This window comes from Hibiscus syriacus, unplaced genomic scaffold (genome assembly GCF_006381635.1).
Source record: "Hibiscus syriacus cultivar Baekdansim isolate YM2019G1 unplaced genomic scaffold, ASM638163v2 tig00111540_pilon, whole genome shotgun sequence".
NCBI classification, from domain to species: domain Eukaryota; kingdom Viridiplantae; phylum Streptophyta; class Magnoliopsida; order Malvales; family Malvaceae; genus Hibiscus; species Hibiscus syriacus.
In genome coordinates this window covers 109,847-181,935 of record NW_024063114.1, presented here as the reverse complement: position 1 = coordinate 181,935, position 72,089 = coordinate 109,847, and the positions used below count along the sequence as shown (strand labels likewise).

Below are 72,089 nucleotides of genomic sequence, written 5' to 3'. Positions count from 1 at the left end.
TATTTGGCTCTGTCCCTCTGCATTTTGGTTTCATTTTTTCTCTAAAATTCAGGCCCGATTTTGATATGAAACCGGTGTGATATTTCATTTATTGCGATCTGGTAATCAATATCTTAATTGCAGTTTTTGATTCTTTAAACTCAAGTTGATAACAATGGTGTCCCGAGGCATGATCAAGGAGAAAAGGAAGGCTTTGAAACCAAAAATGAAGAGTTTTAAAGTCAAGGTCAAACAAATAAAAAAAAAAGCAGATATAGAAAAGATAATGAGAGATCAAAGGAGCAAATGATTATAGGAGAAAGGTTCTGAGATGTAAAATGCCAGTACGAAGAACTCAGTTTTGAAACTCAAGCATTCAATATCTTAGGACCTGTTAAGACGGTGATGATGATATGGCTGTAATCCTCAGTAGCTTAATTTCGTTTCTGGTGAAAGAAAGCTATAGTTTTTTGTTCTTTTAAATGTCAATGTTAATGTCAATGTCGGCCATCATCGGTCCAAAATGATGTAACATTGCAATCAATTTTTTCTCGTAAATGCATTTTCAATGTTTTTGTACATTTGCAGCAACAAAAAGTAAGTTTTATCAAACTTTCTAGTATTTGTAAGTGATCCGAAATTGGAGAAGGTGAGATTGTTCATCTTCATTTCTTAATACTTGTTTGATTATTAAAGAGGTGGGATAACCCTCTAGTACAAAAGAAAATGAAAAGATTGGCGAACGTTGGTATTGTAATCACCATTTTTACCTCTCCATTCCAGCAACTCCACGTTGCAGCTACAAACAGCCTCCAGCAAGCCGGGACAGCAGCCCATCCACGCAGCAATTTCCAGCAGCCGCAGCAGCCCCTCCACGCAGCATTTCCAGTAGCTTCCAGTGACAGCTGCCCCTCCACGTTGAAGCTATAGGGTGAGTCACCACCATAGTTTGGTGACTCACCGAACTCCCCCTTATTACCGTCCATGGAAAGCTTTGTGGTGGCTATAAAGCCACCACCGAGCATGCAAAAAAAGAGGAGGAAGGAACGGAGCGAGCAAGAAAAGAAAAAAGGAGAGCAATCAAACAGAAAAAAAAAAATAATAAAATAGAGTGAAGATACCGAGCAACTTACCTTCGTCGGAGCATCCAAATCACCGGAAAACCACCAAAAAAACCGAAGGTAAAGATTTAGATCTACGGAGTTTGGGGTTTTTTTTTAGAACAAGAGGAAGCCGAAATCGGATTTAGAAATAAAAGAGGATTTTTTGGGTAATTTTGTAAAATTCCGACCACCGTGGACGGTGGCCGGCGACGATGACCGGCCGGTCACCGGTATTCTTCCGGTGAGGGAGCTCTAGCTTCTCTCTCTAAGAAAGAGAAGCAAATGGAGAGAAATGATAATTTAGGCCAATTTTGGCCTATTTATACCCTTACCAAAACGACGTAGTTTTGGTGAGGGCCTCTGTGTAATTTCCCGCATGGGAAAACCATACGCATTATCCTCCTGATTTGATAGACTTATATTTTAGTCACTAAATTAAGTTTTCGAGCATTTTAATGTTGTTCCTGAATTTTATTTTATTATATTTTAGTCCTTTCCCGTAATTATGTAATATAGGGTAAATAATATATTTAGCCCCTGTAACTTTATTAATTTTTAATTCAATCCCGAATAATTAATATAAGATAAATCATACTGTTAATACTTAGTTTTTATAATATTTTAAATTAGAGCTTTTAATTTTAATATGTTATAATTTAGTCCTTAATTTTAATACTTTCATTTATTTTACAAGTTTTATTACCGTTTATATTTTAATAATATAATTGTATTTTAGTCGTTATTTATTTTTATATGTTTATATATTTAATTATTATTATATATCATATAAATATATATAATAAATAATATTTATTTGCTTATTTTTATATTTTATATATATTAAATAAAAATCATATTTAAAATTTTAAATTACTTTTAAGAAAAATAATCATATTTTAATATTTTTTTTAATATCAAGAAATGGGCTGTCTTAAAGCACCTAGAAGTCCTTTTCTGATATTCTTAAATAAATAAATATCATATTTTTATAAATTATATATAAAATATATATTAATTTATTTAATTATTTTTAGAAAGATGTTTTTTAATATTTATTTATTTTTTAATATTAAGAAAAGAGCTGTCTTAAAGCACCTAGAAGTCCTTTTCTGATATTTCTAAATAATAAATATTTTTTTATAAATATATCTAAATTAATATATTTCTTCATAATCATAATTTTGAAATAATAGGATTATAAATTAAATATATTTTGAATTTTTAAATTTCTAATAATAGAGACAATTTATAATTAAAAAGTACCAATTTTGGGCGTTGTAGGGGTGCTAATCCTTCCCTAAACGTAACCGACCACGAATCCCTTTTTATTATTAAAAAGAACGAATTTTTGGTTATAAACGCAGATCAGTTCATCTTTTAACTGATGTTTTCTTAAAACTCTTTTAAAAGATAATTTTTAGGTTTTCGACCTACCTGATCCAAAAGGCCGATGGCGACTCCCAAATTATTTTCAAAACCATTTATTCACATCAATTTTCCCGCCAAATAAATATTTCGTGCCCGGACGAAAACCGGTTACGACAGCTTGGCGACTCCGCTGGGGACGGTCAATCTTTTAAAATCAATTATAAATTGTCTTTATTAATTATAAATTAAAAATTCATATTTAATTTTTAATTCTTTCTTTTCAAAAATTTTTATATTTACTTATTATTTTCATAATATGTATATGTTTTATTTTATTTGCAAGTATTTTATTTCATTATTTATTTTTCTGTCAAGGGTTTGAACATTTCTCCTCACACACCACACTTGCATTGCATTACATAAAGCTCTATAATTGAGTTGTCCCTTTTAAGTGGGAGTGAAAGCGACGTCTTCGTGAGAATTTATTCTCCGTGTCAGACCTAGCAAGTAACTTTCGGGGTTCATATGCTCTATGTCTTCGTGAGAATTTATTCTCCGTGTCAGGCATAGAGAAATGTGTCCCCTTGAATTGAACTCGATCCGCTTAAGTCTGTAATGGACTAGGATTGAGGGTTTGACAGCCCAAGGGGGCATCAACAAGGACAATTCGAGTACCTTTACTCCTAGAACTGAAAACCTGCATATAATAAACCCTAGAAACTCTCCCGATCTGAAACTATGCCGAAATTTTGTCAGTAGGTATACACAAAGGAGAAATAAGCTCTAGCTTTTAATTTATTTTATTTCCTTTTCTTTTTCCTGAATAAATGCATGTGAACTAGAAATCGTGCAGTTAAATTAAATTTTCCAAACAAAGCATGGAACTAGAAAGTATGAGGTTAAGATTTATACATTGATATATAGTTTTTTAGTTGGTACTAACTATTCTATTTTTTTTTCATGTATATTACATTGCTCTAATCCGTTCATATTGATTTCTTTTGTTTGCATTACATGATCATGGCATAACCAAAAGGTGTGACTTAAAAGACTGTTCATCATATTGGAAAGAAATCGTAAATGGACAAAAAGTTTTATGATCAAACAAAATATGATGCGGCCAAAGAAAGACATCCTGAAGAAACTACGAGGATCGAGGGAAGTTCTGTACATAGAGAACCGGTTATATTAATACCAAAAGTATTAATCAAAGATCCTATCAGATTGATACCAAAAGCAATCTATGGTAAGAGCATCAGTCAGGGCATTCAGAGTAGTGGAGATTTTTATGAAACTCAAGCATATTATTTGAAGGACTTGAACGACCAAAACAAAATTGAGCACAGAAATGAAACCATGCATGAAGATTTTCAAAAGATCAGTCAAGCCTTTCAAATGCTAGCCTAGGAGGTACCCCAGAAGAATGGATAACAGGGTCACCAAGCTGAAAAAGAGCTGCAACATATATGAAGATCTTGTTCAAGAACTTCTTGGACAGAAAAGATCTCTTACAAAGGAAAATGAGCAACTCCGAGAAGTGACACAGAAAATGAAAGAGAATGTCATGGAAGAGGTTACAGTCCAGACAAGCAATATGTCCCTTAAGTTGATAGACTAATTTGGCTTTGGAGAATTTAGGAATGAAATATATCCCTATATGTAAAGTTTTGTTTTATGTACCGAAACTTTTGCGTTCAATGAAATCTGTTCTAAGATGATCACTATTCAGTAACACCTTTTCATACATGCATTTGTATTTTGCATTTGTACATTTTTACGTTTGTATTTACATTTACATTTTTAAATTTACATCATGCATTAAAACATATTTAATTAAATAATAATGTTTATTTATTTTCAATATCAAAGAAAAGGCAGTCTTAATATAACTGGATGTCCTATTCTGGTATTTTAAATAATTTACATTTACATTTTTACATTTGCATATTTACATTTGGCATTTTTGCATTTGTATTGCACAATTTGTATGCTTATTATTACATTCACATATTTACATTTGAATTTGCATTTGCATTTTTTACGTTTGTATTTACATTTTCATTTTTACATAATTACATTTGGTTTTAAACTATTTTACATACATTTAAACATGAAAACATGAGAGTAATTCGTGGAGAATTCCATGATAGAATTCTGAAATCAAAGTGGAGCTAACTTGGTCTTCCTAAACAAGGATAAGAACCATGAATGAGATTTTAGCAAGGGTTGGTAGAATTGAGAAACTACAAGAGCAACTTATCAAGACTCAACAAGAGATGATTGATCAAGTAAAAAATCCCATAATGATTCAAAAGAGCAAATGACAAAACTGATGGACCTGATAAATGTTGTACTCCATGGAGAGAAACCCTTAAAGGATCCCACTGTGAAGGCTATGAATAAGGTTTTGAATGATAATGATGAGTTCGATGTGATAGTGTCTGATGATCAAGAACCTATTAAAGAGCATGGTAATTCAAGACAGATTCAAGATTTGGTCTCAAGGGGCAATCTAAGGAGTCTGGTGAACACTACCCCAATTATAGGTGAAATGAGCACCCAGAACCCCCTCGATAACATGAGAGCATTCATTCGTTCAGAACGATCAAAGAAAGTGATAGCCTCGCGAGCGAGAAAAACTTTAAAGGTGTTTCAAGAATCTATCTCAGGCTTGTACCCTCATTTTGTTAAAGTTCAATACATTACACCAAGATTGGTGAAGGTGTCACCAAGGCCTTATGCTCATTGCTATGATCAAAATAGCTTCTGTTTTCACTTGGGAGTATCTGGACATTCAACAGGGAATTGTTGGTCACTGTTAAAGGAAATAGAGACGCTCGTCGATAAGGGAGTCTTGACACAAGAAACGATCAAGAAATGGGGAGCAAATAAGGATAAAAATCCTGGGCCAAGTACATACCCAACAATAGAGGAGTGATGAGTCATGATAAATAATAAGTGGAAGTGTTATCTACCACTATAGTACTTTTCTATTTTCAGCATCTTGTTTGAACTTGTTTTTTTGTTTCTTTCTCCGCCATTTGTGCAAAAAAAATAAATTGTGTTGCTTTTATGGTTATGAACAAAGAATCAAGTTTTAATCTTGAGATTATTGAGTATCAAGTAGATTAATATTCTTTTAAATTTGCAAGAGTTATAGATCTATTGGCAAGTGATAAATTATATCTTCCATATCCCATCCAACACCAATTACTCGACCTTTACCAAAACCAAATCCTGACACTACATTTATCTGAGACTCTGAAGAAATGTCTCTACCTGTTTTTGAGACACAAACTCTAGATGTTTACCTTCTCGGGTAGAGTCGATTGATTGATGATACTACCTTCCACCATATACATTACTTTAAGAGTCACACATTTATCCTTCCAAACACAAAACCATCATAAACCAAAAGACCTCAAAAGAACCAAACTTTCAATTATCCGTGAATTTTACTGCAAGAAGAGACGAGATGAGGCATCATGGACCAACTCATTGATGATAATTTCGAGTGATTAGGGCATACTCAAAGAAGAAGGGGAAAGTGATTGATTGAAATAATATATCATGCATTAATTACATTTTTTCATGTAAATAAAGTTAATCTTGAATATTCATCCCCCTGTGGATACCTCTTTTTACAAAGGTTTCTGTGTATGAGATGATGAACGGCATTGTTTCATTTATCCTTTAATATATATATATATATATCCTTTGTTGTCCCCATTTGAGCCTGAATAATTTTTCTTCTAATTCAACCCTAACCAAGGATCACCCTCTACATTGGGGGGCAAGGTAAAGGATATTGGCTCACAAGAATAAAGATTGTCAATGCAGTTTTATTACGAAGACAAGTTTCCATGAAGTCATGAAAGTTTTGAACTACAAAGTATGTCAAATACAGAGTGCTTGAAGATCAATCCAATCAAGAATAATGGAAAACCTTCAAAATACAAAAGGAAAAGGAGGTGCTCAAAGCAATTGAAGTATTATACTCATCCAGCAAAGAAAGAAGAAAAAAAAAAAAAAAAAAGAAAAAGGAAAATTGAATCAAGATGGGTGATTTATTGAGCCTCAAGTTACAAAGTTGATCAAGTACAAACAAGAAGAGCAAGAAATGCTGAAGATATGAGAAAATGGAAATGAATCCAAAATTTGGCAGTCTAGAGGGATCCAGTTGATGGAAAATTCCTCAGCAAGGCAGATCCAAGTCAAACAAAACAAGATTGATGGCATCAGAATGAATTGATCCTTGGTTTGATGACCCTTAAACACTTATTTGGGCCTTTTTATCCCTTTCTTTCGTAACCATAAGCCATGGCCTACGTTACGTACCTGAAAAGTCCATTCTAATCATACATGGATTTCTAAGTAAAAGATGATATCTTTAGAATTCATTCCGCCTTCCAAGATTGATTTTTATTTGCAAAAATTAGTTTTTAAAATCTTTAATGCATGATATGAAAAATGATAAAGGTGGGTTCAAGATATAAATTTTTAAATAACATCTTGAAACCAAAGGAGAATTCGAGTTGAAAACCTGAAAAGGCGGCTCGAATATTGAATGGTGCAACAACGACATAAGATACGATCTTAAGCTCTTAATGAAGCACCACACATCTCAAAAACGTTCCTGAGATTCTGGAAACGAGAAGCATCTCTACAAGATGAGCATAACAACCATTTCTTCAAGTTAGTGGAAGCCCGAAGCGACATACTGAACCAACTTGAAAGAACCTACTTTACCAAAATCAACCTACACCTCAAATCAGTCAATAATTTTGACACTTGCCATAGGACTATGTTTTTTGAATGATTTAAAAGTATAGTTGGTTTAGTTGATATTCATTAAACTCATTGTTTATGATTTGATTATATTGTGAACCTCAAAGGGGTAATACTTTGCAAAATTCTTTCATTCTTCATTAAAGAAATGAGAAAAAACATTTTCAAACAGGACAGCCTCAAATGAGGAAGATCCTTGAAGCAACTGTTGCTTATTCTACCTCTGTTGTAGAAAAAGAATGAACGAAGCCAGAATAATGAAGCACTTCACATTTTTGAAGGCAAGTGGTCCAAGAAGCCAGAAAGTCTGGAGAATTGAACTTGTGACACTCTCCTATGACATTATTAGCAGCTCATCAAGAAAGATCGTTTATCTCATACTGAGGGCAATAAGGATCACCAGACAGATTATTTTCTCCAACCATCAATTCATGTTCTCTAGAAGATTACATTATAGAACCATGAGCAAGTCACTACCTGCACTCTGGTTATACCGTGATGCTGGTTCAAGTCTTGATACATCATTGCTACTTCTTCTATGCCGATCACTTTCTTTGTCAAGATGATACCCATTATGTCCTTCAGAAGATTGCTGAATTTGAATTTGAGGACTTAGGGCACAGAATAAGATATTGGAACAGATTCTACACTTGTATGCTGTACAGGATTCCAAAAGTTGAGATAACCAGTTTTACCATCAACTAAACCTTTCCATAGTTAAGGAAGAGTGAGATATGGCAGTGTGTATTTTGGAGCAGCAGAAGAGACAGCTGTCGTAGCAGCATTATAAGAAATGCACCACAAAAATCTTCTAGTTAATCATGATGATGTTTATGCTTCCGGTAAGATTGTTACACGGGATGCTACCGACAACAAGGTCGAATCCGCCAAATCTATTCATCAATTGCTCCAACCGATCACCATTCAGTTCTTGCACATCTGTTTTCAAAGATATACTAAGACAGTAGTAGAAGGCGATCTTTGCAGCACTGATTCCAGCAAAAAGAACAAGACATTGATATCACTGGGAAACATGTCTCTAAACAGATCCTTATGTATGGTTTTTAAGGAAACCTAGAAGTATTTCCACCTCATCAGGTTCAAGTGGAGTAACTTTATCCCTTCCAACCCCTACTAGATTCCATTTTCAGCACTCATCAAGAACATACTTCTGGACACTCGAAGGAAGGCCATCATTTCTTTGTCAATGGAAAAGCATCAGCACATGGAGGAAGCAAAATAAGAGAAAATCTGTTCTTAATTGGCAGAATTATGAATATAGCCCTTTTCAGTGTAGTAGCATGGAAATACTTCGAATCTACAAATTCTGGCTCTACATCAAATAAGTATTGTGATATCCTAGTCCAAACATTAACTGAAAGATGAATTTGTTAATAGCATCTTCTGGAAGTGTTCTTTGAGTTATCTGACCTGGTTTAGCAGAACCAATCATTGAATTGGGAAGATGAATTTGTTAATAGCATCTTCTGAAAGTGTTCTTTGAGTTATCTGACCTGGTTTAGCAGAACCAATCATTGAATTGGTAAGATGAATTTGTTAATAGCATCTTCTGAAAGTGTTCTTTGAGTTATCTGACCTGGTTTAGCAGAACCAATCATTGAATTGGGAAGATGAATGTGCTCATAGCATCTTCTGGAAGTGTTCTTTGAGTTATCTGATCTGGTTGGACAGAACCAATCATTGAATTTAGAAGATGAATTTGTTAATAGCATCTTCTGGAAGTGTTCTTTGAGTTATCTGATCTGGTTTGGCAAAACCAATCATTGAATTTAGAAGATGAATTTGCTCATAGCATCTTCTGGAAGTATTCTTTGAGTTATCTGATCTGGTTGGACAGAATCAATCATTGAATTTGGAAGATGAATTTGCTAATAGCATCTTCTGGAAGTGTTCTTTGAGTTATCTGATCTGGTTTGGCAAAACCAATCATTGAATTTAGAAGATGAATTTGCTCATAGCATCTTCTGGAAGTATTCTTTGAGTTATTTGATCTGGTTTGGTAGGAACTACAGAACCGATCATTGGAATTGAAATATGAACTGCATGATCATCTTCATTAAGAAGCTTCTTTTCAAGCTTCCTCTGCTTCTTCCTTTTTCCACAAATCATAACCCAAGTTTTGCCTTTGCTTGTAATTGGGATCATTGCATAATGGTTTCCTATCTTCTACCATAAGAAGTGCATCAGTAACCCTAGACATTTGATCAGCACATATAAAATCTGTCAATTCTGCAATTGATGAATCTGAACCACATCTCTCCATGGTTATTGAAGCTTCAGCCTTTGAGAATCTCATTTTTGTCAAGTATAACAGTTTACTCTCCTCATCAGAATCAGAACTCATGATTTCCTCGATATCAGAAGAACTATCAATATCTGTGAAATCATCCTGAAAGATTGCTTCATAATCAGATGAATTATTATCAGAATCAACATGTTGCATGGGTATGGATTTTTATGAGCCTGTACCACTGTATATGTAGTCTTGCTATTGCATCAGATTACTGTTCGCATAAATTGGTTTCTCTCCCCACAGAAAAGTATATTTCAGAGATGGCTTTCACTGAAAGATGATAAGCCACTGTGTCAGCCTGGAACGGATTACCAAACTATTTTCACTGCTCTGTCTGACTAAATCCCTCCAGATACAGAAAAGGGTCACCTCATTCAGAAGATACATATCTCAGACGTTTCTGTCAGAATGATTGAATACTTCTTAAGTTTGTGACAACATGAAGAAATTTCAATTACTTGATAACACTACTGTTTAGTGACACCAGAATGAGAGTATTCAAGATAAATAGATTTGGGACACGAATAAAGCTACAAGTACCTACAACAAATCAATGTCAAATTGGACCTCGTGGGGATCATGACATTCCAGTCAAACAGAGATTGAGAGTGAATCAGATAAATCTAGAGGGACATCTTGAGGGCCCATTTCAACCAGAAATAGAATATTGGGGCATTTTGAAGGCTCACAGCAATATGAATATTTGGGCATTCTTGTAGGCTCATCTTAACAAGAAGCAATATTGGGACATTTTAGAGCTCACTTCAGACAGATCCATGTGGTGTATTTTGAAGACTCATATTAACAAGAAGCAAATATTGGGGCATGCTGAAAACCCTTTTCAAACAGAATCAGAAATGTTGAAATATTCTGAATATTTATCAGCAAAATGCTGGGGCATGCTGAAAACCCATTTCAATCAGAATCAGAACTGTTGATGCATTTTGAACACTTGTATTAGCCAATGTGGGGCATGCTGAAGGCCTATATCATCCTGTGTCAAGATCATTGACTTGAAAAATATTTCCAATGAGACAGAAAGGTGTGAAGAATGAAAATGGTAAAACAGTGACAGTCAAACTGACTATACATAATTGCTTCGTTCATCAGGCAGTTACATTATGATCATGTTGTTGAACAAATGTTACTCAGCAAGTATGTTTTCAAAAACCTAATATTCTTAACCGTATGACAGTGTGTTCTTTGATAACTACATTACGGTTGCATAAATAAAGATGATCCTCAGGCAGACTACTCGATCCAGGTTTCAGTTCCTTAAGATTTCAGCATTGAATTTGGCCTTCTGTGTGTCGGTGATAATTGAAAATATTTCTTTGAGATTCCTAGCAAATAGTTTCAACTATACTATTGAGATTATAAAGCTGTTTTTCACATCAGTTTTTGCTTCCTTGATGACATTGAAAAGGGAGACTCGACTCTCACTTATATTACTGTTATTCCCGTTGTTATTGGGATCATCATTGCTAGCCAGGGTGAACTGGGTTTTCATCTATTTTGGTTTTATCATGGGTGTTTCATCCCCAGCGGCAAGAATTCCATGAACCTCTTCCTGTACATGGCCCCTATAGCTGATATGTTTCTAATTCTTACAACGCTCATTACAGAAGAAAACGTGATCTGTATCACACTTTGCCTCTGCCCGAGATGATATCAAGATCAGTTGGTGTCTCTTCTTCAATTTAGCACTAGCATATCTTGTGGATTTGACTAATTTTTTGGTCATACCAACATCACACTTGAATCCCCATGGAGTTTTGTTTTCAAATGGTCTTGTGACATTATACAAAAGTTTTAAACACTATGCAAAGAAGTTTCTTGACCGGCAATCCAAGCAGAAGCCACATGAGATGATGAATGTGTTGTCAAATGTTTTATGAACCAGTGATTATGGTGTTGAACCAGTGTTGTAATCATATGGTTTCCATTTATCGACCCAAGATGAATTTTGTCTTCTTCAACTTCAAGATTAAAAGTGAAATATAATGAAGACTTCTTTCCACAGAAGGAGAGATGAAAATTTTGACAACAAGAAACTAGTTAAACGACAAGTTGTTGTTAAGCATCTCGACATGATATGGTCCAAGTTGCCTTATTCGAAATCTGATTATATGTGGAGACATGAAAGGAATTGGAATAAATCTTCCTTGTGATATGTTTCAAGAGTCAAATTAGAACAGGCTCTACTCTCCTAATTAATCCCTGCTGAGTCAGGCATATCTACATCTACACTCTTCAAAGATGATAGATTCTCTTTTTAAAGATGACAGATTCTCTTTTCAAAGATGAAAGCTTTATCGGATTTCTGCACAACTCCAAGCAAAGAAAGTTGGTTTTATCCAAGACAAAATGGGGCATCAAGGTCATAGTTCTGACTACGACAAGAGTTCCACAAATGAAACAATTCTTCTGAGACTTTCATGAAGCAAAGAAGACATAAAGATACAAGTTGATCAGATGGTTCTTCAGAAATGCAAGCTTGATAGCATAAGTTGCTACACTGATATCCAGATGTGACCCTGGCAATAAATGATGAAGTGGAGGAAAACCGAGTTTACCATTTTGAAGTTAAACGAAGATTGCATCAACATTCATGCATCATATTTAGACATTTGCAAAATATGAGCATTTTCATTCATTTTATCCATGTTGAATATTTGACAGGAATTTCAAAGATTTTAGCAAAGTTCAAATCCATCATTCAATGGATCAACATTCCAGGTCGAGTTCATAATGAGAAGAACTCATCTGAAGAAGGAAGAAGAAGTTCATAATGAGAAGAACTTGTTCAACTTTTTGCTTAAATTCATCACCCGGTGGATCAACAGTGCCAGTTAGAGTTCATAATGAGAAGAACTCATTTGAAGAGGAAGAAGAAATTCATAATGAGAAGAATTTGTTCAACCTTTTCCCTGAATTCATCACTTGATGAATTATTTTTTCCAGAGAAAGTTCATAATGAGAAGAACTTATCTGAAGAGGAAGAAGAAGTTCATAATGAGAAGAACTTGTTTAACCTTTTGCTCGAATTCATCACTTGATGGATTAACATTTCCAGAGAAAGTTCATAATGAGAAGAACTTATCTGAAGAGGAAGAAGAAGTTCATAATGAGAAGAACTTGTTTAACCTTTTGCTCGAATTCATCACTTGATGGATTAACATTTCCAGAGAAAGTTCATAATGAGAAGAACTTATCTGAAGAGGAAGAAGAAATTCATAATGAGAAGAATTTGTTTAACCTTTTGCCTGAATTCATCACTTGATGGATTAACTTTTCCAGAGAAAGTTCATAATGAGAAGAACTCATATGAAGAAGGAAGAAGAAATTCATAATGAGAAGAATTTGTTCAACCTTTTGCTCAAATCCATTATTTGATGGATTAACATTGCCAGGTAGAGTTCATAATGAGAAGAACTCGTCATCTGAAGAAGAAGAAATTCATAATGAGAAGAATTTTTTCAACCTTTTGCTCAAATCCATCACTTGATGGATCAGCTTTTCCAGAAAAGTTCATAATGAGAAGAACTCATCTGAAGAAGAAGAAGTTCACAATGAGAAGAGCTTGTTCAACCTTTTACATAATTTTATCACAGAAGCAAATAGATTAGCATCAACATTTTCAGAGAAAGTTCATAATGAGAAGAACTCATCTGAAGAAGGAAGAAGAAGTTCATAATGAGAAGAGCTTGTTCAACCTTTGTTTGATTCTATCACAGAATGAGATAGATCAGTATCAGCATTTCCATAAAAAGTTCATAATAAGAAGAACTCATCTGAAGAAGGAAGAGAATTTGTTCAACTTTTTGCTAGATTACATCACAGAAGAAGATAAATTGTCATCCCCAGCGAAAAAGTTCATAATGAGAAGAACTCATCTGAAGAAGAAGAAGTTCGTAATGAGAAGAACTTATTCAACACTTTGCATGACTCTATCACAGAAGGAGATAGATCAGCACCAACATTGCCAGAATGAGATAAATTGTCAATCCCATGGAAGAATTCATAATGAGAAGAATTCATCCTAAGTGAGCAAAAAGTTCATAAGGAGAAGAACTTATAGCTCAGAAGTTTAAACATTTCAAGCTAAAAATGGTGTTTTATGTCTTTGCTCCATTCCTGTTCCACAGTAACGAGCAAAGAGGGGCAGCTGTAATCACCATTTTTACCTCTCCATTCCAGCAACTCCACGTTGCAGCTACAAACAGCCTCCAGCAAGCCGGGACAGCAGCCCATCCACGCAGCAATTTCCAGCAGCCGCAGCAGCCCCTCCACGCAGCATTTCCAGTAGCTTCCAGTGACAGCTGCCCCTCCACGTTGAAGCTATAGGGTGAGTCACCACCATAGTTTGGTGACTCACCGAACTCCCCCTTATTACCCGGTCCATGGAAAGCTTTGTGGTGGCTATAAAATCCACCACCGAGCATGCAAAAAAAGAAGAGGAAGGAACGGAGCGAGCAAGAAAAGAAAAAAGGAGAGCAATCAAACAGAAAAAAAAAAAATAGAGTGAAGATACCGAGCAACTTACCTTCGTCGGAGCATCCAAATCACCGGAAAACCACCAAAAAAACCGAAGGTAAAGATTTAGATCTACGGAGTTTGGGGTTTTTTTTTAGAACAAGAGGAAGCCGGAATCGGATTTAGAAATAAAAGAGGATTTTTTGGGTAATTTTGTAAAATTCCGACCACCGTGGACGGTGGCCGGCGACGATGACCGGCCGGTCACCGGTATTCTTCCGGTGAGGGAGCTCTAGAGAGAAGCTAGAGCTTCTCTCTCTAAGAAAGAGAAGCAAATGGAGAGAAATGATAATTTAGGCCAATTTTGGCCTATTTATACCCTTACCAAAACGACGTAGTTTTGGTGAGGGCCTCTGTGTAATTTCCCGCATGGGAAAACCATACGCATTATCCTCCTGATTTGATAGACTTATATTTTAGTCACTAAATTAAGTTTTCGAGCATTTTAATGTTGTTCCTGAATTTTATTTTATTATATTTTAGTCATTTCCCGTAATTATGTAATATAGGGTAAATAATATATTTAGCCCCTGTAACTTTATTAATTTTTAATTCAATCCCGAATAATTAATATAAGATAAATCATACTGTTAATACTTAGTTTTTATAATATTTTAAATTAGAGCTTTTAATTTTAATATGTTATAATTTAGTCCTTAATTTTAATACTTTCATTTATTTTACAAGTTTTATTACCGTTTATATTTTAATAATATAATTGTATTTTAGTCGTTATTTATTTTTATATGTTTATATTTAATTATTATTATGTATCATATAAATATATATAATAAATAATATTTATTTGCTTATTTTTATATTTTATATATATTAAATAAAAATCATATTTAAAATTTTAAATTACTTTTAAGAAAAATAATCATATTTTAATATTTTTTTTAATATCAAGAAATGGGCTGTCTTAAAGCACCTAGAAGTCCTTTTCTGATATTCTTAAATAAATAAATATCATTTTTATAAATTATATATAAAATATATTAATTTATTTAATTATTTTAGAAAGATGTTTTTTAATATTTATTTATTTTTTAATATTAAGAAAAGAGCTGTCTTAAAGCACCTAGAAGTCCTTTTCTGATATTTCTAAATAAATAAATATTTTATTTATAAATATATCTAAATTAATATATTTCTTCATAATCATAATTTTGAAATAATAGGATTATAAATTAAATATATTTTGAATTTTTAAATTTCTAATAATAGAGACAATTTATAATTAAAAAGTACCAATTTTGGGCGTTGTAGGGGTGCTAATCCTTCCCTAAACGTAACCGACCACGAATCCCTTTTTATTATTAAAAAGAACGAATTTTTGGTTATAAACGCAGATCAGTTCATCTTTTAACTGATGTTTTCTTAAAACTCTTTTAAAAGATAATTTTTAGGTTTTCGACCTACCTGATCCAAAAGGCCGATGGCGACTCCCAAATTATTTTCAAAACCATTTATTCACATCAATTTTCCCGCCAAATAAATATTTCGTGCCCGGACGAAAACCGGTTACGACAGGTATGATACATGTTTTTTTTTTCTTTCTCTCGGCAAAATAATAATTTATTAAAGATGAACCAAACCGAATCAAATTGCATGCTCGATAAAAATCTCCCTAAACCTAGATGGAGGAATGAGTACATACAATTTGAGTAAAACAAGACATGCAAATACAAACGGAAAAAACTCAAACAGCAAATCCACCATCAAAACAAACCAAACTCAACCTGAGCAAACATTCACCACCCCATCACACATGGAACACGCAACACACAACATCTACCTTACCAATACATCAAAAGACACCTCATCCAAAATCCTAAAACAAGCCAGCAACAACAATAAAACAACTCACTGCAAAAACCAGAGCAAAATCATTCAACATTTGTACCAAAACACATTACTCGACCATAGTTAACAGCAGCAAAACACGACAGAAGCTGAAGAAGCCACCCTTCACCATGCAACACAAGAAGGACCCACTCTATCAAAAGAGTCGACTTCTAGACTACCTTTACATTAAAATTAACCAATCTAGCTTTGCAAAAAGAACACCAAAGCGATGCTCTAACAACAAAACATGGATGAAACATCACTAAAAATTAAAATTAAAATTAAAACATGGACTTACTCTTACCCACCTCTCCAACTAGTCCTTTTTTTATTTTACTCATATATTAAATAAATAATAACTAAAAGGTGCTATGTCATAGAATTTTTTTGATCGACAAAAGATATTATTAAAAAAGAAAATTGACATGATTTAATGCCTCATTAAAAACCTCCCTAAACCTATATGAAGGGAAAAAGTACACTAAATCATGGAAAACAAATCGAGAAAACCAGCATACCCACAGTGATAAAATAACCACAAAAACCAGCAACAACCAATACAAAAACCGCAATGTTACAAAAAAGAATAAAACAAAACATAAGAGAATAACCCCACCCAAACAACAAGAGACAGGGACGGAGCCAAGATTAAACTGCGAGGGGGCAAACTGGAATTACAACCCACTATTGAAATAACGATTGCTTTATAGAGGTAAAATGTCATTTGAAACTATACCTTCAATGATGTTTTTCCTCTTATCGCTGATGACGGCAGACGATTGATGAGATAGCCAGCATATATTACATCCTTAGCCCAAAATGCTTTGCCTAACCCAGTATTAGATATCACACATTGAACTTTTTCTAATAATGTTCGATTCATACGCTCTGCCACCCCATTCTGATGTGATGTATTTCTAATAGTGAAGTGTCAAACAATACCATGCTCCTGGCAAATGTCAAAGAATGGATAACTTTTATATTCCCCTCCATTATCTATTCTAAGTCGTTTAATCTTTCTACCAGTCATGTTCTCGATCATATTTTTTCATTTAAGGAAAATTTGGAGCACTTTATCTTTAGACTTCATCGGATACACCCAAACTCTTCTGGAAAAGTCATCTAGAAAAGTTACAAAATAATGTTTTCCTCCTAAAGACGATGTCTTGGAAGGACCCCACACATATGAGCAAATATAATCCAAATACCTTTCGTATTATGGATTGTGGTGCCAACTTCACTTTCTTTGCTTTCCCCAAAACAATGCTCGCAAAAATTTAATTTGCAAGCCTTTGCACCTTTCAACAACCCTTGCTTTGCCAGAATTTGCAAGGATTTTTCTCTAGCATGTTCCAACTGCATATGCCACAACTGGGTTATGTCCAAATTGTCGCCACTAGAAGCTGCTACAACTACTTCAATAATTGTACTACTTTGATAGTAATACAAATTATTTTTCTTGATTCCCTTCATCATCACAAGTGCGCCTGATGTGACTTTCAAAACTTCGTCTCTTATAGTGACAATTGAGCCTTTGGATTCCAAGGCTCTCAAAGAGATGAGATTTTTCTTCAAATCAGGCACGTACCAAACATCAGTCAGAACTCTAGTTGATCCATCTTGATTCTTCAATCAAATTGAACCTATCCCAAAAGTTTTATAGGCGTTGTCGTTGCTCATATAGACAACTCCTACATCTAGTTTTACTAAATCGTAGAAGCACTCCCGATTAGGGAACACATGATAGGTACAAACCGAATCTAATATCCACTCATCTGAATGGAATGTTGATGATGAAGCAACCAATGATATGTCAGAGTCATTGTCGTCATGCTCTGCAACAAATGCATCTGGATAAGCTTTTCCTTTATTCTTCAGCTTCGGACAATCTTTCTTCCAATGGTCTTTCTCATGATAAAAGACACATTCATCTTCTCCCAGTCTGGACTTCGACTTTGATCTCACTCTCCTCTTTGGCTTTTGGCTTTTTGAGCGACCGCTTGCCATCATGGCATATGCTGCTTCATACTTGCTCTCCTTAGTTTTCTTCCTAAGCTAATAACTATACAAAGTAACAATTACATCTTTAAGGGTTACCTGATCCTTACCATGAAGTAACATCGTCTCAAGGTGCTCAAATTCATCTGGAAGAGATGACAACAACATTAAAGTCAAATCTTCATCTTTGAAAGTTTCATCCATGCCTAATAAATTTGCCACTAGTTTATTAAAGACAATGATGTGTTCATTCATACTAGTGCCTAGTTGATAATCAAATATGAACAATCTTTTCTTCATGTGGAGATGATTCTGAGAGTTTTCTTTTAGGAATTTTTCATCCAATACTTTCCACAACTTACTTGTAGAAGTCTCGTTCTTGTAGCCATACTTTTGTTCCCTTGAAAGACAATACCAAATCGTGTTGTACGCCAAACGATTGATTGTTCCCCATTATTTCTCCTCCATATCTGCAGGCTTTTCTTCCTCAATGGTGATGTCTAGAACTTGTTGGAATAAAGCGTTAACACCTCACCTTGCCACATATCAAAATGACCGGATCTACCGAACAGCTCCACTGAGAAGTTTACATTTGACATCCCCCTCCTCATTGGTCTTGATGAAGAACTTGAAGTCTCAATTGATCCGTATTTGACCATTTCAATGCCAATGGACAAATTTCAACAACACGAACTTGATATTTTCAGTAACGGGACCACCGAGATAAAGACAATTGAAGCTTTGATACCAATTATTGGTAAAATCGGGTTATTTCCCATACGAACATAGTTTTAAAATTGACCTAAAATGTCAAGATCAAAACTACCAAAATTGCACAACACAAACCCACCGAACTATTGAATATTGAAACATAATGGAAAAACCTAATAAATAACAATAATGGAGAGAACACACCAAATTTACGAGAGTCAATGAAAATATCGTCTACACCTCGGGTACCACCAACGAATGATAACTTCATTATCGAACAAAATATTACAACAAATGGAATTCCTAAGAATTCCCAAAATATTATAAAATAGGAGAATGAAGAAAACAAATGGGAGAGAGAACTTATTGGGATACTTTCAAGTGAAAGTGCTTGGGCCTATTTATAGTTGAGCTTCAAGGACCAATCTTGCAAATAACCTAATAGTTCAGAGACCAAATGATAATTTTTCCATGCACATAATTTGGCAACTTACCGAATTGAATCAACTTGCAACATTTGGTGCCTATCATAACCACTTGTAAACTTGTGGTAGCAAATTCAAACTTGAATTCTTTGATAATTGTAAAGTTGAACTTAAAATCATGTCAATTTTAACTATCACTTGGACTTTATCCAACTTGTAGCTTGTAAATATACAAGCCACACATAACATTCCGAACACCCAACAACATCAAAAGGACAAAGAACACCAAAGCAGTCGAGCTTTACCAAGCCTCACACCGTTAAAAACCTCTCTTCCCCTTTCTCTTTCCCTCTCGCAAATCCTTGTAAAGCTAAAGAAAAAAAACTTATGTTTTTTCACCATTGGAAAATCTGTGTTTTTTAACATTGATCCAAATAGAATCCGATTTCATTACTATTGGAAATAGCTTGAAAATCTCCAAAAGCAGCTCCATGTAGAAGTAGTAAATGCATTAAACTGGCTACACCACCTTAGATTTACATCCCCACCATAACTAAAAAAATCCATTATTCCTTGCCATTATCAAGTGGTTGGTGTTCATTTCAAAAGAAACAACAAACAAGAGAGTAAATATCAGTTATTTCAACCCCATCATTACCTTGTCGGTGGTTTTTTGTTTCAAATCATTTTCTGCAACAGGTTCTCACCTAGCTACTTTCTATGCAAAACCAGGAAAGTTTGAAGCTTTTTCCATGGAGTTTTTACTGATATTTTGTCTTTCATGGAGTTTGTTTCTCTCATGCAACTCTCAATTGCAAACATCTCAAAGCCAAATCCTCCTTCAGCTAAAGGAGCATTTGGAGTACCCGAAGCAACTATAGATATGGTACGATAGAAAAAGACTTGTGTTCTTCTTCACACTCTGCAAATCTAAACATCTCGTGTGAGAAAGGGGAAGAGAGGGAAAGAAATCTTTTTATTTATTTATTTGAATTAATTTCTTATTTTAAGAAATTATTTTAATATTAAAACATGCAACGTGATATGTTTAATGGGTTAACGGCTGAAATTAACAGTTCATCACAGTTTGACCCTAACTAAGTTACAGAATGAAACGTTAGACACCAAACTAGAATGAAACGTTAGACATCAAACTAGAACGAAATAAACGTTAAACACTAAACTGGAACCAAAGTCATATGTTGGACATATTTTTTTATATTTAAGCCTTATTAAAAATGATATAAACAATACCTAAATAAACTCAGATTAATTGTATATCATTGTATAAATATAAACTGACTCGCATCATTTAAGGTCATATTATAGAAAAGGTCTAATCCTATCAACGTGAGAACTCTGATTAAAGAATACCGATATTAAAATCAATCTTTGATTTAGTCATACAATACCAAAATAAATCCCTAAACGAATGCTCCATCTCGGTTGAAAAATCACGCGATCCTTTAACCTCGCAACCGTCTAGCTACATTAAAAGAACGATGCTTCTTCCTCCTTTGATCCACAGTTTTTGTTCATCAGTGATAGAGTTGGGATTGAATATTGAGGGGAACCAGAAAGCTTAGGGACATAAGAAGTTTGGGAAGGCCAAGGCTCTTCCCATCTTCTATTTCCTGTCCCTGTGCATTTTGGTTTTTGTTTCCTCTAAATTCCAGGCGCAATTTTGATATAAAATCAGTTTATATCTTCTCAATAGCAGTTTGTTTCAAATTTGATTCTTCAAATTCGAGTCGATAATAATGGTGTGCCGGGGCATGATCAAGGAGAAGAATAAGGCCTTGAAACCAAAAGTAAAGAGTTTCAAAGTGAAGGTCACACGAGTAAAAAGAAAAGAGGAGCAAAGGAATAAAGGAGAGTAGTTGGAAGATGTTAAATGCCAGTGCGAAGAACTCATCTTGGAAACACAATTAATTATGGAGCAATCGACTTCCAACAAGATTCAGCTTGATATAACGTTCAATATCTTAGGAGCTAGCCAAGATGGTGAAAGTTGATAGGTGTTGCCCTCAATAGCTTCCTTAGTTCCGTTTCTGATGAAAGAAAGCTATAGGTTCCCCCCCCCCCTTTTAAATGGCAATGTTATTGTCAATGGTGGCCATTATCGGTCCAAAAAGATGTAACATTGTAACCATTTTTTCCTTGTAAATATATTTCTCAGTGTTCTTCTACATTTGCAGCAATCAAAAGATTTTTTTAATAATTTTAATTTATAGTTACACTATTTATATCATGGATTTGGATACTTTATCATTTATATTAATATTCATTTTTAATAATTTTAATTTATAGTTAAACTATTTATATCATGGATTTGGATACTTTATCATTTATATAAATATTCATTTTAATATTAATTTTTATATAAATTATAGAATACCATTTAATTTTTATTATTAATAAACTAAATCATTCCTTAATATTATTACAAATTTTATCTTAAAAATTCGCTTGATTAATATTAGAAGTGACAATCGGGTCATTTGGATCGAGTTTGGGTTCTAGTCATTTGGGGTCAAGCTACATTCAGTTTAAGTTTGGTCAAGTCGACTCAAATCTAGTTCGAGTCTATGAAAATTCAATTCAGGTCAAAATTGGATTGGTTGCTTTTCAATTCAGGTCAAAATTGGATTGGTTGGTTTCCAAGTCATGTCAAAATTGGATCGATTGACTTTCAGGTCAGATTAATATCACATCAATTAGTTTCGGGTCAGGTCAATATTTGATCAATTGATTTCGGTTCAGGTTAATTCGGTTTGTTTCGATTTGAGTCAACCTTTTGATTTTCGGGTCAATTCAAATTAATTTTAGTTCTAATCAATCGTAATCGTTGTTTTTCTTCATAATCATCAATGATGCTCTTTATTACTTACAATTCCTGAATTTTATGTGGATATATACCGTCAAATCCCAAATTCGGAGCTAGATGTTTTATTTAAGTGTTGCTCTTGTTATTTTTTATTCAGCTACAAAGGATGACAAAGTTTATTGACTCTAACGTAGATTGAACGGGAACAAAGTCTAATAGTTTATGTATATGTTATTTGTGTTTACCAATATTATAAGATTTAAGAGGGACGAGTACTTCAACTTTTTGAGACAATTTTTATTTATTTTTAAATATAACTGAGTTTGAGATGCAAAAATAATTGAGTGTCAGTATTTGATTTAATTTATATCTTGATATCAATTTTGAATGAGAACTCTTTATTTGATATTCATATCCAAAATTTATTTTCTTTTAAAGTTAACTATTGTCAATCGTCTAAATAATGTGAATTAAAGTTATCACATAAATTATTTGAAATAATTAGTAGTGTAATATAAAATGAGAATACAAATATATATCATTCTACTATTCATCAAATTGCTAAAAAGATAGTTAAAGATGGAGATTTGAGTCGATGATGAAAGAGAAAAAAAAAGAGTTGGATTTTACATTAATAATAATTAATGGTGTTGAACTTATTAAGGGATCTTGGTGGTAATATGAAAGTTTATTTTCTTTAGAGATTTTGAGTTTGAATATATGTGTTTGCTATATGTGCGTTGTCATTAGGTTAAGAATAATATTTGGATGTGTTGATATAAATTTTCTAAATTATTAATAATAAAAAATTGATATATATATATATATATATTATTTGAATTATGTTAACTTGAGTGGTTATAAATTAAAAAATTTCCAAAAAACGTAGTAATCTACTGAGAGAGAATAAACTACGAAAAACACCACACAAGAGACAGGTATCACTCCAAACAAAGAACAAGAGTCATTCAACAATAATTTCCCATGAATTAAAATGCGAATATTCAACAGTAATCTATACAAGCATCAGCCTCAACGATTGGTTTATAGTTTTTTTTCTTCTTTTAAATAAAAATATAAATGTAAATAACTATAGAAAAATGGCGCATTCTCCGTCATGCACTAACTTTGAATAAGATGCTTCATCGGTTGCCCATCAAAGTCCTTTCATTTGCTACTTCTCCTTTTCCATCAATTCACTGTAGCAAATGGGAATTTAACATTAGCATTTGAAGCAAAAGCATAAAGACATACTTGGCTTTGAAGGAAAGTTGTCTAGTAAAGATCAACATTTACAAATATTAAGGTTTAAAATCTAAATTATTGAGCCCACATCAAACGATTCGAGTGATTAGAAAGAATGTTATTCTCGGCTAATTAAAAGTAAGAGCTCGAGAATAGAGACGGACCGGAGAGCAGAGGTGAGGCGCGAAGCCTGGGGAAAGTCACGGTTGCCTCTGGCTTTGAGAATTTGGAACATAAGAGAAAGGCGGATTTGGGTATTCACGGTTTGTTGTGTGACCAGGATAGTCTCCTGCCGAAGTTTATGGCATTCCACCTCCATGGCTTCCAAATTTTCTGTTAAATTCCCTTCCGCCTCTTTCATATTGTTTTGCTCATCATTCGCTTCTTCCATCGCCATTCTTAGCTTTTTCATACTACAATTGATGTTCGCCAACCTTCTTTTCTTATGCTACAAAATAGATAAATAGAATCACGCGACTGCAAAAAGTTTTTAAATTTACCTTTAAACAAGACTTAAAGATGTGGTTAGGCCTTAGGGATAAGGGTGTTCCATATCCAGAATAAAAGATACTGATTTGAGAATATATAGTGAATAAGGAGCTTTCAAGAAAGACGATAATTAATATAAATACCAGATGCTGACGCCCTGTCGCTGCTTCTGATGTGTTGGAATGCATCCTTAATTCGTGTTGTTTCAAGTTCTTTTGTAGTGCATTGCTTCCCCTCATGGATGCTTATATACTTGTACTCATCTTGGTGGCCAAGGAATGTCTAATTTACGCATCAGGATCAAATTCAAATAAATTAATATAAAAGAGTTGTTATTAATAAGTGTTCGATGCAATGATAAGACAAGTTATACTATTAAAGAGACAATTTATATATAAATATTGATAACAATATTATTAAAATAAATAACTATAAATTGTATACTTAAGCCTTAAAACGAACTTAAAGTATGTATAGTGATGTTAATTTGTAAATTTTATAAAACTCATAATTAAGCTGAGAGGTTACTAACAATTTCAGGTCAATTACTATGGGTATCCGTATCAAACCCTAAAAATATAAAAATAATAGTACTTGAGTTTTTTTTCTTTAATATTGCTATTAAAATTATTGGTCCTTTCTCCTTACCAGGGATGATTATTGATCGAGTCGATCGCGAGTTGGGCAATGTTTGACTCGTGCTCTTTAAAAAAGTTTGTTGCTCGACTCATCTCGTTGCTTGTTAAGCTTGTTACAATTTTACTTGACTCGTGCTCATTAAAAAATTTTGTTGCTCAACTTTTCTCGTTAGGCTCGTTAAGCTCGTTACCCATCTTGTTGTTCGTTAAGCTCATCAAAATTCTTATTTTATTTTTTTAACTATAAGTAAAATCTACTAATATTATATAAAACTTAATATAAACATAAATTAATAAAGTAAACAAAAAAATTATCAAAAGAGTGTATAAAACAAATTGAAAGGCTAAATACCAAAATAACAATCCATAAATACATTATAATAATAATTAAGGTTTGATTTTTTAGTTGTAATAATATAATAATTATTAACTAACACTTTGTATTTTTAATTATTTATTAGAAAAATAATAGATTAGTAATTTATCATCTTTTTATTATCTATTAGTATATTAGTAATTTTTTGAATAAAATAAATTTTTAAGATAACTACTAAAACGTTATAAAAAATTAATGAGTTGCTCGTAAACTTATCGAATCGAGTTAGACTTTGCTCAACTTAACTCGTTAAAACCTCGAATTACGCTCGAGTTCGAGTTGAACACTCTCGAGCGGCTCAACCCATTAAGCGTACCTACTCCTAGCAGCAAGTAATAGAATTGGAATTTTATTTAAACATGTTTACAGGAAAAGAAAGAAAAAAAGGAGAAAAAGTTAAAAAAGAGAATAACATTCCAACGTGTTATTCTCTGCACGAACTAATGGATTGGTCGAGCGATTTCTGTTTAATATTTGGACATTCTAGCGATCTACTTCCGATGTTTTTTTTTTATTGAACTTTTCAATATATAAATATTTAACTGCATTATTCACGAGTAGAAACTTCGTAACTAATCCAATAATCTGTATGAGCGTTTTATTAATAAAATTAATAGTACTCGTTGGTGTATTGTTAGAGTATTTTTTTTCTCCACTTACGTTTAGAGAGATTTTTAACGAAGTTCTTAATTTAGGTTGTATTAATAAAATTAATTTTGTCGAGAAAAAAAATCTGTATAAGCGTTTTGGTTAATAATATATGAAACAGCTGTTTGAGAACAAAATTAGTTAATATATTAAAAAAATGTGTCAAACGGAAAAGATTGAGAATTTTCCTATGAAAATAGTGTCTGAATCCAGCAGGAAAGTTGATTTTATTTAATGATGTTTTCTTACAAAATGACCCGAACAAATCCTACACAAGTCAAGCTATGTAACATGCCATGCAAGTCGTTTGTAATTTCATCTGAATATTCCATTTTGCCCATGACTATTTAATTTGATTATGTCGTCGTTGTTTAAAGCAAGTGATGCGTCAAGGAAATTGCATGCGAAAATTGACAACAGAAAGCTCATAGTTTTGGAATTTAAGAAAAAAGAGGTTGAGTTTAGGGAAAAAATAAAAAAGGCATAGTTACCACAAAGCAATCAGACAGCCACTTACCAACCATAGGAACGATTAAAAGTGGCAACTTTATTTTGAAGTGTTACTTTAGATAAAGTTCAATAAAAAAAATATGAACATTTTCTTTCGACAAAAAAGTATTGAATAATTTTTTTGATAAATCATAAATCTAATTCTAATCCTACCTAATAGGAAGGGGAAGGAGAGTGTTCCTAATGAGTCTAGAACTCATGACTTGAGAAAATATGAGGGAATAAAGATGAGTAGTTTAGCCACTCGATCAAATATACTTACTCAAAATTATGAACATTTCTTTTGGTTACCCTCTAGTTCAAAGGTTTCGCCTTAACTAATATGGACTAACCTGGATCACACACCTAGTTTTAGTAGGTGAGTCTCCCAACGAGAATTTTTTGCGTACACAAATACTCGAACCTAATGATTTAAAATATCTATTACTATGATGATTTAATAAAAAAAATATTATAAATCAATCTTAGATTCCACCAACTAAACATTAAAATCTTAAATTTCGACTAAATCAATCAAATAAGACACCATAACATATATACATGATAATGTGCTAAGTAGTTTTATATTTCGGTAACTTTATTACCAAAAATAGTTTTGTATTTCATAATTTAATGGTATGTAAGATTGAAAATAAAATGAGTTTATAATTTGATGCACTGACAGTGTACTACAATATTAATAAATATCATGTACTGTTACCAAAAAATAAATATCATGTACTAATATATTGACAATATTTTTGCTATCTTATTAGTGAATAAAATGATTATACATTATTAAAAAAATAAAACTAACTTTGTAACAAAAAATAAACTAAACTTTCTTACTTTTTTTCTCTAATGATACAACATTTTTTTTGAATAATTGATGGTGTATAGAATTACATAATAGAATCAAACATTAATTCTTTCAATTATGAATTGATATTTGGTGTATTGAGATTTTATAATTTTATATATCGATAATGAATTAATTAATGATATCATAAAAAAATAAAAATTAGAGTTATTTTTTATGTAAATAGAAGTTGATAGTTTTATTAAAAATAAGAAATATTCAAAATTACAATGAATATTTACAAGGTAAACGTAAATTAAACATATAATCATGACATCTTTTTATAACCATTGATACAAAAACTAGACATTCGAGATTATACAAGGAAAATGTTAAAAACTCATCCGAAAAATCAAATAAAAAATAGATACGAATAGATCTGACTGCATCAACAAACGAATCAATAAATGAGATCAAACTACTAAAAGATTACCAACAAACGTAAATTAAAATTAAGCGTCGTGAGAAAAATATCTCTAAACATAAACCACGTATTCAAATTTGATCCATGGGTCCAAAGTAGGGAAGATTAATACAAATAAGCATAATATTGATCAGTCGAGATGATATCAAATCAAATTTTGAGCAAATTAAACGAAAAGAACAACCAAATGACTGATAAAAAATATAAATGTGCTAAAAGACATAAAAAACATGTTATGTAAACAAAGAAAAACATACTAAAATGTAAAATAACCAATATATATCATTCAAATAAGACACCATAACAGATACATGATAATGTGCTAAGTAGTTTTATATTTTGGTAACTTTATTACCAAAAATAATTTTGTATTAATAATTAATCGTATATAAGATTGAAAATAAAAACGAGTTTATAATTTGATGCATTGACAGTGTACTACAATATTAATAAATATCATGTACTGTTAACAAAAAATAATATCATGTACTATATATTGACAATAATTTGCTATCTTATTAGTGAATAAAATGATTATACATTATTAAAAAAATAAAACTAACTTTGTAAAAAAAAATTCATACCTTTTTCTCGAATGATACAACATTTTTTTTGAATAATTGATGGTGTATAGAATTACATAATAGAATCAAACATTAATTCTTTCAATTATGAATTGATATTTGGTGTATTGTGATTTTATAATTTTATATACCGATAATGAATAATTAATGATATATCATAAAAAATTAAAATTATAGTTGTTTTAATGTAAATAAAATATGCTAGTTTTATTAAAATAAGAAATATCAAAATTACAATGAATATTTACAACGTAAACGTAAATTAAACATATAATTGTGACATCTTTTATAATCATTGATATAAAAATTAGACATTCGAGATTATACAAGGAAAATATTAAAAATTCAACCAAAAAAAATCAAATAAAAAAATATATACGAATAGATATGATTGCATCGATAAACGAATCACAATATGAGATCAAACTACTAAAAGATTATCAACAAACATAAATCAAAGTTAAGCGTCGTGAGAAAAAAATCTCTAAACATAAACCACGTAATCAAAGTTGATATGTGGATCCAAGTAAGGAAGATCAATACAAATAAGCATAATATTAATCAATTATAACTTTAATTAACATACTTATTGTAGATAATCCACGAACCAATTATAAACTTTTAATTAACATACTTATTGCAGATAATTTCATATATAACTAGTGATCCAAATGATATAAACTACATTATATGCGTCATCAGTATATTAAATACTAACCTATCAAATATAGATTTTATTTAATATACTAATTGTAGATAATTGCTGATTAATGAACAAAATGATATAAATTAAAAAAATAATTGAAAGTTCAATTTTGATGATAGGAGATAATTTGATTTATTGATGATGATTATAATATATATTATTAATACATCAAAGATTAACTTCCGATTATAATTATATATATTGTTCTTTTATCAACATAAGATGCATTGATTTTAAAAGAGAACAAATGCATATAAAGCATAACATAAGTTCACGGGATAGAGCTCTGCTAAGTTCCAAACAAAGAAATAAGAGAGTCCAAAATGGGAAGAAAAAAAAACCCTAAGCAGGGAGAAGCAAAACTAGAACAAGGAATAAATAAATAAATAAGAGAGAGAGAGAAAAGAAAAGCAGAGAAGTTGACAGCCAGTAGAAGAAGCAGCGAGTTGTGGTTGATTTGTTTAAGGGCCTTGACAGTGGAAGAACTCCGACAGAGAAGAATTCCTCCATCCAGAAGAATGAAATCTTTATTCTAATCAGACACCATGGTTGATGAAGACAACGAAGACGGACTAAAACATCAAAAAGGAGTCAAAGAGAGAGAAACCAACAAGATCCCACTGACGTTGCCGGATCTGTCGGGAGAAGACTTTAACACTAGACCAATGCCGAGAGCAGAAAACTCTCATTGAGCAAGTCGATCAGGGGACTCCTCAGAGGCAACAAAAACCAAACCGAGGAAAGAAAAAGATGACATCCCAAAGGAAGAGAAAACTGGAGGAGGAGGGTTTAAGAGGGAAGCACCTGACACAGTACCAAGGCCATCGAAAAATGATGTTTCGAGCTTTAAAAACGAAGGAGAAAAATAAATGAACAATTAACATTGTTTATCTATTTTTTTTAAAAAAAATCATCTCTTTTAATCCTTTAATATATATATATATTTATTAATTAAACTAAGATAATTATAAAGTAGTATTCGTTTTAAATACTCTCAATTATTTGACAATGAATGTTCAATCACACTGCTACAGTTATTGATGCTCGAATCTGTGATCTTTGGGAACAAAAGCGATTTCTTTAATCGTTAAGATAAGTTGATTCGTGTTAATCCTTTAGTATATTTTAAATTCGAACAACTACGTTTTATATGAAGTATACATTAACAAAAGATTAAAAAGTTTCAAAACATATATTTGTTATAGCCACCCATATTATTATTATTTTCCCGAATAAAAGCCGTTAGTATTATTAAAAAGTGAAAATATATGAAATTACAATAAGAGTTGACAACTATATATCATAGTAAACTAAATATATAATTTGGACTTTTCCTATAACATTGAAACTAGTAACTTTAGATCATTGAAAACCCAACCAAAAGACTCGAAAAAAATAAATACGAATAAATCTTATTACATCGACAAACAAACCACAAAAAGGAAATTTAGCTATTGAAAGACCACTAAGAACTGTAAATCAGAGCCGAGCGCCGTGAGAAATTTTCCACAAACATAGAATCATGCATCCAAATTCAATATGAAAGTCCATAGTAGGGAAGATCAACAAGATTTCAAAAAAGCGTCATCTTGATCAGTCGTGACGTCGTCAAATCTAACCCTGAGAAAACATAAATAAAAAAACAGATAAACAACCGAGAAAAAAATGAAAAATGTGTTATAAAAGCATAGATAAATGTGCAACACATGCAAAATTATTCTTACTAAAAAAATAATAAAGAGAAAAGATAATCGACGGTCGACAATCAATATCGAAATCGGTGCCTTTGTAGGTTAAACAAAATCAAAGGAAAAAAATTGATCTATCTATAAAAAAAGATACAAACTCAAATGAAAAAAAGACAAAAGAGAAGAAAAATTGATCTGATCTTAAAACCGAATCCATTTAATTTTCGTGATTTTGAATTTTTCTTCATCATTATATTAAATAAACCATTTAAATTATTTTACGTGATTTCTTTCAAATTCAGCCAAAAAAAATCTTAATGGTTTAGATGATTGAAAATTCTAACTTTTAAGTCACGTAAGAACCTAATCCAAAGAGTAGCAAACAAGGAACAAAAATAACACATCATACAACGTAACTTATAGGAAAATTATTCGTACACCACAATTCCACAAACATATAAAATTCAAACACATACACGAAAGGATAAAACCATAATTAGTAGAGAATTACATTGACTACAACGACATACATAAAACGATTAATTAATTTTCAGTTTATACAATAGAAAGAGCTGCTCCTCTTCACCACCCTTCTGATATTTCTCACTGCTTCATGCTTTCTCTCTGGCTATCAGCTCCCTGTGAATAAGAAAAACGAAGGAGCAAGTAATGTCAGCCAAGGGATCACTAATTTCTCTAAGTCATAACAGATTATAATAAATATATAGAGAACAACCGGAGAGCGGCGGTGAGTTGAGCGGCTTGGTTGAAGTCTTGGTTTTCTCTGGCTTTCAAAATTTGGAACATGAAAGCAAGGCGGAGCTGGGTGCTCATGCTCTGCTGCATTACCATGTTAGTCTCCCTTCGGAGCTGCTCGCATTCCATTTCCACGGCTTCAAATTTTACTCTCACTTGTCTTTGCCCTTCTTTGATCTTCCCTTGTTCCTCACTTATTTCTTCCATATCCGATCGCAGCCGCTTCATACGCCGGCGAAGGGTTTTCGACTTTCCTCTCTGTCCAAGTAAAATTCCATGTTAAAAAAATACTCATTTCAACTTCTAAACTTGATCATGATAATGATATCATACCGTAATAGATGCATACTGATATTCGATATTCAAATCTGAATTAGAGTACTAACATCAGTAAAACTCTAAAAAAAATTAAAGATAACATTGTATCAAGAGTAAGAGACATATAAAAGGACTGTAGGTGGTAGCAGGTTCAAAATTCAAATACCCGGCTGAGAGAAAAGCGACAATGGGGTTTACAAAAAGGAAAGACCTTGGGAAACTTTTGTCGGCTCAAGGTATTCATCGTAGGATCACTGCTTACTGGATGTGAAGCATATCATCGTTTTCCTCCCGTTTATTTATAAAACCCTACTTTAGATACACAGGAGATCGAACGTTTTCTTGCGTTTTGCGCGTTATAATTGCGCGTCATCGCGCCTATCCTACGACAATCGACCGACTCTTATTTCTATTGGCTCACCTGTCAATGTTTTGATTATTAAGGGTTAACTACAAAGTTAATCACTTATCTTTTAGTTTTGTCCAAGTTTGGTCATTGATTTCAAAATACATAAGATATGGTCACTTACATTTTTATTTAATTAAGATAGGGTCACTTTTGTTTTTATTTAATTAAAATGTGGTCACCCCGAGTTAATTGTTGATAACAACAGTTAAATATTTTTTATATAATCACACATTTGGTCTCTGTTATTACATATTCTCTCAATTTAGTCATAATTTTAATAAATTAAAATAAATTTAATCATCAAATCGAACAATTCCACATGTCATGATAGTAAGGTTATTCAAAAATACCCGACCCGATTGAGCTGACATGCAGACCAGCTAACCCAGTTAAAAAAATATCGAGTATTTATTATAAAAATAATCGATTTTTCGGGTCGGGTACCCAACCAGGTTTCTGGGTCGAGCATGGGTCATAAAATGTTAGTTAACCGGGTACCTTCTGACCCGATACCCGATTTATTATATATTTTCAATTTTATTTTATATTAAATTTTGATTCATAATCCTCAAATTATTTCACTCCAGCATTCTAAAATCCTATTTTCTTAAATTTTAACACCATAACGTTCTAAATTCTTAATTTATTAAATTATTTCACATTAACATTCTAAATTATTTTTTGAAAATATTTATTTTAACTTCAAAACATTTGAAATTTAATTATATTTCTTTATTTTGAATTTTAATAAATTTTATTTTAATTATATAATTTAATTTTTTGAATTTTATTTGTAAATTATATATTATAGACTTTTAAATTTTAGATTTTATATTTTTATATAATTCTTTAAAAATATAATTTAAAAAATAAAAAATATCGGATACTCGTGACCCGAATTATATATAATATAATTTTATATATATTGACTTAAAATATATAATTTATTTTAATTTATTATAAGTATGACTAAATTGAGAGAATATATAAATAAAATGACCAAATTTGTAAATATATAAAAATATTTAACTGTTGTCAACGTCTAAATCTTGTTTAAATAAAAACGAGGGTGACCATATCCCTGGAATTTTAAAATTAGTGACTAAAAATGTACAAAGCTAAAAGATAACTGACTAAGCATGTAGTTACTTAAAAGGTAAGTTATCAAATTCTATGGTTCCAAAACTTACCGTTTACTTTTTTTGCAAAGATATTTTTAAAATAAAGATCACGTTTGTTTCATTAAACTAGATATACATCATAAAACAAATATATAGAAAATAATATAAATCTATTACGATTATTTATATATATATATATATATATATAATAATAATAATAATAATAATAATAATAATAATAATAATAATAATAATAAAGTGAAAATTAAAATTCTCAACTTGTACTAATTGTTTCTTACCCATTGCCATCTGCCTCAACGAACTCTGAACTCGTGTCTTTGGATTCCTCATCTTATCTTCTCCTCCACTCTTCAGCGTATCAAAGTTCTAACTGCTACAACCAGAAGAACCCAAAATTCTTCAAAAAAAAATTTCTAGAACAGAAAATATAAGCAGTGGAAGAGCCGTTCCTTAATAAATAGTAGTCTTTGGCCGAGATGAATCCTTTTCCTTTTCTTTCGTGTTTTTAAAATTTTCACTTTTCAGTTGGCTTTATGTCAATGAATGCTTCATCGGTTAAATGAGAGTAGATCCAGCTGTTATGAGGTCTTAAAAGGCCAGATCCGGCTGCTGATTACGTCGGAAATGACTTCGAAAGACAGGGACTCTTACCGGATTAAGTTTATAGATAATCAAGGCTAGTTCGATTTCTCAATCCGTTAAACGTGGCTAAATCTAGCTGTTATGGAGGCTGGAAATGGGATGCTGGACCTGATTTACATCGGTTTTGATCTTGAAGGAGGGCGTGCTTCCGACCAGATTTCTTTCACTGCAGGTCAGTGACTGCATCTCCGCCGTAACGGTGGCGATATTAAAGGAGGAAAACAGGAGAGTTCTGTTGGAATTTTATGATTTGACAAGAAAATATAAAGACAAACGCATGAAGCGGCTACCTATTAATTAGTGGCTTAGTGGGGACGAGACCCACATCACGCAGGCCGCGTAAAAAGATTTGGTAAATAGATGGGCAGTAAGGTGGTCCTACCCTTACGCGTATTGTGGTATGCTTATCCTCACAAAAAGTGAAACGTGACACGTAATACTAAAATTTTAATATAGTAAATTACACATTTAGTAATTAAATTAAAAAATACTTAACATTTAGTTTTTTTTATTTCATTTTAATATTTTGTCATTAAAAATTTAACGTATTTGATATCTAAATTATTATTTTTGATTTATTTTAATACGTAATTTTTTTTAAAACTTAATATAAATTTTAAATGATAGAGTCTAAAATGAAATAAAATTAAATTTTAGTATAACTTTGAAAAAAATAAAATATTTAAATATTAAAACCAACCAAAATTAATAATTTAGATACTAAACATAATTTACCCATTTTAATATGAGAAAATAACCTCAGTGACCAAAAATCCCATATAATATACGATTTTAACCAATTTTTTCCGGATTTGCCAAAATGACCAACAAAATCGAAATGCGATCGCTAATTCGCAACGCGATCTCCATTATCGCAAATTCGCGTTGCGATAGTTGGAAATCGCGTTGCGATGGTTTACAGTGTCGTTGCGATTTTCCCAATTCGCAATGCGAATAAGTAAATCGCAACGCGAATTGGGAAAATCGCAATGCGATACTACTATCGCAATGCGATAATACAAAATCGCAACGAGATACTGACTATCGCAATGCGATAATACGAAAATCGCAACGAGATACTGACTTTCGCAACGCGATTCTGACTTTCGCAACGCGATAATACATAATCGCAATGCGATTTTCAAAGCGCCATTAGTATCCTGGCCAAGTATTTTATTTTTAAATTCCAAACACGAATATTAATATATTGGAACACTGAACCGTCCACAGTATATCCCGTAATCGCAACTCATAACCTAAAACCTAAAATCACAACTCAGTCCCATCTCCATCTCTCACCCATCTCCGACGAAATCCGTCCCCATCTCCGGCGAAATCCGTCTATCTCCATCTCTCAGAGCCACCCTCACAATCAGAAATGGAAAATCAACCAAATCAACCACGAGGGTTAGTTTTTTTAAATATTTTCTTTTTGAAATTTTTGCATTATTATTAGGTTTTTCATATTGAAATTGATGATAAGTTTACTGGTAATTTCAATAATAGATTAACCATTTCACTTAGATTGCTTATTAAATAAACCGAGAATCGCAACGCGAAATGAAAATCGCAACGCGATTTTAGTTTCGCCTTGCGATTCTCTCGTTGCGATAGTCAAATTCGCGTTGCGATAGTCATTTTCGTGTTGCGATTTTCATTTTCAGAAACTATTCTTCTTCTGCAAATTGAAACTTGAATGAATTGCATTACTTCAACCAAAAAACAAAGACAAATACGAAATTCACAGTGTTGCAAATTTAAGTTTGAAGAATAAACTACTACTCTTTATGTTTATTATTGTTTTTGGTATATCTTCACAGTGTAGTTTTTGGTATATCTAACTTATTATGTTTATTGTTTTTGTAGAACTTTTATTCGGCTCAATTGACCTTAAGAAATAAAGTCAGCCTGGCCAAAACAATTGCGTCGAAGCTTTCACCTGCACAAAGAAAAATGTTTGAGGATACATGCTCGGGCCATGGCTGAAAGTACAACATCCGGTGGAGATGCGATGTTGACACACTGTTTCTTCAAACCATGACTAGCGATCTACCAGAGACTATACAACGTCGTGATGAAGAGATATGGTTTAATTTTCCACCGACGTATACGTGTTTTGGGCGGGAGGAGTTTTGCTTAATCACCGGTCTACGCTTCGGACACGATGATGTAGGTCGATACACTAGACACATTACCCACCCATCATGGCTATCCCGGGTTTTTTCATGAGCTGGAGAGGTCGAGTCTATACGTAGAAGACCTGACAAGATTGTTGAATAAGAAAGATGGTTTTACTCGGATGGATGACGTCGACGTTGTCCAGTATGCCTTCTAATTCTTTTGCATGCCGGCTTTTTAGGCAGAGAGGCCAGACAACCTATTCCAAATGATCTAATCAAATTGGTAGAAGACCTAAATGCGTGGAACCTGTTTCCGTGGGGCTCGTATTTATGGAAAGCTACATGGAATAAGTTATCGTCTGCCTTGGATGATCGAAAAAGTTTGCATGGCGATGGTTCCAAATACACTTTGACAGGCTTTATTTGGGCCTTTAAGGTAAGAATTTTTATATGATGTTTCCAAAATTATAAGTAATTATTTAACAATTACTAATGTTTGTTATTATATTGTTTGTAGATTTGGATATTTGATGCCTTTCCCGCCATGAAGACATATGCAATAAAAACTTCAAATGATATTCCCAAGGCTATTTCCTGGAAGAGGAAACGGACCTTGCAATGGGAAGATTTACTACGGTATACGACAATAAATAATGTAAGTTAACATAAATACTACCATATGTTTATAAACAAGTTATTACTAGTACACGTTTAACTTTGTTTGAGCTTTTATATTGTTAGGAGGCCAACACTCCTCTACAGAGGCTGACACCCACGGAAGCTGAGCTTGCCACTGATTGGTGGCAAGCTAGTAAGCGTTTTTTTGATGGAACGGTTGATGAGCAGCCTCTACTTCGGGATCCATTACCTCGTCCAGAGCTATCACCTCACCCAGAGCCATCATCTGATCGACCCGGCTATACACCTCCACAACGACAGCCATCACCTATTCTGTCACATCATCGAGCCTCTTCTCCACCATCACCGTAAGATAGGTGACCGGCAAAGATGCCACGACGTTTATCTCCCTGTTCTCCACCTCCACCTCAACGGGATGAGTTAGGGGAGTTACGTGATGAGGTCAATGCCTTCCGTGAGGAGGTCGGTACTTTACGCAAAGACGATGGTGCATGGCGTGTTGAGGTGTCTACATTACGCGGTGAGGTAGCCGCTCTACGTGAGATGGTAGCATCGTTGCAGAATGAGGTTCATACTCTACGCAACGAGGTAAGTTTAAGATTTTTCATACTCGTAATTCATTCGGTTGCTACCAATACTGCTAAACTGTTTTTGTTAGTATTTGTTTTTGTCTTTTGGTTGAAGTAATGCAATCCATTCAAGTTTCAATTTGCAGAAGAAGAATAGTTTACTTTCGCAACACAAAAATGACTATCGCAACGCGGAAATGGCTATCGCAATGCGAAATGAAAATCGCAACGACAAAATCGCAATGCGAAATGAAAATCGCAACGATAAAATCGCAACGCGAAATGAAAATCGCAATGCGATTTGTGTTTCGCGTTGCGATTTTGTCGTTGCGATTTCATTTCGCATTGCGATTTTGTCGTTGCGATTTTCATTTCGCATTGCGATTTTGTCGTTGCGATTTTCATTTCGCATTGCGATAGGCATTTCCGCGTTGCGATAGTCATTTTCGCGTTGCGATTTTAAGTTTCGTGTTGCGAAAGTAAACTATTCTTCTTCTGGAATGTTTATATATGTTGTCCTTTTAAATGTTTATATAAGTGCTTACTTCTGGAATGTTATCTGAGCATTTTGTGAACTATGATAGAATAATGACTTGGGTGAATACAATGCTAGTTTGAAACATATTTGTCTTTGTTTAATATCATGTCTGTTTATTTACTGATTTATGTATTAATTTTTTTTAGCGGCCCGATAAGGTGGATGCTTTACGTCGGGTTTTCCTTGCACGAAGGAGTTCATGCATCAGACGGCGTGGACGTGCTATTACGTCTCCGTTCACCCCAATGGTGCGAAGACTCCGCAAGAAGAAGCCCGACTCACCGGTCATCCCTCAAGAGTCCCCTCCAATCGTTCAAGAGGCCCCTATCCTCCCTCAAGAGTCCCCCACCGTTCAAGAGGCCACTGTCATCGTTGAAGAGGTCCCTCCCACCATTCCAGAGCCCGATTCACATGGGGTATATCGAAGTATTGAGAAACCCCCACCGGTTCCGGACATGATGGATGAGAGTTGGCTCTCGTATGAGTTACCGGCTAGTACCCTTTCGGTATCTGAAGTGGAGAGGAGACAACTACCGGAAACAATTGTGGATAATACCCTTTGGGCTAAGACCGCAGTTGATTTTTATCTACATGAGCGGAGCCAAGGGTGTTACACTGACATAAGCAAACTCAACGATGAAATGTTTTGTTGCTTGATCGGTCTTGGTGGGGTGTGCTATTAGGGGTTGAAGACAGTGGCTATTTGGATGGGAAGGTAAGTCTTATATTTGTCTTATATATGATTTTGATTAATATTTTTAAAAATTAATGTAATTCACTAATATATGTATTTTTTTATAAAACAACATATCGATGCGTGGGTGTCACGTCTACTAATAATAAGGAAGCTTAGGAAAAATAAAAAAAATTCGCGATATACAATAATGTCGGCGGCTTTTCACGCAGTTCACTTGAAGAATCAACGAGATAAATCATTTTCGTTGGGCAATGGACAAGCTAAACTTTATCCTGCATGGTGGGAGGTCGATAAGGTTAGTGTTTATTTTTTAAATTTTTTAAAAGGTGTTCATAAATAAGTGCGCAAATAAATGAATTATTACTTATGATTGTAGGTGTTTATCCCTGTTTTGGAACGTCGTCACTGGCTTCTCGTCCAACTTCAGCTCCCATCCCTGAAGATAATAGTGTATGACAGCATGATCAATTACATATCACTGTCTGATTTGAGAGATATTATCAAGGGATGGAGCTCTCATTTGGCTAAATTCTTGGATTGGATTAATTATTGGACTCATTCTGGACACAAGAAGCCAAAGAAGTTCAATGTCACAGTTTTCAGAGACGAGACCGCGCCACAGCAATCGCCGGGAGCCAGAGGGGATTGTGGTCCTCTCGTATGCATATGCTTGGCGCGTTTGACGACGGGAAGCACAGAGTTTTTACCTCCCACCGATAGAGATAGAGCTGCATTAGGCTTGTGGTTTCGGTATTATATGGCTAGAGCAATATATTCGAGACTCTGCCTACCTGCATCCGCGTTATGAAAGTGTCCATTGTTAATTGGTAAGTCAAATGCAAGTTTTGTTAACATATATACTCCTTTTGGTTTGAAAATGTTTGATTAAGTACCTAGAATTCAATAATTTGCTGTTTGTAGGTTTTAGATGTGTAGGAAGTCTTGTTTGAGCAAATGTTTGGTTTCTGCAGGTTAATCCTTAAGTGAGCTGCGTGAAATGAATGTACGGGGTCACAAAGTTGTTGATTCATTGATTCAATAATTGATGAAGAAATAAGAATTATTATTATTTTTTGATTGTTTAATTGATTTGTAAAAGATGATTTATAAATGTTGATTTGTTTAATTGATGTGTACATAATTCTTATTTGTGCTTGTTTAATTGATTGAAATGTAATAGTTGATTTGTTGATTTTCAATCTGCATTATGTTGAAGGCAAAACAGACTATCGCAACACGAAACTGACTATCGCAACGAGAGAATCGCAATGCGAAATGAAAATCGCAACGAGAAAATCACAATGCGGTTTTCTCATTGCGATAGCGATTTTCTCGTTGCGATAGCCATTTTCGCGTTGCGATAGCCATTTTCGCGTTGCGATAGTCAAATGAATGTCTAATAAGTGATAACAACTGAACAGATCATAGCAATGTTCAAACTCAAGTTACTAATACATGCCTAACTGAAAATGTTAAAAGTGCACACATAAAATACACATACAAAGTTTGCATTTAAAAATCACCTAAGTTAACGGTCCCAAAAAGTGAAGCCGGTTGTGATTGGGATTTTGAAGATGATTGCGATTTTGATTGCCTTTTTCTTGACACCATATGAGCTTTGGATTTTGATGAGGATCCATATTTTGGTAGAGGAAAAGATGATTGTGATGACACTAGTGAACCACATGTCAACCTTGTATGACCACTTTCCTTGCACCGACTACATGTCGATCTCTTATTCTCTTCACCCTTAGACGGTATACGATCGTGACTTTTTGGTCGGCCAGGTAGCCTTCTGTCCATGGCTGGTGGCAAAACTGCTTGTAAGTCATCTGGTATGTCCCACTCAGAAGGATGTGGAATAGGGTAGACAATCTCGGCATAAGTCTGTCGATATACTTCTGTAGTGTAGCAATCCATAGCGTATGTGCTTGAATCATCTTGGTTTAGATGAAGAGCAACTTTTATAACATGGCCACACGGATAACCAGATGTTTGTCATTTCATACAACTACACATCCTTGCATTTAGATCGACAAGCTCATTTAAGTTATTATTCAGTATTCAAACAAAGTGTTTGAACATGGTTCAACTCTCCATGACGTTGACTTCACAACACGTTTCGTTATCTTTTTTTCAGTCCATGGTGTAACACGATGTTCCAATGTTCCTGTAAATTTAAATAAATAATACTTAGTAAAATATATGATAAGTTAAATTCAAAGAAATAATACATGCATGGTTTCTTTTCTTGTAGTACCACTGTTGAATAGAGGCTCGAAAAAACTCCATTAACATAGTAATGGGTAATTTCCGGGAATGACGACTTAGAGCGTTGATTGATTATGCACTATTAGACGTCGTGAAACCATATCTTGCTCCAAGTTGATGTACTCTTGACCATCTTTCAAACCCGACATCTTCTAGTGTTTGAGCACACTGAGGCAAAACACGTCTTAAACAGTTTATATGCTTATTGAAATCCACTTCCCGATAAGCTTTTACAGCCTTCCAGTATATCCATTTGTGCTTTTTTATACCAGCAGACCTTGATTTTAGATTTCTATACAAATGAACACCACAAAGTCCATGAAAAGCATCTGGGAAACACCTTCTAACAGCGTTGTCAATTGAGTTTGCCCTATCGGATATGATTGTCAGATTGCTAATAGGACCTATGCAATCCCTAAGATGCCCCATAAACCATGTCCATGAATCAGAGGTTTCAGATTTCCAACCCCGTAAGCTATTGGCAATATCCCATTGTTAGCATCCATGGCTACTGCTAATAAGTTTACTCCAAGTATCGACCTTTCAAATGTGCTCCGTCAACTATAATAACTGGCGCATGCAAGTAATAAACGAACGAATCTACAAAATAATATACACAAGAAATATAATCATTTAAATGTGAAATGCATGTAACTAACAAAAATGAGTCAACAGAATTATTTGATTTACTAACCGCAGCACCAATGGCGATAAACAGCAACTCAAAGCGTCCATCTCTATCTGTTTTGATATGAGTTACCGACCCAGGATTTTTCAGCTTTAAATTGTGACAATAAGCTGGCAGTTGGGCAAACGATGCTTCTGGCGACCCCCTCAACAATTCCAAGGCATAACATTTGGCTCTCCAAGCCTGAGAATATGATATACTAATCTTGAACCGAGCATTCATGTCAGTCATAATTTCATGTCCCCGATATACTCTGCCATTCAAAAACATTAACTCAGCCAGAAAACCACCCAACACCTTTTTGTTTGCCTGTCTATGGTGAGGAAAAACTTGGGTTCTTGAACATGTATGTTTATCAATAAAAGTCCTAACTTGAAACATTTCGCAATCTTTTATCCTCTTTGCAATCATACGCCACGTACAGTTTTTGTCAATCATACACCTTGTTTCGAAACGATCTTTGCTTGATTTGTTAACTTTTAGTTGATAGCCATCTTCCACACATTTCGTATACAAAGCTATCTTCAAGTCTTTCTTTGTATCAAAACAATCATCTTTCTTGATACGAATAACTTTTGTGTAACAATCAACTGCTTTCTTTACCAACTCTTCTTCCGGTATCTGAAGTAATTCTGGCATATTCCAGTTATACTCCTGTGGCATTTTCTTTTCTTCGAGGACTTTTTCTTCTTCAGGATTATATGAATTACAGAATGGATGTTCAACATGTTCATTCACAGTCGTAACTTTCTCCTCATTATCATCAACAACATCTTCCTCGGCAACAGCTGTTTCATCATCAAAATTCGGGTATTGACCAATATCAAAATCATTACACGCAGGTCTGTTTCTTCTTCTGAAACATCATCAAAATCCGAGTATTGACTAATATCAAAGTCCGGGTATTGACCAAGATCAAATTTCGAATACTGACTAGTACTCACAATTTTTTATGTTGGCTCATCATCGTCTAATTGGTCAATACGAAAACTGGAATTTGGTGCTGAAAGTTGATTGGGATTTGGATTAGAGAAAGGTTGTGGGTTTTGAGAAAAACTTAGTTGATTACTACCCGCTACTGACCCAACAATACTACTTCTAGGTTCAACAACATACAATGTAACATCATCACTTGAAACACTAATGTAAGCAATGAATCGTTCAACATCTTCATTGTCGGTTAACAAATAAACTTTACCATTTCTCTGATAAGATAGCCTAAATCCACTTAGGGGCTCTAAATTCAATTTCTTTGAAACACGTAACATTAGAGTTTCATAAGTTAACTTTTTTAATGACAGATTTAGTTGAAGATTCATGGGTAAAGGCATATATTGTAAAACACCATGAACATTCTCCCATGACCCTCCAAAACACAAATCTATCCAAACATGATCAACATTAGATGATTTCATGGTTGTAAATTAATTTACTAAACAAACGAGCTGCGAAACTAAGACTTTGTTGCCGGATGGGGAAGGATGTAGGAACGGATGTCGCCAGAGAGAGTGAAAGATGGAGATGGAATGAGTTGCGATTTAGGGATTTAGGTTATGAGTTGTTGCTGCTGCGTAGATATATACCCAAAAAATTTGTGTTGCGAAACTAAAACCTGTTGCGAACTTTGAAAATCGCATTGCGATTATGTATTATCTCGTTGCGAAAGTCAGAATCGCGTTGCGAAAGTCAGTATCGCGTTGCGAAATTCAGTATCGCGTTGCGATTTTGTATTATCGCGTTGCGATTTTCCCAATTCGCGTTGCGATTTACTTATTCGCATTGCGAATTGGGAAAATCGCAACGACACTGTAGACCATCGCAACGCGATTTCCAACTATCGCAACGCGAAATGCAACGCAAATTTGCGATAATGGAGATCGCGTTGCGAATTAGCGATCGCATTGCGATTTTGTTGGTCATTTTAGCAAATCCGGAAAAAGTTGGTTAAAATCGTATATTATAAGGCATTTTTGGTCACTGAGGCGATTTTCTCTTTTAATATTAACGCCTGCTATGATCAAAAGCATAAAATCGTTGTTGTATTCTCCACGCAGATTGATATTCACGTGCTGACTTATCTCAGGCTATGACATGACAAATTTAACTCGAAATCGATTATTTTAATCGAGATTCGAAATAGATTCAAATATGATGATTTAATTTTGATCTAAAACTCGAAAAAATTGAATTGAATCGAAATCGATCTGAATTTTAGTCAAATGAAAGTAACCCGAACCGAACCAAAACTGACCCGAATTTAACCAAACTGAAAGTAACCCAAACCGAAATTAACCCAAATTAAATTTACCTAAACCCGATCTTTTAAAATATATATATATCAATAATTTTATATATATTTGATTTGACTTATACTCAACTCAATTTAAATTGACCTGAAGATCCAAAATTGACCCAAAACGAAAATAATTAATTGAATATTGACATGACCCAAAAATCAACATATCCGATTTGATCCGACCCGAAATCAACCGATCCAATATGACCAGACCCGTTACCTGAACCGACCCGACTTACTATAGGCACGAATAAAACCAAAACCCTAAATGACCCGACCCGACTTACTATAGACCCGAATAAAACCGAAACCTAAAATGACCTGAACCGAACCCAAACCGAATGACTCGTTTGTCACCTCTATTTAAGGCATAGGGGCGGATGCACTAAGCCCCTTAGGGGCCAAGTGCATCCAATGTTTTAGGGGAAAAAATGTAAACTTTAGTTTAACATGTTAAGGGAAATTTGAAAGATTTTTTTTTGTATACCTTTTATTTTTAAGGAAAGATTATTAAAATTTTGGACTCTTATTCTTAAATTTTTGGATTCGCAGCTATTAAGACATGCAACCAGAAGTAGGATCGACCAAAGCAACCCTTTCGTCCACCTTCGCCGTGGAAGCACAAAGAACCTTAGCACAGTTTGTCTGGAGAGAAGCAAGGTTTGAAGTCTGAAATACAAACTGAAAACACCCATTCCCCCTCTCTCAAAACTCTCTTCCATTCGGGTTGACGGTCCGTAACAATCTAAAATAACACTCTATCAAACGAACCGGGGTTTACAGTACTCTCCTCTACAGAAAAGAGCTCGCCCTATTTCCTTGCAATGTTTTGAAAGGTCCCGTGGTCATATAAAGCCTTTAAATTTCATTGGCTTTAGTCCTTAATCTTACAAAATCAATAGGAATAACTCCATTTGAAATAAATTGTAGTAAATTTCATTTTCATATTTTTAAGTTTTAAAATAATTATTATCTTATATTCGAGCAATTGTATTTGTAAGACGTGTGCATGTTATAAATAAACTAAAAATATTTTTGAACATATAAATATATAATACATTGTCATAATTTTTGACCACTTAAAAAATTACACGACCTATCGTTGAACTCGATGCATCTTTGGTTGTTCCCTTCCTTAATATGACATTTTGTCATGATCATCCTTTTGCGACTTTGGTTAATGATTGGTTATTATCAATGAAGGTTACAACGAGGTTGCGTGCTCTTAGAAGAATCTCCAGCGAGCGTTACTCCAATAACTATATGATATTTTGATGGTTGTTATCAAAATATGAATATAATTTGAATTTGCTTTTGGAAATTAGTACATTATTATTTGATTCAGAACTTGAGTTCTATTAAGCATCACCGTCCTCTACTTTTTCAATGCTTACTATGTTTCACACTTTCGCACAAAATATAAGTTATACCATTTCCAGCAGAAAATTGCAATAACTATATGATATTTTGATGTAATTATTAATTACCAATCATTGTTTAATTGCTCAAATTATCATAAAAAATATCATGTATTATTTTTAATAAGACAATATTTTGTGTCATTTGATTGAGTGTTAGAAATGCATGATTATATTCAAATAACTTGATATGAGATATTATACTTATTTATTTGATATAGTTTATCAAGATTTTAAGAAGCATAAAATAGATTATATAAGTAACAATTTATATAGGAAGAAAAACAATTTGATGTATGAAAAATTACTTACCGAAAATTTTGTTGAATTAAGATTCCATGTAACTTAAGTAACAACGTTGTACTGCTAGATGTTATTCGATATTTGTAATATTACAGTTATAGTTACGCGAACGTACAAAATTATACACTATGATTAAAATTGAATTATATATACACACACATGAGACTATGATGAAGTGTTAAATGTAATTCCAACAATAAAAATTTGTTGCATGTGTCTTGCCTATAAGGCAATAAACAGAGACGGAGCTAGAATTAAATATTGACAAGGGCCGGGATATTGGACTATTGAAGAAAAATAGAAAGATTTATTAGGTATTTAAATTAAAAGTTCAGCATGACCGAAGCGACCTTGGTGATTAAGAGATTGTTGTTATCCTTGAGGTTATGAGTTCGAGCACTGTTTATATAGAAGTATGAATATTCATTGTTAAATAATTGAAAGTCTTTGTACAAATAATACCTTATATTCACCTTAAATTTATAAAAAAAAATGTACAAGAAAACTCCTAATTTATCTAATATTTAAACTTACAATGACCTAAATTATGATTAGATCAAAAATTTGAAAACACGAACTTATCATTCTTTAATTCGGCCCCTACTTGATTACATATTTAATAGTTTTTTTTTTATATTTTTAAATTTAAATATTTATTTTTTTATATAAACCAAAATACTATTATCAAATATATAAATTTTAACGAGAGTTGGACCTGGCTCTAACAAGCTCTGTGCATGGAAACAAAGACAAAAGCACAGGAAAATCTGAATTTAATCTACTATTTCCCATGTGGGGATATCCATCACCTCCTCGGTTGAAATATAGTCCTCGATTGTTGCTCCGGCCATAGCCCCTTCCGCCACTGTAGTTTCCATGTCCTCTTGCTCCCTCGATTGGTGCTCATGCTCTGCTGCATTATCATGTTAGTTTTCTTCCGAAGCTGCTCGCATTCCAAATTAGTTTTCTTCCGAAGCTGCTCGCATTCCATTTCCACGGCTTCAAATTTTTCTCTCAGTTGTCTGTGCTCTTCCTTGATCTTTCTTTGTTCCCGACTTATTTCTTCCATCTCCGTTTGCAGCCGCTTCATACGCGGGCGAAGGTTTTTCGACTTTCCTCTCTGTCTAAGCAAACTTCCATGTTAAAAAAACATATTCATTTCGACATTTCAACTCACGTAGAAGGCTCGTATTAATGATATATCATCAATACGATACATATTAACAAACTTGATCATTATAATGATATCATACCGTAATAGATGCATACCGATATTCGATACTCAAATCTGAATTCGAGTACTAACCTCAGTAAAATTCTAAAACACAAATTACGGATGGCAAAATTAAAGATAACAGTGTATCAAGTGCGAGAGACATAAAAAGATAAGGTGGGAGGTTCAAATACCCGGTTGAGGGAAGTGCGACAATGGAGTTTACCAAAGAGAGAGACAAGGGGAAACTTTTGTCGGCTGGAGGTATTCATCGTAAGATCACTTCTCCTTGCTGGATGTGAAGGATATCATCCTTTTCCTCCCGTTTATTTATAAAACCCAACTTTAGATACACAGGAAATCGAACGTTTTCTTGCGTTTTGCGCGTTATAATTGCGCGTTATAATTGCGCCTATCCTACGACAATCGACCGACTCTTATTTCCACTGGCTCACCTGTCAGTGTTTTGATTATTAAAGGGTTAACTAAACAGTTAATCACTTATCTTTCAGTTTTGTCTACTTTTGGTCACTGATTTTAAAATACATAAGATTTGGTCACTTACATTTTTAGTTAATTAAGATATGATAACTTTCGTTTTTATTTAATTTAGATGTGGTTACCCCGAGTTAACTGCCGTTGGCAGCAGTTAAATATTTTTGATATAATCACACATTTGGTCTATGCTATTACATATTCTCTTAATTTAGTCATAATTTTAATAAATTTAAATAAATTTAATCATCCAATCGAACGATGCCACATGTCATGACATTAAGGTTGTTCAAAATACCCAATCCGATTGAGTTGATCCATCGACCCACGGACCCAATTAAAAAATATAGGGTATTTATAATAAAAATACCTATTTTTTGGGTCGGGTACCCAGCCAGGTTTCTGGGTTGAGCACGGGTCACAAAATATTGGTTAATCGGGTACCCTCTGACCCAGTAACTGATTTATTATATATTTTCATTTTTATTTATATTAATTTTTGTTCATAATCCTCAAATTATTTTACTCTGACATTCTAAAATCCTAATTTATTAAATTTTTCTTAAATTTTTACACCATAACTTTCTAAATTATTAATTTCTTAAATTATTTCACATTAATTTTCTAAATTATTTTTTAAAATATTTATTTTAACTTCAAAACATTTGAAATTTATTTTTATTTATTTATTTTAAATTTTAATAAATTTTATTTCAATTATATATTTTTTATTTTATGTGTGGATTATATATATTATAGACTTTTAAATTTTAAATTTAATTTATATATATATATATATATTAAAATAATATAGTTTGAAGAAAAAATAAAAAATTATGAACTGGATACTCGTGACCCGAATTATATATAATATAATTATATATATTGACTTAAAATATTTTTATATTAACTTATTAAATATATTTTACTATTAACTTAACTTAAAATATTTTATTTTTATTTTCATTTAAAAATATAATTTATTTTAATTTATTAAAAGTATTATTAAACTGAGAGAATATGTGAATAACATGAATCGAATGTGTGAATATATAAAAATATTTAACGGTTGTTAACGGCTGTTAGCTCCGGGTGACCAAATCTTGTTTAAATAAAAACGTAAGTGACCATATCGTATGAATTTTAAAATCAATGGCCAAAAGTGTACAAAGCTAAAAGATAATGGACTAATCATGTAGTTAACCCATTATTAAAAGGTAAGTTATGCTTATATATCAAACTCTATGATTCCATAACTTACCGTTCACTTTTTTTGCAAAAATATTTTTAAAAGTAAAGATCACGTTTGTTTCATTAAAACTTAAAGATAACATTGTAGGTGGGAGCAGGTTCAAATACCCGGTTGAGAGAAATATGACAATGGGGTTTACTAAAAGGAAAGACCTTGGGAAACTTTTGTCGGCTCAAGGTATTCATCGTAGGATCACTTCTCCTTGCTGGATGTGAAGCATATCATCCTTTTCCTCCCCGTTTATTTATAAAACCCAACTTTAGATACACGGGAGATCGAACGTTTTCTTGCGTTTTGCGCGTTGTAATTGCGCGTCATCGCGCCTATCCTACGACAATCGATCGACTCTTGTTTCTATTGGCCCACCTGACAGTGGATTTAATTAATTGCTTAATACCAAAATAAATGCTTAAATTATATCTAGATTCTTAAATAGGTGTTTAAACTATTTTTTTTACTCATCCTTTACAAACAAACGTTACTCATGTAGGTGCCTTGACCGTCTACGGCGTTAATTTCCTCTGTTAAGTGACACGTGTCACAATCTAATATTTTGAAATTTATTTTTATGAATATATTATTATATTTATAAAAAAACCTAATTTTCTTAAATTATAAAAAAGTCCTAAAATACTTAAAATCCTCAAATCATATCCTTAACATATCGCCGCATAGTTGCCGTCGAGATAATGTGTGATTTCGATTTTCATCATAAAGTTCACGAGTATAAAACGTCGATCACATGAGATTGAGATTTTCATCCTAAGATTCACATGATAGAAAATGTCGATCGTGTGGAATCGCGATTTTCATCCTACACATTCCCCTGTGAAGTGTTCAGCAAAATCTCGTTAGCAACCAAGATCTGCTGCGATAGCATCTGATTCACATGTTTCCAGCAACAATGTTGTAGAAAATGGGAATAATGAAGATGTGGAAGCTGAAGGTCACTCTATCTACATCAAGGTCGAACGCTCAAGAAATCCGTTGGACAAGCGGATTCATTGGCTTGGGGCATTTTCTCTACCCCTTTTTATCCTGAAAAAGCAGGGGCACCTTGCGTCCTTGAACCGATAACCATCTTTCTAAAAGATCTTTTTCATAAAATTCCTGTCCAGTCATCAAAGGTTTACCTTTGAATGCAACACCTAGGATGGTGTAGAATGAATTTAAGAAGTTTGGAACTATTAAGAGGGGTGGTATTCATGTTCAAAGCCAGAAGGGGTTCTGTTTCGGTTTCGTGGAGTTTGAAGTGGTACGTTCTGCGCAAAGTGCCTAGAAAGATAACACAACAAAAAGAACAAAGTTACACAAAACAATCCCACATAACAGACCATATTTTCACTCTTGAGCAACAATAACCCTGCTGAAACTGAACTGGACAACACACAAGGGCTCACTCACCTGCTCAGCAACGTACAAAGACATGCTGGTCTGCCACTGCCAGTCCCCACAGACTATCATGATCCACTCTACACAGAATCGAAGCTACAAATTTGATGACAATTCTTCCCACTAGCACGAGAGAGCACCAAAAAATATATTTCCACACCAGCTAGACGCAAACAGCAACATCTTCAACCTGCAACCAGCAAAACTTACCACCAAACTTTAAATCAATCTGATCTGCGCATTCCATCATTCGCGCGCCAGCTCAGTTGCAAACAATACCCCATCTAAAATCTGTCGACCTTTAACAAACGCACATTCCGAGCCACTAACAATTTTAACTATCACCCGAATTAATCGTCTTGACAACACCTTGGCAATTATCTTGTAAATCGAGCTTACTAAACTAATAAGTCTGAATTCCTCAATCTTCGACGGGTTCCTCAGTCTTCATCTGGATATGGAGTTGCATACAGAAATGAGGGAGAAAAAGGACGTGCAAACTACAATGGCGGAAAGGGATATGACCGGGGTAACAGGAGCAACAATCGAGGAGGATATTTCAACCGAGGAGGTGATGGATCATCAACTGTATATGCTCCTGCTTCAAGAAATTAATTTGGGAATTGTCCGCAGAATGGCAATTAATTTGCTTTGCGAAGAGATTTGTCTATGAACGATGAAGGGTTTCTGGTGGGCGTGCATAGTAGATTAAGTTCAGGCTTTCCGGTGTTTTTTTCCCCGTTATGTTTGATTTACCGTCCTTGATTACTTCATCTCGATTTGGATAGTGGCTCAATTTTATGGAAGAACCAATGGGCGATGAGTTTCATGTTTTGCAAAGAGTTAAAATTCTAGTATTTGGGTGATAATTATGTGGAGGGGTCTGCTCCATTTTCATTGCTAGTCATTTCAGCCTTCTCTTTTGGATGCTGCTTGTAATCTTGTTTTGGGAAGGTGATCAAAGCCATTAGTTGGTGTTATTTAATTGTATGTGGTCTATGATGCAAGTAGTTTCAAGAGATTTTCAGGATGGGTGTAATAGAATGGAGTTATTTATTTTGGTGGGTTTTAGAACTGGCTTCAAGTTGTCGGCTTTTTCGTGTTTTGTGTGAAGCAAGTGGAGTTTATCTAAGGGGTATTTTGATTCATCAATGGTTCCCCTGGTGTCGTCAAAGCTGTTCCATTTTCACTGCTTGGAGATGTAAATGTCGGAGTAGTAGGGTGTTTTATTGCTTTGATTTGGTGCATTGTCGTCCTACTTCTTAACTCCATTGGTTGTGTTCATGTTTCGTGATAGTGTTTTCATTTAATCTCTTCTGAGGCGTGCTTAGATGTGGATGTAGTTAGTTTTTAAGGTGTTCGGTTAATTTGGATTTGAAGAAGGTGTTTAGCAGTCATCAGCTTTCTGATTTTGATCGGTTTATATTATTAATGAAGATCTAGAGTGATTGTTATTGTTTGAGAGATTGTCAAGTGTAGTGGGATTTTAAGTTTGTCTTTGGAACGATAATTTCATGACTCGTGCTTGGCATGGAGGCTTTATCTTGCTTTGTTTATTTCCATATGGGGTGATCTTGCGTTTTCCTGTTGAGCGTTTGATGTTTTTAATTTTTCCCTTATTAGAGCCTTGTTATCCACTGTTTTGTGGTATTTTAATATTAATAAATTAGTGTTGCAAAAAAAAATGTACAGGGTGCTTATTGAATTGAGTAGCTCGTGAGCAATTCAAACTCGACTCGGCCAAAATTTATAAAAGTTTGACTTGGGTTGCCTCAACTTAAACTCGAGCTCACTAGAGATCTTAACAAGCTGAGTCGAGTAAAGTCCAACTTAATTCGATAAGTTTGCGAACAACATGTTAATTTTTTTTATAAATTTTCAGTAGTTATATTAAAAATTTATTTCATTAAAAAGATTACTAATTTACTAATATATAATATACAAGATGATAAATTACTAATCTATTAATTTTCTAACAAATAATTAAAAATACTAAATTATTAATTTAATTATTGTTTTAATACACCCAAAAATTAAACTCTAATTATTATTTTAATATAATTATGGATTGTTATTTTGGTGTTTAGACTGTTAATTTATTTCATACACTCTTTTGATAATTATTTGATTAAATTTATTAATTTATGTTTATATTAAGTTCTATATAGTATTAGTAGATTTTATTTATAGTTAAAAAATAAAATACTTAACAAGCAATAAGACGAGCAAGAGTGTATGAGATCTATTTTTCATAAGCATCATATTTATTTTCATAAGCATCATATTTATTTATATAAAATATAATATAATATAAAAAATTATGATTTCGAGTGGACAAAGATATTATTTTTCAATGTATAAGATCTATTTTTTTAACAAACTTAAAGTTAAATATTATTTTAAATAGTTATATTTTACAATCATATTATTTTTCACCTCATAAATTATAATAATCATTATATTGAATATTAAAAAATAAAATAATTTTAAATACTCAGATTTATTTATATTTTACTAAATTAAACTCTTTTAAATTATTATTATATTTGTTGTAATCGGTTTTCGCCCGGGCACGAATTTTCCTTGGCTGGAAAAGTATGGTGAATAAATAAATGGTTTTTGATGAAATATTTTGGAGTCGCCATTTAACCTTTTGGGTTAGGTAGGTCGAATACCTAAAAATCATCTTTTAAAAGTGTTTTTAATAAAACGTTATTTAAAAGATAAATCGGTCTGCGTATAACCAAAAATTCATTTTTTTAATAATAAAAAAGGATTCGTGGTCGATTACGTTTGGGGAATGATTAACACTCCACAAAGCCCAAAATTGGTATTTGTTGATTATAAATTGTCTCTAATAATAGAAATTTAAGAAATTGAATATAAATTTAATTTACGATCCTATTATTCCAGATTCAATTGCATAATTTTATTTAATAGAAAATTCTAAGAATTCAATATTAAAATTAAAATGATTTGATTCGACTGATATGAATATAATTAAAGTAGACATTTTATTTTCAGTCGGAAAAGTATATTATTTATTTATTTTAGAATATTAGAATAGGACATCTAGTTACTTTAATACAATCCTTTCTTAATATTTAAAAATAAATAAATACTATACTTTAATTAGATTACAAAATTAATTAAGCTAATTAGCGAAAAAGTGTTCATCACAACATTAACAATGACAAATTAATTTTTAAAATTTAATAACTAAAATAAAAATAAAACTAAAGACGAGTGATAAAATTTGTAGTTTAACCTAAAATAGTTTTCAATAATATGAGAATTTAAGACCAATGAAATTCAACCTAAAGCATGCGGTTAGGTTGATTCATTAAATGTTAATCTAAAAAGTAAAATGAGCAACATCAAATTGATAAAGCAAAACCAAGAGCCCAACATATGGTACTAAGCAATTCATTAAAAACTAAAGCATGTATTTAAAAAAAACAAAAATTAAAATAAAGCATGCGCGTGGGACATGAAAAAAAGTCAAGAGTAGTTAGAATTGAATTGACATAGCTTTACTAACATGTTCCACGTTCATTTTAAAATCATATTTATATATATAATTATCATCACCTAACATCCATAATCAATAAATAAATCATTAGGTATTAACAATATAATTTAATCATAATTATTAACTGGTAATTAAAATATAAATTTATAAATTTAAAAGGACTAAATCTAGTATTTACCCTAAATATTTAATAATATAACAGAGACTATAACGTAATAAATTAAAATTATAATACCAAATTAAAACATATAAAAATTAATTGTAGTGACTAGATCGTAAAGATTATAAATTTAGAGAACTACGGACGGGGTTTACCCCTTTACCCAAAACGCACAGTTCTACCCATGAAACGGCGTCGTTTCATATTGAGTATAAATACCCTTAAATGGCCGAAAATTATTTCATTATCTTCATTTCTTAGTTTTGTTTCTCTCTCTAGGAGAGAAAAACTGAAATATCTCTCTCGCCTCTCTCTAGGATTCCCTCACCGGAGGGAATCCGACTACCGGTCGACCGTCGTGCTCCGACGCCAACCACCACCGTCGGCCACCGTGGTCGGTTTTTACAAAACTTACCTTAATCGAAGATCTCAAAGCCCTAAAACCGAATCCGGCCTTAGTTTTTCCTAAAAACCTTTAGAATCGCATAGATCTAAAGAAAATACCTTCGGTATTTTGGGTTTTCAGACGACGTTTGGTATCTACGACGATGCTTGGTAAGTTTCTTTCCTCTTTTCTTTCAGTTTTTGTTATTGTAGTTGCTGTGGATGTGTTGTTTCCTCTTCGTTCGTATTTCTTGCTTGCCCTCTTCCCCTTTTTTCTTTACAGGTTCGAAGGCTTTTATAAGCCCTGATGATGGTCTTCATTCAGTGGATCTATTGTAAGTCTTCAGATCTATGATGGTGACTCACCATAGATCCGTGAGGTATGTGACCATTCTTGCTTCTCATGGAGCTTCGGTGTTGTGGTAGATGACTGGGGAACATGGCGGCGGAGCAGTTGAAGGGGGCAAAGTGGTTGAAGGCGGCGCCGAAAATCATCCTAGGGTTAGTGAACCCTAAGATTTTTGCTGGATGAAATCTGGACCGTTGGATCTCTCCAAATCCAACGGTGTTGAGAAACTGGCGGCTGGGGATAGGGTTTAGAAACCCTAGCTGCAAATGTGAAAACTCTAACTGGGTTTTGGGCCTTCTAGGGTTTGGACAGGGTTTGATCAGGTATGGGCCTAGATATGTTGTAAATGGGCCTGTAAATTTATTTGTAATTATTATTTAAAATAATAATAATAATAAATATGTGACAAAACTTAGTGTTTACAATATTTATAATTTTGAGCAAAATACAAAAAATAAGAATGGAAAATGATCATTATAAAAAGAATTCATTAGTCTAGGGGTATTCTTGTCCAAAGTGGAGGGAATTATCTAATACCTAAGAATTTGGAGGTAATAATATTCTCATTATTTTAACAAAAAATGTTACTATTGGGAAAAGATTATTCCTTATTAATAATCTTTTCTATGAACTAAACATAGGAATGTTATTTCATAAAAGATTATTATGTTTGATAATGATCTTTTCGGTGAACTAAACGTCTTTTAAGGATATTTTAAAAAAATAAAAACACTAATTTTATTAATAAATAAGAAAAATGCAAAATTACAATAAAATTTACGACAAAAATCGTAATTAGATACATAATTGAGAAATTCTTCTATAATCATTAAGAAACTACCATTCAAGATTATAGGACCATACAAGGAAAAGATAAAAATTCCATCCAGAAAAACTCGAATAACGGGTAGATACGAACAGATTTGACTGCCAAGCATCATGAGATAATTATCTGCAATCGTTAGTTATATCCAAATTCAATTCAAGGGTCTAAAGCATGGAAGATTAACGTGATAATAAATTAGAGTCATCTTGATCAGTCATGACAATGTCAAGTTCAACCCTGTAAGAAAATAAAAATGTGCCAAAAAAGAGAAAAAGTGCTATAAAAGCAGAAAAATCCGTGTCATAAAAACAGTCATTTTAAAAGAAGAAAAAAAAGACAAATATACGAAATAAAAGAAAATATATGCACAGCTACCAGCAACAAGCTAATGAAAGAAAAAGACACCATAGTAGAGAGAGAAAAGAAAGCAAATCGCTAGGGCAGTTAAAAGTACAATTTAAGAAATAAATTCCTGTGAGGATATTCTTAAAATAAGATATTTATATGTCAATGTATTATTGATTAAAGGTACATAAGATATACACTTCCTGAAATCTAACGTGAATTAAGAGTTAGAACTCTAAATGTAATTAAAAAGTAAAAACTACTACTGCGAATAAAGTCATGCAATAAAATACGAAGAAAAGAACATGCAGTATAATACTGATTGGCAGATGCCATCCTTACTCGACATCTCTTGCGTTGCGAAAATTTTTAAAAGTAATCTTTGCTACTATAAAACAATTGGAATCTAAGTTTTTTACTCTATCACAGATGAAGTATAAATCAATTCACCATACAAGAGTTGCTACCCCTTGTAACACAAATCATTTGTTGTTTCTCTATCTAAATATACAAATTTCCCATGTCTAGAGACAGTGTCGTGGCTGGGGCGGTGCGAGATAGGCGACCGCGCAAGCCCCCAAAAAAATATATCTATAGTGACGTTTTTCCAATAAATCCCACTATAGATGGACTTATTACGACGTTTTTCAAAAAAACGCCATTATTGTTGCGACTTTTTATTGAAAAAACCAATTATAGATTGACTTATTGCGGCGTTTGTCAAAAAACGCCACTATTGTTGCCTCAAAATCGAATATATCTAAAAAACAACAGGGGTCCTTTTTAAGAATTTGTATAGGGCCCCCGACAACCTAACCACGACCCTGTCTAGAGAGAACCCGTAACTGACACTGACACAACTAAAAAATATTCGATCAGCTTCGGCGTAGGCAGTCCTAAATAAATGGATTCATGGATAATAGTATGAAATACATGCATGTATGGGCTCTTGGAGCTACAGCAGAGACTTCACCATAGAAACCTTGTGCTATAAATGGCCGCTCCATAAAACTCAGTATCTCCCAATAGTTTTCTGATGAAACAAAAGTTTCTCTCATGCTATAACCGTTGTCACATGAAGTAAAAGTATCACCGCAAGCAAGGACGGAGGCAAGATTGTGTTTGAGGGGACGGACTTGAACTTATAAAATTTCAAACGAAAACAGATTTTCAATAGAAAATACATAAAAAATCTAAAATATATGGTAATTTTAGATTTTTAGGGAGCGACCGTCCCTACTTGCCCTGCCTAGGTAGATCCCTGACTGCAAGTCGATGGTTCTGGGAAATCAGCCGTTGTTGGAATGTTAAGCAAGCTTGAGGAGTCTGCATCAGGTGAATTCTCCTCAACACTGGAATAGATTTCTGTGGTACTTGCTGGTACTGACTTGTCATTCTCTGATATTACCCTTTTCTTCAAGCGAGTGTTCCAGTTGTTTTTGATGTCGTTGTCAGTTCTGTGTGGAAGCCTTGTTGCTATGGCTGACCATCGATTTCCGAGCTCCTTTTGAAGGTGTATTATGGTTTCTTCTTCTTCCCTGCTGAAGTTTCCACGCCTTATATTAGGCCTCAAGTAATTCATCCAACGAAGCATGCAGCTCTTCCCTGACCTTTGCAACCCTACAAATCAAACACCAACAACTGCCAATAAGAAAAATATAGATGAAATTCATGTTTTTTATTACATGATGTTCATTAAAGTGATCATACCAGCAAATCTGGGCATCTCGTTCCAATTCCAAATACCATATCTCATGATATAAGCAATCAGTTTCTGGTCTTCATTAATAGTCCACGTTCCTTTCTTAAGATATGGTTGGCTCACCATCTTGCAAACTGGAACTTGAATGTCTGATCAATTCCATTCCATGTGAATTTATAAGGATTAATGTAAAAGTGTTCTCAAAGATCATGATCGTCCAATTAAACTAGCAAAGACGTCCACGGTCATATTGTTCTTGCAATTAAAATTAAGGGCGTAAAAAACTGACCCCCTGTAAAATTGACTGAAATCAACTCGAGTTAAAATTGTTTTGACTTGCGCTGTGGCAATCCGAAACCGACTCGAGTCGGAACTGGTGTTGACTGAACCCGAGTTGGGCCTGGAAATTGTGGATTTGAACCCGACCTAACCCGAATTAACCGAAAATATATACCCGAACCCAAACTGCATCCGACTGATATGAACCCGAACCCGATTGACCTGATAAATAACTGGTATTACCCGACCTATTTTTAACCTGACCTGTAATTAACTCAACCTGTAAATGATATGACATGTTTTTAAAGTGATATGATATTATCATGACTTATAAGTAATAAGTTACAATTAATATAATTATGTTATTTTAAATTTAAAATAAACTTATGATAATTAAATTTAGCTTTTATTAATTACAATTCTTTATATTTTTTATAATTCTTATATTATAATTTGTATATTATAAATTTGATTTTTATATTAATTCAAATTCTTTATATTATTTATAATCATTAAATTAAATTTAAATATTATTTTATTAAACATGATTTTAATAAATTATATAAATTGAGTTAAATATTCATAAATCTAATTTACTTTAATGTGAAAATTGATTAATAATTAAGTATTACTTAACTTGAAATTTTAAAATAAAAAGATATTAGTTGAAATGATGAACTTATTAAAATTTAAAACTTGAATAACATTACAATTACTAAAACAAAAAAATTATAAATGAAATTAATTTTATTACATTTGCAACACAAAGTTACAATAAAATCAACTAAACAAAATAAATTTATGTTGGAATATGCTCTCAAATCTTATAGTTAAGGTTTTACAAGGTTAAAAGCCTAACTATACTACTAGAATATCATCATCGAGCCTTTATACCTAAATGTTGCCAACATGTTTAATTATAGGCAACTTTCTAGCTTTAAAAGCCAAAATGTCACCAACATAATTCATATGAGTAACTATTTAGATAAGAATTTATAAGGTTCAAAAATTGATTTAAATCATACCAACAACAATAATTTACAAGGTATTAATGAGTAATAGACACAACCGACAAGCATCATGTACCAATTCAACAAGCATCATGCATCAATTCAACAAACATCCTGCATTAAGAAAGCATACAATCAGTGGTAAACCCAAAGGGAATTCGATGGCCAACAATGCCAAACATTTCAGACTTTATCAAACCCTTACAATTCAAACATAAAGCCTACATTAGATTCAACAAATAAGAACCACATAGGATATTGAGAAGCAACTAGAAACATACTTGAGATTAAGGACTAAAACAGATCTAAAACTGTTTTTATACTTTTTTTTCCTACGTATTTAATATCAGCCTTAATAGTCATTCAAAAATTTACATATTAATAAAATAATAGGACTTCATTTTTCTGAAGAAATGGAATGACCTTATTTCACAGGTAAGACTGAAAAGCGAAATTATGTTTCTTATGCATTCCGCGTGAACTATTTCGTATCAAAATTTATAAGACATTCCTAATTTTTCATAATGGCAACTGTTATTTAGATGATAATGTTACTAGTAGTTGACATAATAGAGCACATATCAACTCTAAGCTAGTGATGGGTTAAAGATGAAGAAAATCATGCCAAAATGAATGCTACAACAAAAACTAAAAATACGATTTAATGTAACCCGAGTTGTATCGGACTCGGAGCAAATTAATCAAAAGGCATTCAAAGCAAGAGATGCAATGCACGAGAGCGACAACATTCGTGTTCTCAATGTGTAAGGGCAATCAAAGCTGATTTCGATGATCATTGTCAATATTTTTCTAAATACGATGTACCTGCCAAGTTCCCATGTTAAGCTTTCCATCTGTAATAGGAACCCTGTAGAATAATAACATGAAGATAGGGTGAACTGAAATATATGCACGTTAGGGTACAACCAAACATTGATGATTTATATGGGCTGGCATGTCATCTGGGCATGCAAAGGTTAAACGAAGCTTAAATATTAAGAAACTGACATGGAAGGGAAGGGTTCAAGATATATGTCAGTGGAGATAGCTGAAAGCCTGAAAGAACAAGGAGTCCGAATTTGAACATGGACAGGCACAACCTTCAAGCGCATGCTTCCAAGGCGCAGACCTTCCCTGCAGAATGAAGATGAATTCAAGCACCATTAAAAGAGAATAAAACAAACCATATGCACTCTGCTATCTGTATATCTCTGGGACTATTTTGTTGAGAATATCTCCGTGTCGTCACGAACATATTTGAGTACATAGTAAAATAACAACATAAAAATCATTGTACAGAGGGAGAGAGGATCAAAGGAGAAAACTGAAAAAGCGAACGAGAGCACTCACGGAATAGATGAGCAAGGCCGCTCTTAAATTCTGATAAATCGGGTCTAATCTCCTTCAATATCTGATTACCAAAGAAAGGTCACAGTAAAAGGAATGGAATTATCGGGAGGCGAAAGGAGTAGGCATGTCGGTTACCTGAGACGTAACGAGATGGCAGCCTCGTCGAAGGGGAAAAGAGTAACGGTCTTCTGAGCCCATTTGGGGGCGTTGCCGGGAACGGTAGCAGCCATGGGATAGAATCGACGGAGGGTGTGCTGTATTGTGCTTTTACCCACGCTGGCTTCAATGAAAATAGTGTTGAGGTTTGTTGCATCAGCATCATTTTGATTCTCCCAACCTTCTAACTTGTAATCTAAACCTACTTCTTTCAAATGGCTAACCTACTTGTTATTGAGTTGCAGAAGCCCATACCCAGAGCAGGTATTTCGATTTCCGAAGAACCCTATCCTTCCTCCTCATAAAAGTTAAGATTCCTGCTATAAAGAACATATAGAAAAAAAGGCTAAAAAGAGTTGCCAACAGTGCTTAACACCTCCATTAAGCAAAGTTCTTTCTCTTAAGAAAACCTATTTTATAATTTAGAAATCCAATCAATCATCATAAAAATATGAAGAAACAAAAGCAAAAGAAATGATTTTGGCCGGGAAAATAAACAAAATTGAAAGAGGGAAAACGAGATAAAGGGAGAGGTTTTGGATGCTGAGCGGAAGAAGAGATCGAAATAAAGGGGGGGGTTTGGCGGGAAGAGATGAAAAAATGACTATTTTGGCGCCAATTTTCAATCTTATCCCTATAAAATTTTATTATAAATTATTTATAATTAATATTAAAATAATTATATATTATAATTAATTTAATATAATTAATATTATATTAACTTATATTAATATAATATATTTTTATAATTTGTAATTAATTAATAAAATAATTTATAAAGTTATATTAATATAAACTATATTATAAATTAGTATAGTTTTAATATAGTTAATATATAATATACTATATATTATAGTATATAATACTATATGTACATTAATATAAACTATAGTTTATAATTATATATTATAGGTTATAAAGTATAACTATAGTACACTAATATAAATTGTTTATAAACTATAGGTTACATATATAGTTTATATAGCATATAAATAATTGTATATATACATATACTATAGGTTATATAGTTCATATTTAAAATTTGTTCAATTCGATCATTATATATTTTCAATTCTTTCAGTTAATATATGTTTATATTAATAATTAATATATATTTATATATACTATATAGTTTATATATACTACATAGTTTATATACTAATGAACTATATAATATATAGTTTGTATATACATACGATATAGGTTATATACTAATGAACTATATAATATAGTTTATACTACTAATGAACTATAGTATTATATATATACTAATGAACTATATAATGTATTTTATATATACCATATAGTCTATATATCATAGTTTATATACCAATAACTATATAATGTATAGTTTAGGGTTTAGGGTTTAGTATTTTTATATATGTCATATGTAAATTATACTATATGGTATATAGTTTCATATATAATATATAGTATATAAATATAACATATAGTGTTATAATAAATAACTATAGTTTATATATAGTATATACTATATAAATAGTGTATATAGTTCACTAATAAACTATATATAGTTCTATGTAAACTATATAGTTTATATATAGTTCATATAAACTATAGTTCATATGTAAATATCAACCTTAGTATAAAAACTATAGTTCATATATAAATATCACCTTAGTATATATAGTTCATATGTAAACTATAGTTCATATATATAAACTATAGTTTATAAATATAAATATAGTATATATATAAATTATAGTATGTAGTTTATATAAATATAAATATAACCCTAAACCATATATACTATATATAAACTATATAATTTATACATATATATTATTTATAATTATACATATATAAATATAAATTGTATAGTTATATAATTTATATATAAACAATGTAGTTCTATATAGTTTCAATAGTTCATATATAAACTATATAGTATTATAGTTTATACATGTATATATTTTATACTTTATACATAATATATATTATACTATATATATTATATATATATATAATATATTATATATATATTATTATGTTTTAATTTTTTTTCTCAACTTATTACTTATTTCTATTTATTAATTGGCCCATAACTTTTTAAATGAGTATAATTTAGTACATTTTGTATTAATTTCAACCTCAAAATTTAAAATTATTTTGATTTGATCCCTTTTGTGTTGTTTAATATATTAAATTTTTATTTGTAATTTCATATTTGTTCAATTTAGTCCTCCAAATTTTATTTGCACCTGAAAGTGACCCATACTTATTACTTATTTCTATTTTTAAATTGGCCCATAACTTTTTAATTGGGTATAATTTTAGTATTTTTTTGTATTAATTTCAACATCACAATTTAAAATTATTTCGATTTAATCCCTCATCAATGTGTGTTGTTTAATATATTTAAATTTTTATTTGTAATTTCATATTTATTCAATTTAATTCTTAATTTGCATATTTCATAAAATTGAACCATTATTTATTCTTAGTAATTTACTCTAAATTATATACAATTACAAATTGCAATTCAACGTTCGCGAAAGACAAAATAATTAATCCAAAAATAAAAATTAACTCGATTTGAACTCAATTCGTATCTAATAGAGATCCAACCTGAATTTTATCTGCTAATGAGCGACCCGATCTGAACGATCCTCCTGAAGTCTATCCGAACCTGAATTAACCGCTTTTTAACTGCTTCGGACCTGAACTGGCAACGATCCGAACTGAAAATGACCTGACCTGAACCCGATCTCTGGATCTGGTGTCAAAATCAACCTGAAAATAACCCGAACTGATTTAACCTGACCTGAACCCGATCTGGATCTGGTGTCAAATTTACCTACTTGACCTGTATCCGATTTTACCCGACCTGCCAGGATCCGACTGAAACCTGAACGATTACCCGATTTTACAACCCTAATTAAATGCGTATGTTAACGTATGAATAAAGCTAGTGTTTTTTCTTTCTTTCTAAATTGAGGTCTTAGTGGTTTGACTAAACTTTGGGGCTACATATATTTAATCAAATATTCATAAACCAAAGCAGAGCATGTTGGAAAAAAAAGAAGTGAATTCATTGATGAATTTAATATTTATTAATTCATGTCGTCGAAACGGTTTTTGTCCCGGGTGAGATTTTGGAAACCACGTCAATTTTTTATTATTCTCTTTACGATTGAATTTTAATTAAAAACAATGTGATTTTAGAAAACCTCTCGTTTCGAAAATTTGGGAATTCATTCACGATAAAATACGGGTTCGAAGAGTCGCCACCCAATCTTTAATTAGGTGTGATTGGGCACCCAAAAATGTTTTACCATTTTAAATAAAAAAATTAATTTTAATTAAAACAACAAATTTAGGTTTGCATTACCAAAATTCGAGTTCGGGAGTCGGTTACGCGTGGGGAAGGATTAGCACCCCCACAACGCCCTAAATCGGTACCTGTCGATTAATTAATGTCTTTGCAATGAAATTTACAAATTCGATTTTAATTTGATTTATGATCCCCGACAAAACACCACATGAATTTTACAAAATTCAAAAGCACCCAAAATAGATTGAATTAAAATTACCAGGCCTTTAGAAAGATAAAGAATATTCGATTATTTATAAATATCGAGACCAGATCTTAGATAAGTTCTAACTATCTTTTCTCGATAAATTAAAATAGCCGAATATTTCTTTTCTTCCGTTCCCAAATTTTAAAAGCGATAAATTAATTTCTTAGGTGTCACTGATGAATATACTTTTAATTTAAAATCATCAAAAGCGGATATCTAATCAGTTAAGACAACCCACTTAAAATAATTTTAAATTAAAAGATATACCTTTAATTAAATTATGTAAATACATTGAGTTTATGCACGTGAGGCTAACATGCAAATCATACTAAAATGATGTCATATAAAAATTAATTAAACCAATATTTTAAAATATCATGCAATGTGACATTTCCATAAAAATTATATACACATTTATAACTAAAAATATACTATATACATAGTTATATTTAATGAACAAATATGACCTAAACAAAACAAACGAAACATAATACAACAAATTATAATTTCAGAAAATAATATATTTATTAAACGAGGACTAAATGATATCAAATAAAACTTTAATAACCTAATTATAAATAAAATATGAATTAAGGTAGAAATGCTAGTATTATACCATATTAAATACTAAGAACTGAAATGAAACTATTCCTATGCAGGGGACTAAAAACAGAATAAATCCCAACACACTCATGACTAAAGTGCAACATGCAAAATATGAAGGTCAAATATCTAAACAACAGAAAATAAACAAATCAACACTAGGACGAAAATTAAATGAACCATAAAATAAATAGACAGAATTAAAAACATGCAAACTTCGACCTAGGGACTAAAATGAAACATGCGAAAATTAACAGTTCAATGTATAAAGAACAGAAGCTAAATACAATACCACTCAGGACTAAAATTGAATACGCGTAAAATTGAATACGCGTAAAATATGAAAATGACCCAAGCGCAAAACATGAACCTTAAGGATTAAAATGGTAAAACAGAAAATAAAGGTTAAAATAAAATAACAGAAATTAAAGTGTGAAAATCAGGAAAGATACAAAGATAACCGTCCGAATGTATTTTCTTTGATCTGTCGTCATCCACCGTCCGATTGTCCTGATTTTTCAATAGGTTGTTTGTGTTGGCATCGCGCAACTTTTCACCGTTCGGAATATTGATCGCAGATTCCGATCACCGGCAAGAGGCTAAAAACCGTCCGGATTTGTTTTCTCCGATCCGTCACCGTCCACCGTCTGATCGTCCTGATTTTTCAATATGTTGTTCGTGATGGCCTTCCGCAACTTTTGACCGTTCGGAATATTGATCAAAGATTCCGATCACCGACAAGAGGCTAAAACCGCCCGGATTTGTTTTCTCCGATCCGTCACCGTCCACCGTCAGATCGTCCTGATTTTTCAATATGTTGTTTGTGATGGCCTTACGCAACTTTTGAATGTTCGGAATGTTGATCGGAGATCCCGATTTCCGGCGAGAATCCGACAGATTACGTGAAGTGTTGTTTTCTATTTTTTTTCCTCCTTCCTCTCACGTTTTGGCCTCCTCTCTGTCTATCCTCTCTCATAATTGCATCTCCATTTTATCATTGAATGTCATTTTGTCTTTTTCCATTTTTTCTTCATTTGTTGCATCATTAGGTAGGAATAGTGGGTAGGTAATGGATTAGGTATTTTGCTTTTGACTTGGAAAATTGCTTAAACTTTCGGTGGATGAATGATTCTTTGAATTTGGTGGATTTGTTGCAGATTTCACGTGGGCAGCTCGGTTGTGGTGTTGTAACCGGGTCTGGATCCTGTAAAATATAATATGTAACATTAATAATATAATAATAATAATAATAATAATAATATAATAATAATAATATAATTTAAATATAATATTTATAACCCGGACAAAAACGGGTGTCTACAGCTGCCCCTCTTTGCCCATTCTTGTTAACACAAGAATGGGGGAAAGATAAAAAAGATAGTGTGTTTTTGTCCAATTCCGCCTTCGTGCTTTGAAACTTGATGAGTGATATGTTCGCTCTTCTTTGAACAAATCTTCTGCCTACGGGTTTGCTCCCTCTTTCTTCAGAGAGTATGAAACTCGAATAATCTTCTGCCAATGGGTTCGCTCCCTATTTCTTTAGGGAGTAGGAACTCGAACAATCTTATGCCTTCGGGTTCGCTCCCTCTTTCTTTAGGGAGTATATAACTCGCAAATCTTCTGAAATCGGGTTCGCTCCCTCTTTCTTTAGGAAGTATAGAACTCGAACATCTTCAACAATCGTGTCTGCTCCCTATTCCTTCAGAGAGTATAAGACTCGAACAATCTTCAACAATCGTGTCTGCTCCCTATTCCTTCAGAGAGTATAAGACTCGAACAACCTTCAACAACCGTGTTTTCTCCCTATTCCTTCAGAAAGTATAAGACTCAAACAATCTTCAACAATCGTGTCTGCTCTCTATTCATTCAGAGAGTATAATACTCGAACAATCTTCAACAATCGTGTCCGCTCCCTATTCCTTCAAAGAGTATAAGACTCGAACAATCTTCAACGATCGTGTATGCTCCCTATTTCTTTAGAGAGTATAAGACTCGAACAATCTTCAACAGTCGTGTCTACTCCCTATTTCTTCAGAGAGAGTATAAGACTCGAACAATCTTCAACAATCGGGTTCACTCCCTCTTTCTTTCAGGCAGTATAGAACTCGAATAATCTTCTTACGGGGTTCACTCCCTCTTTCTCTAGGAAGTATGGAACTCGAAAATCTTCTTCAAACGGGTTCGCTCCCTCTTTCTCTAAGGAGTATGGAACTCAAACATCTCTTCAAACGGGTTCGCTCCTTCTTTCTTTAAGGAGTATGGAACTCGAATATCTTCACACGGGTTCTCTCCCTCTTTCTCTAGGGAGTATGGAACTCAAACATCTCTTCAAACGGGTTCGCTCCTTCTTTCTTTAAGGAGTATGGAACTCGGATATCTTCACACGGGTTCACTCCCTCTTTCTCTAGGAAGTATGAAACTCAGAAATCTTCTTCAAACGGGTTCGCTCCCTCTTTCTCTAGGGAGTATAGAACTCGGACATCTTCTTCAAACGGGTTCGCTCCCTCTTTCTCTAGGGAGTATAGAACTCGGACATCTTCTTCAAACTGGTTCGCTCCCTCTTTCTTTAAGGAGTATAAAACTCGTACCTCTTCTTCAAACGGGTTCGCTCCCTCTTTCTTCAGGGAGTATGAAACTCGAACAATCTTCAAACGGGTTCGCTCCCTTTTTCTCTAGGGAGTATGAAACTCGAAAATCTTCTTTTGCTTCACTATTTTTTTTGTGAAGGCTTTAGTTTGATTTGCTTCAAAGGTTGAACCTGAAAATCAAATATTATCAATCATTAATGTATACTTGATGATTCGAAAAACATTATACTCAAAAATTTAGAATTTAAGAGAATCTTTTCGAATTCATTTCTCTGGTGAGAGCTTGTCTCGCCGTAATTAAATGCTAGAGTCTTCCTTGGCTTGACTGCCATTTGAACCTTTCCTGAGACCTTGAATCGGTTAATGACTCATCACGTGCGTTTCTTTTTAATCACTTGACCAGTTTATTTGTACTCGAAAACTTTTACTTTTTCTCCTACATCTGATGGTCTGATAGTTTGCTCCAACACTCTTATGAGAAGACTTAAAATGGATTTCCTTCACGACCCTTTGATGAAGACACAAGATGGTTTGCTTCATTATTCTTTGGTGCATGCTTAAGACGGTTTGCTTCACTACTCTTTAGTGAAGGCTTAAGATTGACTTTGCTCCAATCTCATGTGTGCAAGTCTTTCTTCATACACGAAAATCTTCGTTTTTCTTCTACATCTGATGGTCTTCACTTCAAAGCAATGCTTCTTCTATGGATTAGACCTCTCTATTCTTCAGGGTATGTCTCTTTAAATGCAACTCCTTGTATTTGAGGCTTGAAATCTTCATTTCAACTTGGGATTTTAACATCCTGCATCTTCTCTTTTCAATGGAAAACCTGTCAAAATCATGTGTTTATGCATGAAACATGAATACAATTAAATGTATCAGTGTAATGCATTATCTTTTATGCAAATGATGTTCTCATGAATGCATAAATGTTGAATCAATCTTTGTTTGCCTTCAAAGTGGCGAACTCAGTCTTCTTCTACTTGATCATTCTTTCCAAGCTCTGCTTCATATACCCGTGTAACAACTCACAATTTCCAACTTGCATTTTTGATGAGCCCTCTGATCTTCTTCCATCGTCTTGTCGTCTTCATCTTCCATCTTCATTTTGGATAAAGCACTTTCTCTCTCATCTTCTTGCTATGGTCGTAAACATGATCGTGTTGCCCCAGTTTTGGAGACTATGTATATGACTGCGCCAAACTCCACAAAGATCAATGGGATAACAACATCTATTCTGATTTAACTCTTGCAGCACATCCCAAGGAGGATCTTCCCCAATTGTTCATGTTACCAAATCATTTCTCATTTTAACCTTGAAGTTGTGTAAGACAACCTTCATCTTGGGTAATGGAACCAACACATGATCGCAACATTAATTCAGCATCATATTTACTGGTTCGTAAATCATTTGACAACATATTCATCTTTTCTTGCAGCTTCTGCCCATATCTCTCAACTGGAGAAGCTCTTCGCATAGCTTTCAGAGTTTTTGTATGGTATTACAAGGATACCAAAACTCTGTAGGAATTAAAGTGGGATATCAACTCGCCCACATTAATGCATATGAAACCCTAAGAGTAAAGCGACTGATGATGGACCAAATGATCGTATACAATAAACTCCACCGTCGTTGTTTCACCATTTTCACCCCTCATTCATTTCTATCCCATCGGAATGATTTGTCAAATTCAATGATCATTCAACAAGTCTTCATAGGCTTCCAAATATGCCCCACATTAATACCTCCAGTTGAAACATGTCGTCACTTGTGCCACAACATTATCTTATATTGATACGGGCCTTCAAAATATTCCAACACCTCAACTTGTAAGGCTCATTCTCAATTCCTTCTTAGTCTTATTGTCATCTCGACATGATGTGGGTTCAGTCATGCCCCAACATTATCTTATACTGGTACGGGCCTTCAAAATGCCCCATCACCTCAAATTGTAAGGCTCATTCTTCATGCCTCCTTGGTCTGAATCTTTTCATCTCAACATGATTTGGGTTCAGTCATGCCCCAACATATCACAACTTGAATGTTCTCATTCTCGTGTCACTACACAGTAGTGTTGTCAAATAGTTTGAGGGCTTCTCTTTACATCGTCATAAACACTTAAGAAGTGATCGACCCTTCTAACAAATGTCTTGTATTTTATACAAGTTGTAATATGTGTCTCTTCTGAATGATGAGATCTTCTTCTTCTCGATGAGTTATTGACAACGTCACAAAGAAATGTTGCCAGCTCTATCCTTCATCCATTCTGATCTCTTTAGACCATCTACTTCAAGATTGCGGAATGCTTCACGTTCCGGCATTGCTTATTCTTCGTCTCAAATAGAGGCACAATGAGCCTCACCAGCTTCAAGGACCTTTCACATTTGAACTGTCATATTTGAAAATGTTTTTCTTCTTTCTCTTAATTCAAAGATCAAATAATGAAAGAATTTTATAAAACATTACCCCTTAATTCAGGCTTGCAATCAAATCAAATCATAGACATGAGTTCACAGAATATCAAAAGAATCAACAACTCTTTAATATTTTCAGGGTTATAGCTCTTTGACAATTGTCAAAATTGAGGGGTTGGTTTTAGGCTGGCTTCCTATTTTCTAAGGCTTCGACCACCAAAATACCATCTCTTTCTTGATCATTGTGACCATCACAACATGCCCTTCTTTATTGGCTTGGTATTTTAATCGGATGCGGACAAAATGACGCAACTAGTATACTCCATTACTAGACTTTCCAGAACACTTCCATTTCAGTTCTCTGAAATCTTCCATTTGTTCAAGCTTCGTAGACTCCTCTAACCAAGGTAGTGCAGAATATCGATCTAAAAATGAAATTTCTGAGTGCTCGTGTGAAATTGACTATGACAGGTGTTCCTTAACTCCCTTAGTCCATTTTTATCGCAACTCCTTATTTATAAAATTAATTTAATTTGCCATTGTTTGGCTAGCTGAAATCAGCTTTATTGTAATTTGCCTTTATCGGGCTAGCTGAAGGGTTCATCTCATCACAAAGTCTTTGACTTGACAATCACAGTGGAGCATACACCGAATTGCCAGGTACCCGATCAAGGTCATGGTTTGAATATAATCTATTCATAAAGCCAGGGCTTTCGAGTTTCCTCTATAACCAATTGCCTTAGTGGAATAGCTCAGCTTTATTGTATACACATATATTATTTTTGATGGGTATGTGGATTCAATTTCTTAAGCTTGTTAAGAAGAACCTGTCATAGTCTAGGTGTTGTTGAAAGTCAGAAAATCTCATCGTTAGAGTTCAATTTCCAAGCAACTGACCTAAACTAGATTCACCTACTCGACTATTCAATCCGTAAAGATCATAATCATCATTGAACTTTCATCAACAAAAGTGTGGTCTATTCAGTTTTGTGATATCATACACAAAAGATGCCCCATGTTGTCCGCTCCTATACATACCTGAATACCAAGCCTATGGTTCATTCCTTTATGATAAGAGAAGGTTATATCGATCCCTGCAATAAAAAGGTATGGTGTTCGAGTGTATCTTCTGGGGGGTAAGGTCCATGGTCCTTGTTTTATCAGGTTTCAACCTTGCCATTTTGTCAAAGATTTATAACTTTAATCATTAAAGAGCTTTTAATTCAATTGATATTCAAAGAATTTCAAGTCATGAATTTGATTCAATGTCCACCATCCTTAAAGTAACATGAATTCATTTAAATATCATTAAAAACAACTGATGAGAAAGTTCAAAAAACATGTTCAAACAAGATGTTGCACACGACATAAAGTTTCACTATGAACAAAATGATTCATGCGTAGTCAGGATGCCCCATTATTCTTCTGATGCAGTGGTGTTTGATTCGATCGGGTGCTAAATATTGTGCTCTGGTGCCCCACTCTAGCTCGTCATCCATTGTTCCACCAATTCTAGTGTCAACGTCCCATTTTCTACAAGTATCTCTATATCCTTTAATAGCGGCCTACAATTCCCCGTAGAATGCCCCAATGCTCCCATGCACTATCTTGATCATAGCTGTGAGCAGAAGGGTCTGGTTGCACTTTCACCGACCTCGGTGTGAGGTATTGACCTTTATCCAAACGGGGATACCGATCTGATATAAAAGTTTGAAATACTTTCAAAGTATTTTTTTTGGATCTTGGGACTTTCTTCGGACGACTCGAGTACCTTACTACCCCTTTTCTCTTACGGCTGTGGGAATTTTGGACATGACATTCATTCACCTCATCAGATCTTCGCTCTTCATTTCTTTAATGGCTTCCTTCAACCACTTGAAATCATCTTCAAATTGCTCAAAATTGATGAGGCTCATCCCTAGGTCTGAGCCAGATACCCCAGGGCAAATTATCATTCTTGACGTATTACTCTGATGAGACCGATGTCCTTGATCAGCTATTTCCTCTCTACCAACATCATTGGTTGCCAGCAACTGGATCATTTGATTCGATGCACCTTGCAGAGACCCCGACGCTTGATTCCTCGTATCTTGTTGTAACCCGACCAACTGATCTTGTGATTTCTCATTAGTTTGCTCATTTGATTCCATTTGTTTGTTCATGATGATGAGGAACAATATGAATGAATGATCTTGTTATTACTGTCACATAGCCTCACATAAGTTACTTCCATGTATTCATAATTAACGCATATAAAATGCTTAAATGCATACATGCAATGTAGATGCAAATGCCAAATGCAAATGCAAATGGTGTTAATTCCAAAAGTGACCACTATAGAACAACATTTCATTTAGACAACAAGATTTTATTACACCATATAGCCAAAATACAATTGTGATTCTTCGTCTCTTCATTTCCTTGAGTCGTACTCTTCATGGAATCTGGCACTGCACCTCCAAAGTTGTCAACGTATCTTATCACCTTTGATGAGGTTGGTTGTCCTTAATTTGAATCTTGGGATCTTCGTATTTACTTTCAGTGCAAAGTGGTCTTCATGTCTTTGTGAAGCGTCTTCTCGTCCTTGGTATTACTGCATCTATCTCTTTAGGGAACATCTTCAGCCTTTGCTCATTTGAAAAGAGTCTTCAATCAACTTCTAACTTCATTCATCGGATGTCTTTCTTTGCGGATCAGTCTTTAATCGGTTTCAGATTTCTTCATTCATCGGATGTCCTTCATGAATCATTTGAATGTCTCTGGATCTCTCGATTTTGACTTCATGGCTAAGAATTTCTTGCCTCGATATGACCAGCCTTCTTATTAGTCAATCACTTGCAAATTAACACCTTTGAATGACATGAAGATGCACATGCAATAAGTCCAAAATAAAAATATACATAAAACAAAAAATGGGTTAGTACTCATAAGATAAACAGGATAGCAAGTACCATAAATATCAAATAAAACCTACCCTTACATGTTGACTATCCATTCATGCTTAGTAGATCCTACCCAACATGATATCTACCCCCCATGCTTTGTTATTCACAAAAAATCCTAACCACATGACATCTAATTCGCATGCTTGTTTGAGAAAATAAACCTAACCGCATGATTTCTAGTTCGCATGCTTTGTTCAAAAAGAGAAAATAAATGACTCGAAAACTTTTCCTTGTGTACACTCCTCACAGGACTCCTAAGGTTCGGGTCAGGCTCGACCTAAGTTCAAGCTCTATGTTCACTACATGCTGGGTTAGGTTCTAAAGCAATAGGTTCTCGAATTGTCCTTGCCGGTGCCCCCTTGGGCTGCCGAACCCTCAATCATAGCCCATCACAGGCTTTTGGGATCGAGTTCAATTTCGAGGGAACACACCTCCTTATGTTCATACGGAGGTGAATACCATCACGAGGACCATAAGGCGTGAGCTCCAGAAGTGATCCATTATCCCATGCGGAGGTGAAAACCACACGAGGGAGTAGTCTCTCACTCCTACTTAAATATGACAGAGCAGGGTTTTAGCTCATGTTATGCAAATACAATTGTGCAGTGTGTGAGGAAAAACGAAAATAAAACAACACACATTCACAAAACACTCAAAAGATCAATCCTCTTCAACACAATTAATATGAAACCATTAACAAAT

At 33.2% G+C, this 72,089-nt stretch overlaps 3 protein-coding genes and 1 long non-coding RNA gene across 8 annotated transcripts; all 4 read right to left on the bottom strand.

The window, feature by feature from the left end:
- Window positions 1–30,516: 30,516 nt before the first annotated feature.
- Window positions 30,517–48,009, bottom strand: LOC120164506. 4 transcript variants are annotated; one of them, XM_039174212.1, is made up of 4 exons: window positions 32,947–33,013; window positions 31,133–31,167; window positions 30,780–31,057; window positions 30,517–30,682 (listed from the first exon to the last, which is right to left on the bottom strand). In XM_039174212.1, exons 1-4 carry the CDS (start codon window positions 32,996–32,998, stop codon window positions 30,655–30,657), a joined length of 393 nt encoding a protein of 130 aa, XP_039030143.1. In that variant the 5' UTR covers window positions 32,999–33,013; the 3' UTR covers window positions 30,517–30,654. The 4 variants fall into 4 exon arrangements, with proteins under 4 accessions (XP_039030143.1, XP_039030144.1, XP_039030146.1 ...); XM_039174213.1 differs by lacking the exons at window positions 31,133–31,167; window positions 32,947–33,013 and adding an exon at window positions 31,284–31,390 and having other exon boundaries at window positions 30,519–30,682; XM_039174215.1 differs by lacking the exons at window positions 31,133–31,167; window positions 32,947–33,013 and adding an exon at window positions 47,962–48,009 and having other exon boundaries at window positions 30,598–30,682.
- Window positions 45,426–46,459, bottom strand: LOC120164505. Of its 2 annotated transcripts, XM_039174210.1 has the most exons (3): window positions 46,257–46,459; window positions 45,677–45,969; window positions 45,427–45,614 (listed from the first exon to the last, which is right to left on the bottom strand). In XM_039174210.1, the coding sequence occupies exons 1-3, from the start codon at window positions 46,332–46,334 to the stop codon at window positions 45,503–45,505; spliced, it is 483 nt and encodes a 160-aa protein (XP_039030141.1). In that variant the 5' UTR covers window positions 46,335–46,459; the 3' UTR covers window positions 45,427–45,502. The 2 variants fall into 2 exon arrangements, with proteins under 2 accessions (XP_039030142.1, XP_039030141.1); XM_039174211.1 differs by having other exon boundaries at window positions 45,426–45,969.
- An 8,037-nt stretch (window positions 48,010–56,046) lies between the features above and the next one.
- LOC120164592 (transcription factor MYB4-like) lies at window positions 56,047–56,625 on the bottom strand. The gene is made up of 2 exons (XM_039174285.1): window positions 56,508–56,625; window positions 56,047–56,417 (listed from the first exon to the last, which is right to left on the bottom strand). The coding sequence occupies exons 1-2, from the start codon at window positions 56,623–56,625 to the stop codon at window positions 56,047–56,049; spliced, it is 489 nt and encodes a 162-aa protein (XP_039030216.1).
- A 1,797-nt stretch (window positions 56,626–58,422) lies between these two features.
- LOC120164536 lies at window positions 58,423–59,600 on the bottom strand. The gene is made up of 4 exons (XR_005519744.1): window positions 59,274–59,600; window positions 59,139–59,199; window positions 58,889–58,922; window positions 58,423–58,656 (listed from the first exon to the last, which is right to left on the bottom strand). It is a non-coding gene; the product is annotated as an uncharacterized LOC120164536 (long non-coding RNA).
- Window positions 59,601–72,089: the final 12,489 nt, after the last annotated feature.

What these genes read in the sequence shown, in the direction of transcription:
- LOC120164506 (XM_039174212.1), bottom strand. Translation starts at nt 32,998, where the DNA reads ATGAGGAATCCAAAGACACGAGTTCAGAGTTCGTTGAGGCAGATGGCA. An exon ending in ATCAGTATGCATCTATTACG is followed by an intron (nt 31,058 to 31,132) that starts GTATGATATCAT and finishes TTACTTGGACAG; the next exon opens with AGAGGAAAGTCGAAAACCCT. An exon ending in CAACTCACCGCCGCTCTCCG is followed by an intron (nt 30,683 to 30,779) that starts GTTGTTCTCTAT and finishes TCTTATTCACAG; the next exon opens with GGAGCTGATAGCCAGAGAGA.
- LOC120164592 (XM_039174285.1), bottom strand. Translation starts at nt 56,625, where the DNA reads ATGGTGAGCCAACCATATCTTAAGAAAGGAACGTGGACTATTAATGAA. An exon ending in CGAGATGCCCAGATTTGCTG is followed by an intron (nt 56,418 to 56,507) that starts GTATGATCACTT and finishes TTTGATTTGTAG; the next exon opens with GGTTGCAAAGGTCAGGGAAG.
- LOC120164505 (XM_039174210.1), bottom strand. Translation starts at nt 46,334, where the DNA reads ATGAATACCTCCAGCCGACAAAAGTTTCCCCTTGTCTCTCTCTTTGGT. An exon ending in GTCGCACTTCCCTCAACCGG is followed by an intron (nt 45,970 to 46,256) that starts GTATTTGAACCT and finishes TTGCTTAGACAG; the next exon opens with AGAGGAAAGTCGAAAAACCT. An exon ending in CCGGAGCAACAATCGAGGAC is followed by an intron (nt 45,615 to 45,676) that starts TATATTTCAACC and finishes TTAAATTCAGAT; the next exon opens with TTTCCTGTGCTTTTGTCTTT.